Source organism: Anolis sagrei, chromosome X (genome assembly GCF_037176765.1).
Source record: "Anolis sagrei isolate rAnoSag1 chromosome X, rAnoSag1.mat, whole genome shotgun sequence".
Classification (NCBI taxonomy): Eukaryota; Metazoa; Chordata; class Lepidosauria; order Squamata; family Dactyloidae; genus Anolis; species Anolis sagrei.
In genome coordinates this window covers 104,327,421-104,395,524 of record NC_090034.1, presented here as the reverse complement: position 1 = coordinate 104,395,524, position 68,104 = coordinate 104,327,421, and the positions used below count along the sequence as shown (strand labels likewise).

At 43.2% G+C, this 68,104-nt stretch overlaps 2 protein-coding genes across 3 annotated transcripts in view; both read left to right on the top strand.

Moving 5' to 3' along the window:
• The window catches only part of LOC132780543 (pleckstrin homology domain-containing family G member 2-like), a 62,982-nt gene extending 44,917 nt beyond the window's left edge, over positions 1-18,065 (top strand). For both annotated transcript variants that reach the window (XM_067461070.1, XM_067461069.1), the window contains exons 14-18: positions 1,882-1,920; positions 2,509-2,525; positions 7,944-8,213; positions 9,776-11,204; positions 12,104-18,065. In XM_067461070.1, the coding sequence (XP_067317171.1) occupies positions 1,882-1,920; positions 2,509-2,525; positions 7,944-8,213; positions 9,776-11,204; positions 12,104-13,935 (3,587 nt within the window). In that variant the 3' untranslated portion in view covers positions 13,936-18,065. The remainder of the gene's footprint in view (positions 1-1,881; positions 1,921-2,508; positions 2,526-7,943; positions 8,214-9,775; positions 11,205-12,103) is intronic.
• A 10,201-nt stretch (positions 18,066-28,266) lies between these two features.
• On the top strand, positions 28,267-56,086 carry LOC137097977 (neuroglobin-like). Its single transcript, XM_067473501.1, has 6 exons — positions 28,267-28,623; positions 31,356-31,604; positions 44,623-44,730; positions 51,422-51,542; positions 54,167-54,247; positions 56,012-56,086. The coding sequence occupies exons 2-6, from the start codon at positions 31,411-31,413 to the stop codon at positions 56,084-56,086; spliced, it is 579 nt and encodes a 192-aa protein (XP_067329602.1). The 5' UTR covers positions 28,267-28,623; positions 31,356-31,410.
• Positions 56,087-68,104: the final 12,018 nt, after the last annotated feature.

Here is a 68,104-nt window from a genome sequence, read left to right as displayed (position 1 = left end):
GTCTACGGACAACGCCGGCTCCTCGGCTTAGAAGTGGAGATGAGCACCACACCCCAGAGTTGGACACGATTGGACTTAATGTCAGGAGAATACCTTTACCTTTACCTACATTATTTTGCACGCTGCTGGAGAGTTTTATGGCATCGTAAATTACTTAAATTATCCTCCCCGCATAAGCGGTAGCTAAATTTCCTACTTGACAGATGCAACTGTTTTTCTGGCTGCAAAGGTCAACAGCAAGCTAGACAAATGGTCGGGAGCTTACTCCGACCCGGGCTGGCTTCGAACTCAGTACCTAAATTTCCTACTTGACAGATGCAACTGTCTTTTGGGCTGCAAAGGTCAACAGCAAGCTAGACAAATGGTCGGGAGCTTACTCCGACCTGGGCTGGCTTCCAACTCATGACTTTTAGGTCAGTGGTGATTTAATGCAGCTGACTCCTAGCCAACTTCACCACAGCCCAGTCCTTAATTATAATGGTAATAATAATAATAATAGCCAATACACCAGAATGGCTTTGACATTCGATTTATTCAAACAGTTATTATCTCATGTTGTTATCCCACTGGGTGGGATGCTTGCTCCATCAATGTTCAAAATTTACACAAATGACCAGCCACTGCCAGAAGGGACAGAGAGTTTCATCTATGCTGATGATCGTGCCATCACCGCTCAAGCGGTGGTTGAACAGAAGCTCTCCGAAGCTCTAGGTGCTCTTACCGCCTACTACAGGGAAAACCAGCTGATCCCTAATCCATCTAAAACACAGACATGCGCCTTTCACCTTAAGAACAGACAAGCATCCCGAGCTCTGAGGATTATTACCTGGGAAGGAATCGAACTGGAGCATTGCAGCGCAACCAAATACCTGGGAGTCACTCTGGACCGTGCTCTGACCTACAAGAAGCACTGCCTGAACATCAAGCAAACAGTGGGTGCTAGAAGCAATATCATACGAAAGCTGACGGGCACAACCTGGGGATCACAACCAGATACAGTGAAGACATCTGCCCTAGCGCTGTGTTACTCTGCTGCTGAGTACGCATGCCCAGTGTGGAACACATCTCACCACACTAAAACAGTGGATGTGGCTCTTAATGAGACATGCCGCATTATCACGGGGTGTCTGCGCCCTACACCACTGGAGAAACTACATTGTCTAGCACCACCTGACATCGCCAGGAAGTAGCAGCCAATAGTGAAAGGACCAAGGCAGTGACATCTCCAGCTCATCCCTTGTTTGGGTATCAGCCAGCACGTCAACGACTTAAATCAAGAAATAGTTTCCTAAGATCTACAGAGACACTCGCTGGAACACCCCAGCAAGCGAGAGCCCAAAAGTGGCAGGCTCAAACCCAGAACCTCAACCAATGGCTGATACCAAATGAGAGACTCCCCCCTGGACACACAGAAGACTGGGCGACTTGGAAGGCGCTGAACTGACTGCGCTCTGGCACCACGAGATGCAGAGCCAACCTCAAGAAATGGGGCCACAAAGTGGAATCCTCGACATGTGAGTGTGGAGAAGAGCAAACCACTGACCACCTGCTGCAATGCAACCTGAGCCCTGCCACATGCACAATGGAGGACCTTCTTGCGGCAACACCAGAAGCACTCCAAGTGGCCAGAGACTGGCCAAAGGACATCTAATCAACTACCAAGCTTGCAAACTCTGTTTTGTCTGTTTGTTTTGTTTTGTTAAAAATGTAATACAATTGTCTGGTTGATACTGACACGATAAATAAATAAATAAATATCCCACTGGATCGATTCCGCTCTTAATTCAATTATTTTGCATATAAGTCTTGTTTTGCATGTCTCGCCATCTGTTCATTCCAGCCTAGGCCTAAATAAACTTGTATTTCTCCTTCTGTTCATAGAGCCAGCTAAGGATTCCCAAGTTTTGTTCCATCAGGCAGGTAAGTCCTCTCTTTCTTCTGTATATTATTATTATTATTATTATTATTATTATTTTACAGTATTTATATGCTGCCCTTCACACCCCGAAGGGGAATCAGAGCGGATCACAAAACACATATACGACAAACATTAAATGCCATTATACACCGAGAAGAAAGACAATTGTAGATAGATAGAGGTATATTTATGCTTTCCCATCTTCGGCATCTTGGAGGCTGTGCTCGGTTTTTGTGGCAGCCACAAAGTATGTTGAATTGGCTGCATGGCCACCTGTTGGATGGCCATCTGTCGGGGGTGCTTTAAATGTGATTTTCCTGGTAGAACCCATTAAGAAATTATATTTATAGCTCACAGAACGAAAATCGTGTTGCATCGTGTTATTCCCCACTGGATGTTGATTCTGTGATCAATTCTGTTCAATCTTGAGCCATCATAACAATTCATGGTTCAAAGAGATTGAATAGGCTACTGCTGTCTATTTATCATATGTATCTAGCATTTTAAAGACAATGAAGCCCCTAACAGTTTTTTTTCCCCTTTTCTTCCTTCTCTTCTTTTTCTATGTTCTTTCCTGGGGCCATTCTCAGATGAGGACAAATTAAAGGTAAGTGTGTGAAATGTGAATAATATGGCTTTTACTAGCCATAGTGGCTTTTATTCTTGCTTTGCCTACTTGCAGGAACAGCTGAAGCAACCCTTATCTGAAATATATCTATACAATATAGATAGATAGATAGATAGATAGCGCACTGGGTTAAACCGCTGAGCTGCTGAACTTACTGACCAAAAGGTCACAAGGTTCGAATCCAGGGAGCGGTGAGCTCCCGCTGTCAACTCCAGCTTCTGCCAAACTAGCAGTTCGAAAACATGCAAATGTGAGTAGCTCAATCGGTACAGCTCCAACGGGAAGGTAACGGCGCTCCATGCAGTCATGCCTATGGCCACATGACCTTGGAGGTGTCTATGGACAACACCAGCTCTTCAGCTTAGAAATGGAGATGAGCACCAATTCCCAGAGTTGCACACGACTGGACTTAATGTCAGGGGAAACCTTTACCTACCTTTACACATACACACACAGAGACACACACACATTAAAAAAGGTAAAGGTAGTCCCCTGACATTAAGTCCAGTCATGTCTGACTCTGGGAGTTGGTGCTCATCTCCATTTCTAAGCCGAAGAAGCCAGCGTTGTCCGTAGACACCTCCAAGGTCATGTGGCCGGCATGACTGCATGGAGCGCCGTTACCTTCCCGCCGGAGCGGGTACCTATTGATCTACTCACATTTGCATGTTTTTGAACTGCTAGGTTGGCAGAAGCTAGGGCTGACAGCGGAAGCTCACGCTGCTCCCCGGAATCGAACCTGCGACCTTTTGATCAGCAAGCTCAGCAGCTCAGTGCTTTAACCCACTGCGCCACCGGGGGCTCCACACACACATTATATATATATATATATATATATATATATATATATACACACACACACACACACACACACACACACACACACACACCACACACACACACACATACACACATAAATTTAGCAATATAATTTATCGTTATATTATTTGCAAAATCTGTCATATATATGTGTGTGCATATATATGAGTGTGTGTGTGTATCTCAGATAATGGTTACTATATATATATATATATATATAAATTTTAGCAATGTAAGTAACACTATATTATTAGTAAAGTCTTGTTACAGATACACACACACACATATTTTAATAATATAGGTACTATATTATTAGCAAAGTGTCAAATGTATACATATATATTATAATAATGTGTGTGTGTGTGTGTGTATATATATATATACATATACATATATACGTATACACACACATTTAGCAATATAATTTATCATTTTATTATTTACAAAATCTGTCATATAGGCATGTGTGTATATATGTGTGTGTATATCTCTCTCAGATAAGGGTTACTTCACCTGGAATAAATAAATTGTGTGTGTGTGTGTGTATATATATATATATAGCAATACAAGTATCAGTATATTATTAGCAAAGTTTTGTCACACACATACACAAATAAACATTTTAACAATATAGGTATCATATTATTAGCAAAGTCTGTCAAATGTATACATATATATTATAATAATGGATATACATACATATATACATATACACACACATTTAGCAATATAATTTATCATTATATTATTTGCAAAATCTGTCATATATGTATGTATGTATGTATATATATGTGTGTGTATATCTCTCTCAGATAAGGGTTACTTCACCTGGAACAAATAAATGTGCGTGCGTGTGTGTGTGTGTATGTGTATGTGTGCGTGTGCGTGCATATATATATATATATATATATATATATATATATATATTATTAGCAAAGTCTTGTCACAGATACACACACACATACATAAACATTTTAACAATATAGGTATCATTATATTATTAGCAAAGTCTGTCAAATGTATACATATATATTATAATAACTAGCTGTGCCCTGCCACGCGTTGCTGTGGCCGATAGTAAAACTTATCAAAGTTGAGGTAGATATCTGGACTATTATGAAAGAGAGGTACCTACCTCTTCCTTCCCCCTTTTCCTCCCCCTTTCTCTCCTTTCTTCCTTCTCTACCTCTTTCTTTCTTTCACTACTTGGTTTCATCCTTCTCTCTTTCCTTCATTCCCTCCCCCTTTCTTCCTTTGCCTTTCTTCCCCCCCTGTTTGCTTCCTTCTTTCACTTTTTATTTCCTTTTATTTCACCACCATCATAACAATAACAATAATGCAATGCATTGCCTCTGGGACCTGACACCTCTCCCATTCCCCCTAAAAGGGTCTCATAGGAACAATAGCATAATAATAATAATAATAATAATAATAATAATAATAATAATAGAAATAACAACCTTTACCCGCCACGTGTTGCTGTGGCCAATCTTCCCTCTTTCTCTCCTTCTTTCCCTCCTTCCTTCCTTCCTTCCCTCCCATCTTTCCTTCTCCTCTTCTTTCTCTATCTCTTTCTTTCCTTCCCCTTTTTTCTTTCTTTTCTGCTGTCTCTCTTTTCTTTCCTTCCATCTTTCCTTTTCTTTCCTTTTCTTCTTCCTTCTTTCTCTAACTTTCCTTCCTTCCCCCTTTTTCTTTACCTCCCTTTCTCTTTCTTCCTTCTTTCCTTCCTTCCTGTCTTTCCTAGATTTTGACAGGGCGGGAAGGGGTGGGGTGGGTTTTGGAGGTGGCGTGAAGTAAAAGGAGGTAAGATTGGGGTGGGGGAGTGATGGAGCGTGGGGTTGTGTGTGTGTGTGCAGCAGCGGCGGGGAGTGATGGAGCGTGGGGTTGTGTGTGTGTGTGCGGTGGCGGGGGGGAGTGATGGAGTGTGGGGTTGTGTGTGTGTGTGCGGTGGCGGGGGGAGTGGGAATAACCTACCAACAGCTAGTAGGTTATAACTGAGTTGGTACCTGAGAGCAACAGGGCGGTGTAAAATTGCATGTGTGCGTGCGGCGGCGGGGGGAGTGATGGAGCGTGGGGTTGTGTGTGTGTGTGTGCGGCGGCGGGGGGAGTGGGGTTGCATGTGTGTATGCAGCGGCGGGGGGAGTGATGGAGCGTGGGGTTGCGTGTGTGTGTGCGGCGGCGGGGGGAGTGGGGTTGCGTGTGTGCGTGCGGCAGTGGGGGAAGTGATGGAGTGTGGGGTTGTGTGTGTGTGTGTGGCGGCGGGGGGAGTGGGGTTGCGTGTGTGTGTGCGGCGGCGGGGGGAGTGATGGGGTGTGGGGTTGTGTGTGTATGTGCGGCAGGGGTGTGTGTGTGTGCGGGAAGCGGCGCGGCGGGGCTTGGAGTGGGCATGGTTTCCGCAGAGGGAACGTTGGCCGGAAGGGCATGTGCGCGCGCCAGGGAACTTGTGGCTGGATGGCAATGCGCATGCTCAGTTGTTTTGCCGTTTTGTGAGTGTGTTGTTGTGTTGTATTTCATTTTGAGTAGATGCGTTTGTACCTTGTGGGTTGTGTTATGGGCATGGGAATTTTGGTTAAGTTTCGTTGGGGGATTTTTGAGTTTTGTTTTTTTGCCGTTTTGAGTGTGTTGTTGTGTTGTTTTTCATTTTGAGTAATATGTTTGTACCTTGTGGGTTGTGTTATGGGCATGGGAATTTTGGTTAAGTTTCGTTGGGGGATTTTTGAGTTTTGTTGTTTTGCCGTTTTGTGAGTGTGTTGTTGTGTTGTTTTTCATTTTGAGTAGATATGTTTGTACCTTGTGGGTTGTGTTATGGGCATGGGAATTTTGGTTAAGTTTCGTTGGGGGATTTTTGAGTTTTGTTGTTTTGCCGTTTTGTGAGTGTGTTGTTGTGTTGTTTTTCATTTTGAGTAGATATGTTTGTACCTTGTGGGTTGTGTTATGAGCATGGGAATTTTGGTTAAGTTTCGTTGGGTTTTTTTTTTTTGAGTTTTATTCTTTTGCCGTTTTGTGAGTGTGTTGTTGTGTTGTTTTTCATTTTGAGTAGATATGTTTGTACCTTGTGGGTTGTGTTATGAGCATGGGAATTTTGGTTAAGTTTCGTTGGGTTTTTTTTTTTGAGTTTTATTCTTTTGCCGTTTTGTGAGTGTGTTGTTGTGTTGTTTTTCATTTTGAGTAGATATGTTTGTACCTTGTGGGTTGTGTTATGGGCATGGGAATTTTGGTTAAGTTTCGTTGGGGGATTTTTGAGTTTTGTTTCCTCGTTGGATGCCCCTAACAAATTTATATATATAGATGGATATATGAACGAACGAACGAATATATATATTACGGTTGCTTTTATATATATATATATATATATATATATATATATATATATATATATTATGGTTGCTTATACCCCGCCCTTCTCACCCGGGGGGACTCAGGGCAGCTTACACACACAAGGCACAATTCGATGCCTGTATTACAAAAACATAATATCAAAAACATAACATCAATAACAACAATAATTATAACACTGATAACAGTTAATGTAAACAATCAATATTATCGGCAGGAATAGCCATAAACCCGTAAAAACAATTAAAACAATAAAAACAATACAAATCTCATTGCTGGTCAGTGTTTAACCGACTCATAGTTAGGTTCTACTTTCCACACATTGTTGGTCCTATCATTCTGGTTCCATGTCTAATTGTCAGGGTGCCCAAAGGCCTGGTCCCAGAGCCAGGTCTTCACCTTCCTCCTGAAGGCAAGGAGGGAAGTTGAAGCCCTGATTTCCCCCGGGAGTGAGTTCCACAGATGGGGGGCCACCACTGAGAAGGCCCTGCTCCTCGTCCCCACCAGCCTCACTTGTGATAGCAGTGGGGTCGTGAGCAGGGCCTCCCCAGATGATCTCAGATTCCGAGATGGGACGTAGAGGGAGATACGTTCGGACAGATACGCTGGACCGGAACCGTAAAGGGTTTTGTAGGTCAAAACCAGCACCTTGAATTGTGCTCGGAACTGAATCGGCAGCCAGTGGAGCTGACATAACAGGGGGGTGGTGTGTTCCCTGTATGTCGCTCCAGTAAGCAGTCTAGCTGCCGCTCGTTGGACCAGTTGGAGTTTCCGAACAGTCTTCAAGGGCAACCCCACGTAGAGTGCGTTGCAGTAGTCTATACGGGATATTCATATTCATTCAGTTAAGGGTTGCTTCACCTGCATCAGAAATTGTATTACATAGTGTCATATGAACTTTACATATTACATCTATTATACATTATATATAATACATATTTGATATATTATATTATATTAATAACACATCTAGATCAGGCATGGGGTAACTTCAGCCCTCCAGGTGTTTTGGACTTCAATTCCCACAATTCCTAACAAATTGTGGGAATTGAAGTCCAAAACACCTGGAGGGCTGAAGTTGGCCCATGCCTGATCTAGATTGTATGAAACTCTTACAAGGGTTCGGTTTAGCCTCCAGTTGGCTAAGAAGACTGAATGACCGTGTCGCGAAAGGATGCAAGTCTCATCCACATGAAAAGTTTGGAAAGTTCTGTTCAATTCTGTTTCGTTCCTTCTCCGCAGGCTGCCGATAGCGACGGGGAGCTCTTTCCGCCTGCGGAGCAACTAAACCACTCCGGAGCTCCTTCTGCCTCGGTTTCAGGAGCCGAAAAGTCCGATCCGGACAAAGGAGAAGCGGAGTTCTCTCTTCCCGAAGAGTCCATCCCAAGCAATTTCTCCATCACGGAAGAGATCCTGGAATTGCTGAGCCAGCGGGGTTTGGATCAGGATGCCGGGAAAGACGGGGTCTTTGTGGAGGAAGGGAAGGTGGAAGCGAGCCACCTGGGTGCCCAGGTAAGAGATGAGCGAGGAGTAACGTTTTGGGAGAGACCGCTAAAGACCACCCAGTCCCTTCTGTCACTTAGGAAGACACAATCAAAGCCCTCCTGACAGATGGCCATCCATCTTGATGGCTAGGGGTCTATACAAAACCTTTGTGGGGCTGTTACCCTACTGATTGCTCCTACAAAATAAAGATAGATAGATAGATAGATAGATAGATAGATAGATAGATAGATAGATAGATAGATACACAATCAAAGCCCTCCTGACAGATGGCCCTAGGGGTCTATACAAAACCTTTGTGGGGCTGTTACCCTACTGATTGCTCCTACAAAATATAGATATAGATACATAGATATATAGATATATATTGTCCTGCAATTATGGAAGCATAGAAAGGGAGAGACTCCTAAAGACCACCCAGTCCCTTCGGTCACTTAGGATGACACAATCAAAGCCCTCCTGACAAATGGCCATGCATCTTGATGGCATGGGGTCTATACAAAACCTTTGTGGGGCTGTTACGCTACGGATTGCTCCTACAAAATAAATACATAGATATTAGGCTTGGGCAATCCATGGTTCTAAATGGTTCTAAAGTACTTGCAAAACTAAAGTTCTGGTGGTGAAAATTTCAGAACTCTAACAAAACTTTCAAAATTTAATTATTATTTCATTATTGGTGATTTTAATGACAGAACCAATTAGGAACTGCCATTTATTATGACATTTTGAAAGTTTTGTTAGAGTTCTGAAATTTTCACCACCAGAACTTTAGTTTTGTAAGTACTTTAGAACCATTTAGAACCATGGATTGCCCAAGCCTAATAGATATAGTCCTGCAATTATGGAAGCATAGGAAGGGAGAGACTCCTATAGACCATCCAGTCCCTTCTGTCACTTAGGAAGACACAATCAAAGCCCTCCTGACAGATGGCCATCCATCTTGATGGCTAGGGGTCTATACAAAACCTTTGTGGGGCTGTTACCCTACTGATTGCTCCTACAAAATAAAGATAGATAGATAGAGACACAAACAAAGCCCTCCTGACAGATGGCAATCCATCTTGATGGCTAGGGGTCTATACAAAACAGTGTCTGACATTAATTTTTGCTCCCAAAGATTTGCTAGGTCTTATTTTCAGGGGATGTCTTATTTTAATATCTGTTTGTACATACAAAACTTACGAATTAGATATGACTAACGAAGATTTGCACACCCCTAGTAATCACCCCTTAGTTCTTCTGCAGAATCGAACTATTGCATTTTTAAATCTCCTCATTTCTAGCTTCTGATTGGAAGTAAAGAAACTAGAGATATTTGGGCACTGAATATATCACTGACCTCATCGCTTAGACAATCCATTCCTCAGCATTTGTGCGGATCACGACACCTTCTGTATTTGCCTCCATTCATATCTATCTTGAGAACGAGCTGGCCAGTGTAACATTGTATGACCATGTTCATCTCTCACATTATACGCCATACATTATACAGTACATATCTCCGTGCTGAAATTCATTTTATTAGTTTTGGCCCAGCTTCATTGTGTACATTTTGTCTCCTTCTTCAGGACCAGCCCCTACCGAAGGTTGTATTGGGAGGAGGAGAAGAAAAAGGAGAAGAAGAAGAAGAAGGCGAATTCCAGGAGGATCCTTCCATAGATGCCATCCATGCATCAAGGGAGACCATCCAAGACCATCTGGCCCCGGTGCTTCGCCACTCTTTTACTAGTGACTCCTCAGAAGAAGAGGAACAGCAGCCACGCGAAGGATCCGACGGACCTTCTCCCCTCCATGTTCTGGAAGATTTGGCCTCCGAAGAAGCCAGTGGAAAGCTGGAGGAGACCCTCAATGAGGGTTCCCACCAAGACAATGCCCAAACCAGGGAGATCCTCTGCCCTGAAGATGGTGAGCAATCCCGTCGGCCAAACGTCGGCCTCCAAAAGGCATGGAGTGTCCCCAGAGGGGATGTCTTGACTGTCAAGAAGACAGAAGACGGTCCCAAGCGGGACTCCACCTTGACCAAGGAGGACTGGCTCTTGATCGAGAAGATCAAGAACTACTACGAAGGGGTGGAGATGGCGGTGGCGACAGTGGTGAAGAAGGACTACGCTCCTCCTCCGGTGCCACCTGGGGTGGTGCGAGAGTCCATCCTCCGGTTCAACAGCTTCCTCCGGCAGAGCGAGTCTCCGGACGGGGAAGTGGGCGGGGCCAGGCCCAGAAAGGTCCGCCCACTTTCCTCCAGAAGCCAATCAAGTAACACAGAAAGGTCTCCCAGCCACGAAGATTCCAAAGAGGGGCGGAGCCAGGTATCCTTGAGGCCAGAAGCGTCAACAAGGGGGCGGAGCTCTTCCGAAGGTGGCCAGTCAGCAAGCGGCGGCACCGAACATCCCTCTCAAGGCAGGTCCCATTCATTTCATTCTGAGAACGAGCAGAATTCACATCTTGATGTGGAATCAAGTGTTGCCCAAATGGATCAAGGGAGCGGGTTGGAGGAGGACCTTGCCGAGCCTGAGTTCAAGTCCTGCGCGGAGATCCGGAGAGCTTGGCAAGAGAAGGAGCGCGAAACCATGGAAGGGGGCAACCGGCGGTCCTATACGTCCCCGGAAAAGACACTATACATCGAGCCGCTGTGCATCGTGGAGGATTCGGACCTCGAGGACCCCCCTCCGGTTCCAAACAGAGATCCAGAAGGTGCCGAGGCGGCGATGGGGAAACAAACAGTGGGGATGTCCACGGAGGAGTCCCCCACGTATCTCCCCACTTTGGACATTTATGAAAACAACGGAGGAGACCCGTGCCTGTTGGAAAACTCGGAACGGATCCTTAGCAAAGTCCAGGCACTGGCGAAGATGTATAGCGAGAAGATCAGCCGACTGAAAGTGCCAAAGAGGGTAGTGGAGAGGCCGGGGATGAGGCCCCGGGCCCCATACCGGAAGGGCCCCATCAGGACCTCGGTTGGGACACCGGAAGGGAAGCCAGTGCCCAGCATCCCCCAATGTGAGTGAAGTCCTAACATTATGTATGCCTTTGGGGGGTGTTTTTGATGGCTGGACACCCAATGCACAACTAGAAAGTTTTTGAGCCAAGTTTGGTTGAAATAGAGGGTTGACTGTACACTGAGTTTCTGGGAATTACTTCTTCAACAGAAAATCTGGTATCGGAAAAAGAAATAGCAGTAAAGTCGGGACTAACATGCTACCACTTGCTTAATAATGGAGTTGGGGACAGCTGCAGTTTAGCTCGTCTGTTGTAAGAAGACACAGAGTTGTATCAGCTAGAGTAGAATCCCATTCTTTTCCAGCTCGACTTTTAGTGCATTGGGTTGTTGTAGGTTTTTCCGGGCTATATGGCCATGGTCTAGAGACATTCTCTCCTGAAATTTCGCCTGCATCTATGGCAAGCATCCTCAGAGGTAGTGAGGTCTGTTGGAACTAGGAAAAAGGGTTTATATATCTGTGGAATGACCAGGGTGGGACAAAGGACTCTTGTATGTTGGAGCTAGGCATGCCACATACCAGTACTGCCATCTGTTGAGGAATTACAAGGGTGGAGGCATTACTTTTTATTCAACCCTCGTATGTTGGAATCCGCCCTGAGTTCCTTTGAGGAGATAGGGCAAAATACAAATAGCATGTTGTTGTTGTTGTTGTTGTTGTTATTTCTCCTGACACACAAGCTTTAACTGTGCAAAAGCTTCCCTGGCCACCACCGAAACGCGGGGTTCCGGGCTCAGCGATGAGTCCAGGATTACTCCCAAGCTGCGAACCTGCGCTTTCTTGACTAACCAACTTGATTGTTGATTAATCTCTGTCTTGATAAAATATTGCAAGTCTCGATTGGAGAAATGAGGTGTTGATGCTGTTTCTTTCTTTTCCTCTTTGCTCCCTTTACCACAGGTGAGCCACGGATCTACGGCCACGTCCTCATCCACGAGCCCCTCCAGCATGTGGTCGGGGTCCAGGAAAACACGCCTCTTGTTGCCGTCACTCGGGGCACGGCTTTGGAGCTGCGCAGCGAAAGGCCGCCTCCGTTGCTCTCGCTGGACCTTCTGGCTCCCCTCCGCCAGTCCTTGCTGTGCCTTGCATCCGGACCTTTGGAGGCTCAGCCCAATGCCCCCCGAGACAAAGACTTATCGGAAAACACTGAATGCAATTCGAATCCTCCGATGCCAACGACAGGAAGCAAAGCAAGGGAGTCTCCTTTGCCCTCCGAGTGCATCACCAAATGCCACATGAATGCCAAACCACTAAGGGAAGTTGGAGAGGTTGCACAGTCAATTTGCAGGAACCAATTGGAGCCATCTAAAGAAACTGAATTCTCTGGCTTTTCCTTAGAATCGCAGGACACAAACGCTTCCATAATTTGTTCCCTGCCAGACAAACCCAAACCCAGGTTTCTCAATTCCAAAACTACCGAAGCGCCATTGGTACAGAAAGAGGAGCATCCTCCATCTCTTCCAAGTGATGCCTTCCAGGCAAACAGAACCAACACTCCCCCTTGTCTAGATATGACTCAAAGCGATAATGTGGACGCCAAGGGACCAAACTGGAGCAACGACCGGTCCAAAACACTCCTTCATGGCTCAGAGACTCTAGATCTGGATCATTCAAAGCCTCAATCTGAGGCCTCGCTAAGGAACGTTCCCGGCACAACATCACCCTTATGTCCGGGGTCGCCGTTACGGGACTCCCGTCCTGCTCTTTCTTCCAACCCACCAGCAGAATCGGTTCCCACCGCTTCCGTTCCCGTAGCACCGATGCCGAAGCTCTTTCCCACCTCGCCGGTCCGGCGGTGCCTCTCGTCCAGCGCCGCTGCCATTTCACGGTACATCGCCGCCTCCTGCATCAGCCAGAGCTTGGCCAAGAAGAACGGCGCTCCTCAACCGGAGGAACTCCAGGTGCCTTTCCAACCTCTCACTCCTTCGAGACCGTTAGCGAACCCGTTGGCGCTGCTCCCCAAGTTGGCACCCAGGGCTCACGGTGGGCTTGCGAAGCCGGAGCCGTTGAACACCCAAGCTGGATCCTCTTCTCCTTGCTTCAGATCTGGACCTCTCTCTCCAACGCGCCATAGGGCTTTCTCCTCCGCTGCCGTCGATCGGCGCTCTCCGTTCTCGTCCGCTTCGGAGCCAAACTCTCGGGTTCAGTCCCCTTTACCTGTGAAGCCCAGAGTTTGCTCTCCTCCTCCGGTCAGACTCCAAGGCTGCACCTTTACGCCACTGTGTGCTCATCCTCCTGGGCATGCGCCGGTCCATATGGCTTCTCCTGTGGCTTTGGCACCAAACTCAGCCATCAGAGGTACGGTAGTGTCTCCCTTTCCTCGGTCGAGGCCTCGAGGAAACAGTTTACCAGACCGTGGGACAACAGAGTCCACGAACGGAGACTCCGGTCCGACCCTCGGCGGTCAGCCTCAGGACCTCAGTGGCATCAAGTGGCCCAACGTGCCCGGCTTGTGCCTCAAGTACGTGAACAGGGAACGGAGGGCGAACCCTCCGGCGGAGGAAGGGTACGCTTGCCCCAAGCCGGACTCTCCCACCAACGCGGATGGAGCGAGGCCCCCCGAAAAGAGTCAGCAAAGGGTCAGCTATTCCACGACGGTCAACATCCAGATCGGGGGCAGCGGGCGCATCGCCTCCTTCAGCAACGCCCAGGTCAGCTTGACCCACCCCCTCCAAGCCACGCCGGAGCAGCTGAGTCTCAGGAAGGTCAACGGAAGCACCCCAAAAACGTGATGCGGAAACCCGTCAAGGCTTTCGGGGATTTCCACTTTCCAGATCTTGCATTTGGAGAGAAAAATTAAAAAGATTTGCAACAGATGTGGGTTTTAGGCAGTGTTTACCAAACTCTGGTCTTCCAGGTTCCAGGATTTTAATCATTGCCCAAACCAGCCAAGATTTTTGGAAGCTGGAATCCAAAACACTTGGAGAATTCGAGTTTTGGGAATTACTGGCTTAAGACTTGCAATTGATATTGGTTTTGTCAAAGGCTTTCATGGCTGGAATCACTACCGTGTTGTTTCTGGACGGTATGGAATCACTACCGTGTTGTTTCTGGACGGTATGGCTGTGTTCTAGCAGCATTTTCTCCTGACATTTTACCTGCATCTGTGGCTGGCATCTTCTAAAGTACTTACTTACTTAGGCGATCCCTCGTTTTCCGAGGAGGATTGTCTTCCAGTGTTCTTGTGGGTCCGTAGGTGGCTGTGGAGCCCTATTCTTGCTCTGCATCTTCTCCCACAGTGAGAGCATTGGTTTCCAGGTGGAAGGCGGTCTCGGTCAGGGTTGGCTTGACGCGCCTTCCTCTTGGCACGCTTCTCCCTTTCGCCCTCCATTCGTGTCTCTTCAAATTCTGCAGCACTGCTGGTCACAGCTGACCTCCAGCTGGAGCGCTCAAGGGCCAGGGCTTCCCAGTTCTCAGTGTCTATGCCGGAGCTTTTAAGGTTGGCTTTGAGCCCATCTTTCGATCTCTTTTCCTGTCCTCCAACATTCCTTTTTCCGTTCTTGAGTTCGGAGTAGAGCAACTGCTTTGGGAGACGGTGGTCGGGCATCCGGACAACATGGCCGGTCCAGCGGAGTTGATGGCGGAGGACCATCGCTTCAATGCTGGTGGTCTTTGCTTCTTCCAGCACGCTGACGTTGTCCGCCTGTCTTCCCAAGAGATTTGCAGGATTTTCCAGAGGCAGTGCTGATGGAATCGTTCCAGGAGTTGCATGTGACATCTGGAGACAGTCCACGTCTCACAGGCATAGAGCAGGGTTGGGAGGACAATAGCTTTATAAACAAGCACCTTGGTCTCCCTACGGATGTCCCGGTCCTCAATCACTCTCTGCTTCATTTGGAAAAATGCTGCACTCTCAGAGCTCAGGCGGTGTTGTATTTCGGTGTCGATGTTGACTTTGGTGGAGAGGTGGCTGCCAAGGTAGCGAAAATGGTCCACATTTTCTAATGTTACACCATTAAGCTGTATTGCTGGCATTGGTGAGGGGATGGCTGGTGTCTGCTGGAACAGCACCTTGGTTTTTTCAATGTTCAATGATAGTCCGAGCTTCTCGTATGCTTCTTCGAAGGTGTTTAGAGTGGCTTGTACATCTTCTTCTTCTAAAGATGACAGCCACAGATGCAAGTGAAACGTCAGGAGAAAATGCTGCGAGAACACAGCCATGTAGCACAGAAACCACACAACACTCCAGTTTTGGTTTTGTTGCAAATTGCAAGGCTCATTCTCCTGTGTTCGCTCTCCCGTAAGGAAAGGTCCGCTGTCCTCGATCTCCCCACCTTGCCAACCCTATATCACAGCATCCTTTGCTCTTGAGTCGATTGCCGTTAATTGGTGCCAGCAGGAGTGCCAAACTTGATCCCAGGAGGGATAGGAACCAAGGCAAACACAACACTGCGTTTGGGCTGTTTTTTACTAAAATCAGCAACACACAAAAGAGTTCTGCTCCAAGATTTAAAGGCACTGTGGTCCGTTTTTGGTTTCCACTGTTACATAATCAGAGAGTGCTTCGCACTTGTAGTTCTCCACTTTGCCAATTGTTTTATAGTCCCCAGGAGTCCCATTGGGTCCAATGATTCAGCGTTCTGGGAGTTGAAGTCTAAAGGACCAAAACCGATCTGAGAAGTCGTCCACACTGACTACATCTACACTGTAGAATGAATGCAGTTTTACAGCACTTTAACTCCAATGGCTCAATGCTCTGGAATTCTAGTGAAGCCCCAACCCTCTCCGGCATAGAAGGCTCAAGGTCTTGTCAAACTAAAACTCTCAGGAATCCATAGCGTCAAGCCGTGGCAGGAAAAGTGTTGCCAAACTGCATCAGTTCAACAGTATAGATTAGGTATGAGCAAACTCAGGCTCAGGAGCCGGATGTGGCCCCTTGGGCTCTTTTCTCAGGCCTTCCTCTCTCTCATCATTCTATCCTTCCTTCCTTCTTTCTTTCCTCCTTCCCTTCCTTCCTTCTCTTCCACCCTTCTGTCCTTCCTTCCCTCCATCTTTTTCCTTCCTTCCTTCCTTTTTGTCTTTCCTTCATTCTCTCTTCCTTCCTTCCTTCCCTCCCTCCCTTCCCTCACTTTTTCCCTCTTCCCATTCCCTTCTACTCTTTCATTCTTCTCTCCTCTCTTTCTTTCCTCCTTCCTTTCCCTTCCTTCCTTCCTTCCTTCCTTCCTTCCTTCCTTCCTTTCCTTTCCCTTCCCTTCCCTTCCCTTCCCTTCCCTTCCCTTCCCTTCCCTTCCCTTCCCTTCCCTTCCCTTCCCTTCCCTTCCCTTCCCTTCCTTCCTTCCTTCCTTCCTTCCTTCCTTCCTTCCTTCCTTCCTTCTCTTTTTCCTCCCTCCCTCCCCTCCCTCTTTCTCCCTCTTTCCATTCTCTTCCACTCTTTTGTTCTTCCTTCCTTCTTTCTTTCTTTCTTTCCTCCTTCCCTCCCTCCCTTCCTTCCTTCCTTCCTTCCTTCCTTCCTTCCCTCCCTCCCTTCCCTCCCTCTTTCTCCCTCTTTCCATTCCCTTCCACTCTTTCATTCTTCTCTCCTCTCTTTCTTTCTTTCCTCCTTCCCTTCCTTCCTTCTCTCTTTCCTCCCTCCCCTCCCTCTTTCTCCCTCTTTCCATTCTCTTCCACTCTTTTGTTCTTCCTTCCTTCTTTCTTTCTTTCCTCCTTCCCTCCCTTCCTTCCTTCCTTCCTTCCCTCCCTTCCCTCCCTCTTTCTCCCTCTTTCCATTCCCTTCCACTCTTTCATTCTTCTCTCCTCTCTTTCTTTCTTTCCTCCTTCCCTTCCTTCCTTCTCTCTTTCCTCCCTCCCCTCCCTCTTTCTCCCTCATTCCATTCCCTTCCATTCTTTTGTTCTTCTTTCTTTCCTCCTTCCCTTCCTTCCTTCTTTCCCTGTTGTCTTTCCATTCCCTTCCCTCCTTCCTTCCTTCTCTCTTTCTTTCCTCCTTCCCTTCCTTCCTTCCTTCCTTTTCTTTTGTCTTTCCTTCCTTCTCTCTTTCCTCCCTCCCTCTTTCTCCCTCTTTCCATTGCCTTCCACCCTTTCGTTCTTCCTTCTTTCCTCCCTTCCTTCCCTTTTGTCTTTCCTTCCTTCCCTTTTCCCCCTCCATCCCTCTGTATTTAGGGCACACGGCATTTGGAAGGTTGAGAAACACTGAATTAGGAAATAACATTTGTAACCAAGGAACAAAAATTGTGTTATGTAGTGTAACGAGTGGCATTTCCTTTTCTAGACGTGGCTACTTGATCTGTTCTATGGGGCAGCAACCCAATGAAAACCCTTCCTCTTGCAGAAACCCTATGGCAATGCTCTACACTGCTCTTTGTTTCTGTGTAAAACCAATTTGATTTGGATTTCAAGCCCAAGCAGGAGGTGCATTTCGGTATCTAATGGCCAGTGTCACCATTGCAAGCTCAGTTTCCAGAGCTTTGGATTAGTTTACTTTTTAAAGCTGCCAAACTTCACTTTTTTCCACTTTCCAATTTTGAGGCTGGATGGCCATCTGTCGGGAGTGCTTCGAATGTGATTTTCCTACTTCTTGGCAGAATGGAGTTAGATTGGATGGCCCACGACATATTTTCCAACTCTATCATTCTATGATTTATCCTCAATTTTTAATCAATTGTAACTTATGGGAGAGGAAAAGTTCCTTTTTTTCTCTCTCTCCTGTTGTGTTTTTCTAAGTAAACACAATTGCTTAACGGTTTTAGTGTTGTTGGGTTTGTTTGGATTTTGGGGGAAAAAATGCCTATTTATAGTGACACCATTATTATTTTTTAATTTAATGCAAAAGATTCTTTGCCTTCTTAACAAAAGGGTACGGTCTCGTTTCTGTGGTTTGTTGTAATATTCCCCTCCCAAACTTGTAAATAAACACGGATAATGTTTACCTTTTTTTTTCTATCGATTCCGTTCACTGCCTTGTAGGATATACATCTATTTTTAATATATGATGTTCACATCTATGTGCATGCAGATAGGCATGCGCTTTTGGCCCTCAAAAAGGTAGGTTTTCAAATGGAAAAAGGGTGCATCTACACTGTAGGATAAATGCAGTTTGATTCCACTTGGAGTGCTATGACTAAATCTGTGGGATGTGTATCTGCACTGTAAAATTAATGCAGTTTGGTCCCACTTGGACTGCTATGATCAAATCTATGGGATTGTGGGGTGTGCATCTACACTGTAGGATTAACTCAGTTTGGTCCCACTTGGACAGGCATAATTAAATCTGTGGGATTGTGGGATGTGCATCTACACTGTAGGATTAACATGGATTGATTCCACATGGACTGCCATAACTAAATCTGTGGGATGTGTATCTGTAGGATTAACACAGTTTGGTCCCACTTGGACTGCTATGATTATATCTATGGGATTGTGAGGTGTGCATTTACTCTGTAGGATTAACACAGTTTGGTCCCACTTGGACTGCCATGGCTAAATCTATGGGATTTTGAGGTGTATGTCTACAGTGTAGGATTAACACAGTTTGGTCCCAGTTGAACCTACATGACTACATCTATGGGATTGTGGGATTTGTAGTTTGGTGTGACTCCAACACATCTACACTGTAGGATTAAGCACAGTTTGGTTCCACTTGGACTGCCATGACCAAATCTATGGGATTGTGGGGTGTGCGTCTACACTGTAGGATTAATATAGTTTGGTCCCACTTGGACTGACATGATTTACCGTAATATATGGGATTTTGAGGTGTGCATCTACACTGTAGGATTAACGGAGTTTGGTCCCACTTGGACTGCCGTGATTAAATCTATGGGATTGTGGGGTGTGCATCTACACTGTAGGATTAACACAGTTTGGTCCCAGTTGAACCTCCATGACTACATCTGGTGTGACCCCAACACATATACACTGTAGGATTAACACAGTTTGGTTCCACTTGGACTGCCATGACCAAATCTATGGGATTGTGGGGTGTGCGTCTACACTGTAGGATTAACACAGTTTGGTCCCAGTTGAACCTCCATGACTACATCTGGTGTGACCCCAACACATATACACTGTAGGATTAACACAGTTTGGTTCCACTTGGACTGCCATGACCAAATCTATGGGATTGTGGGGTGTGCATCTACACTGTAGGATTAACACAGTTTGCTCCCAGTTGAACCTCCATGACTACATCTGGTGTGACCCCAACACATATACACTGTAGGATTAACACAGTTTGGTTCCACTTGGACTGCCATGACCAAATCTATGGGATTGTGGGGTGTGCGTCTACACTGTAGGATTAACACAGTTTGGTCCCAGTTGAACCTCCATGACTACATCTATGGGATTGTGGGATTTGTAGTTTGGTGTGACCCCAACACATTTACACTGTAGGATTAACGCAGTTTGGTCCCACTTGGACTGCCATGATTAAATCTATGGGATTGTGGAGTGTGCATCTACACTGTAGGATTAACACAGTTTGGTCCCACATGGACTGCCATGATTAAATCTATGGGATTGTGGAGTGTGCATCTACACTGTAGGATTAATGCAGTTTGGTCCCACTTGGACTGCCATGATTAAATCTATGGGATTGTGGGGTGTGCATCTACACTGTAGGATTAATGCAGTTTGGTCCCACTTGGACTGCCATGATTAAATCTATGGGATTGTGGAGTGTGCATCTACACTGTAGGATTAACACAGTTTGGTCCCACTTGGACTGCCACGACCAAATCTATGGGATTGTGGGGTGTGCATTTACACTGTAGGATTAATACAGATTTGATCCAATTTGGATTGCCATAGTTAAATCTATGGGATTGTAGGATGTGCATCTACACTGTAGGATTAACACAGTTTGGTCCTACTTGGACTGCCATGGTTAAATCTATGAGATTGTGGGATGTGCATCTACACTGTAGGATTAACACAGTTTGGTCCCACTTGGACTGCCAGGATTAAATCTATGGGATTGTGGGATGTGCTTCTACACTATAGGATTAACACAGTTTGGTCCCACTTGGACTGCCATGGTTAAATCTATGGGATTGTGGGGTGTGCATCTACACTGTAGGATTAATTCAGTTTGGTCCCACTTGGACTGCTATGATTACATCTATGGGATTGTGGGGTGTGCATCTACACTGTAGGATTAATTCAGTTTGGTCCCACTTGGACTGCCAGGAGTAAATCTATGGGAATTTGGGGTGTGCGTCTACACTGTAGGAGTAACGCAGTTTGGTCCCACTTGGACTGACACGATTAAATCTATGGGATTTTGAGGTGTGCGTCTACACTGTAGGATTAACACAGTTTGGTCCCACTTGAACTGCCATGGCTAAATCTATGGCATTGTGAGATGTGCATCTACACTGTAGGATTAACTCAGTTTGGTCCCACTTGGACTGCCATGATTAAATCTATGGGATTGTGGAGTGTGCATCTACACTGTAGGATTAATGCAGTTTGGTCCCACTTGGACTGCCATGATTAAATCTATGGGATTGTGGGGTGTGCATCTACACTGTAGGATTAATGCAGTTTGGTCCCACTTGGACTGCCATGATTAAATCTATGGGATTGTGGAGTGTGCATCTACACTGTAGGATTAATGCAGTTTGGTCCCACTTGGACTGCCATGATTAAATCTATGGGATTGTGGAGTGTGCATCTACACTGTAGGATTAATGCAGTTTGGTCCCACTTGGACTGCCATGATTAAATCTATGGGATTGTGGAGTGTGCATCTACACTGTAGGATTAATGCAGTTTGGTCCCACTTGGACTGCCATGATTAAATCTATGGGATTGTGGGGTGTGCATCTACACTGTAGGATTAATGCAGTTTGGTCCCACTTGGACTGCCATGATTAAATCTATGGGATTGTGGAGTGTGCATCTACACTGTAGGATTAATGCAGTTTGGTCCCACTTGGACTGCCAGGAGTAAATCTATGGGAATTTGGGGTGTGCGTCTACACTGTAGGAGTAACGCAGTTTGGTCCCACTTGGACTGACACGATTAAATCTATGGGATTTTGAGGTGTGCGTCTACACTGTAGGATTAACACAGTTTGGTCCCACTTGAACTGCCATGGCTAAATCTATGGCATTGTGAGATGTGCATCTACACTGTAGGATTAATGCAGTTTGGTCCCACTTGGACTGCCATGATTAAATCTATGGGATTGTGGAGTGTGCATCTACACTGTAGGATTAATGCAGTTTGGTCCCACTTGGACTGCCATGATTAAATCTATGGGATTGTGGAGTGTGCATCTACACTGTAGGATTAATGCAGTTTGGTCCCACTTGGACTGCCATGATTAAATCTATGGGATTGTGGAGTGTGCATCTACACTGTAGGATTAACACAGTTTGGTCCCACTTGGACTGCCACGACCAAATCTATGGGATTGTGGGGTGTGCATTTACACTGTAGGATTAATACAGATTTGATCCAATTTGGATTGCCATAGTTAAATCTATGGGATTGTAGGATGTGCATCTACACTGTAGGATTAACACAGTTTGGTCCTACTTGGACTGCCATGGTTAAATCTATGAGATTGTGGGATGTGCATCTACACTGTAGGATTAACACAGTTTGGTCCCACTTGGACTGCCAGGATTAAATCTATGGGATTGTGGGATGTGCTTCTACACTATAGGATTAACACAGTTTGGTCCCACTTGGACTGCCATGGTTAAATCTATGGGATTGTGGGGTGTGCATCTACACTGTAGGATTAATTCAGTTTGGTCCCACTTGGACTGCTATGATTACATCTATGGGATTGTGGGGTGTGCATCTACACTGTAGGATTAATTCAGTTTGGTCCCACTTGGACTGCTATGATTACATCTATGGGATTGTGGGGTGTGCATCTACACTGTAGGATTAATTCAGTTTGGTCCCACTTGGACTGCCAGGAGTAAATCTATGGGAATTTGGGGTGTGCGTCTACACTGTAGGAGTAACGCAGTTTGGTCCCACTTGGACTGACACGATTAAATCTATGGGATTTTGAGGTGTGCGTCTACACTGTAGGATTAACACAGTTTGGTCCCACTTGAACTGCCATGGCTAAATCTATGGCATTGTGAGATGTGCATCTACACTGTAGGATTAACTCAGTTTGGTCCCACTTGGACTGCCATGGTTAAATCTATGGGATTGTGGGATGTGCATCTACACTGTAGGATTAACACAGTTTGGTCCCACTTGGACTGCCATCATTCAATCTATGGGATTGTGGGGTGTTCATCTACACTGTAGGATTAACACAGTTTGGTCCCACTTGGACTGCCATCGCTAAATCTATGGGATTTTGAGGTGTGTGTCTACAGTGTAGGATTAACACAGTTTGGTCCCAGTTGAACCTCCATGACTACATCTATGGGATTGTGGGATTTGTAGTTTGGTGTGACTCCAATACATCTACACTGTAGGATTAAGCACAGTTTGGTTCCACTTGGACTGCCATGACCAAATCTATGGGATTGCGGGGTGTGCGTCTACACTGTAGGATTAATACAGTTTGGTCCCACTTGGACTGACATGATTTAATATATGGGATTTTGAGGTGTGCATCTACACTGTAGGATTAATGCAGTTTGGTCCCACTTGGACTGCCGTGATTAAATCTATGGGATTGTGGGATGTGCATCTACGCTGTAGGATTAACACAGTTTGCTCCCAGTTGAACCTCCATGACTACATCTATGGGATTGTGGGATTTGTAGTTTGGTGTGACCCCAACACATTTACACTGTAGGATTAACACAGTTTGGTCCCACTTGGACTGCCATGATTAAATCTATGGGATTGTGGGGTGTGCATCTACACTGTAGGATTAATGCAGTTTGGTCCCACTTGGACTGCCATGATTAAATCTATGGGATTGTGGAGTGTGCATCTACACTGTAGGATTAATGCAGTTTGGTCCCACTTGGACAGCCATGATTAAATCTATGGGATTGTGGAGTGTGCATCTACACTGTAGGATTAATGCAGTTTGGTCCCACTTGGACTGCCATGATTAAATCTATGGGATTGTGGGGTGTGCATCTACACTGTAGGATTAATGCAGTTTGGTCCCACTTGGACAGCCATGATTAAATCTATGGGATTGTGGAGTGTGCATCTACACTGTAGGATTAATGCAGTTTGGTCCCACTTGGACTGCCATGATTAAATCTATGGGATTGTGGAGTGTGCATCTACACTGTAGGATTAATGCAGTTTGGTCCCACTTGGACTGCCATGATTAAATCTATGGGATTGTGGAGTGTGCATCTACACTGTAGGATTAACACAGTTTGGTCCCACTTGGACTGCCATGATTAAATCTATGGGATTGTGGGGTGTGCATCTACACTGTAGGATTAATGCAGTTTGGTCCCACTTGGACTGCCATGATTAAATCTATGGGATTGTGGAGTGTGCATCTACACTGTAGGATTAATGCAGTTTGGTCCCACTTGGACAGCCATGATTAAATCTATGGGATTGTGGAGTGTGCATCTACACTGTAGGATTAATGCAGTTTGGTCCCACTTGGACTGCCATGATTAAATCTATGGGATTGTGGGGTGTGCATCTACACTGTAGGATTAATGCAGTTTGGTCCCACTTGGACTGCCATGATTAAATCTATGGGATTGTGGAGTGTGCATCTACACTGTAGGATTAATGCAGTTTGGTCCCACTTGGACTGCCATGATTAAATCTATGGGATTGTGGAGTGTGCATCTACACTGTAGGATTAACACAGTTTGGTCCCACTTGGACTGCCACGACCAAATCTATGGGATTGTGGGGTGTGCATCTACACTGTAGGATTAACACAGTTTGGTCCCACTTGGACTGCCATGATTAAATCTATGGGATTGTGGGATGCCATGATTCAATCCTTACTTTCTCCCTCACTCCATCCTTCCTTTCTTTTCCTTCTTTCCTTCCTTCCTTCCTTCCTTCACTAACTTTCTTTCATTCTTTCCTTCCTTCCTTCTTTCTTTTCCTTCCTTCTTTCTTTTCCTTCCTTCCTTCCTTCCTTCCTTCCTTCCTTCTCTTTCCTTCCTTTCTCCTTCCCTTTCCTTCCTTCATTTTCCTTCCTCCTCTCCCTTCCTCCTCTTCCTTCCTTACTTTCTCCCTCCCTCCCTCCTTCCTTTCATTCCTTCCTTCACTGACTTTCTTTCTCTTTCCTTCTTTCCCTGCCATGATTAAATCTATGGGACTGTGGGATGTGCATCTACATTGTAGGATTAACACAGTTTGGTCCCATTTGGACTGCCAGGAGTAAATCTATGGGATTGTGGGATGTGCATCTACACTGTAGGATTAACACAGTTTGGACCTGCCATGATTACATCTATGGGACTGTGGGATTTGTAGTTTGTTGTGACTCCAACACACTTTAGTAGAGAAGGCCCAAAACCTTGCAAAACTCCAACTCCTATGTTTCCATTGCATTGAGCCAAGTGGTGTCAAACTGGATTAATGCTGCAGTGTAGAGCTGGCCAAGGCGACTGTTTTCTCCTTAAGAAACATGACGATTTGGCCCATTCTTCTGGGATGGCGAATATTTTGCAGTGGATTGATGGAGACAAGAGGATGGCTTGACCTCCCGCGTTGTGGCCTCGATTCTGGACCGCACACACACACACACACGCACACCAAGCAGACAGTGAGCAAAACCAGATGGCAGGGTGACTGCACAGGCATCACGGTGTTCTCGGCCTGGAGATCCAAACAATGATATTTAACTGTCTAAGGGGAACAATCAACTTGAATTTATGCCCTTTGCCTCAAACCAAGGGGGTGCGCATATTCCTCGTGTATGTGCATCACCATTTTCAGAACGTTCTAGTTCTTGGAATGTTGGTCTACAACTCCAGAGTTCTGGGTTTGAATCTCTCCCAAAACCCATTGGGAGACCGCTGGAGGGAGGGAGGGAGGGAGGGAGGGTGGGAGGAAGGAAGGAAGGAAGGAAGGGGAAGAAGTGAATGAGGAAGAGGAAGGAAAGAAAAGAGGAAGGAGGAAGGATGGAAGGAAAAGAAAGAAGGAAGGAAGGAAGGAAAGAAAGAAAGAGAAAGAAAAAGTAAGTGAAGGAAGGAAGGAATGAAAGGAAGGAGGGAGAAAGGAAGGAAGAGGAGGAAGGGAGGGAAGGAAGGAAAATGAAAGAAGGAAAGGGAAGGAGAAAGAAAGGAAAGAAAAGAGAAGGAAGGAAAAAAAGGGAAAGAAGGAAAGAGAAATAAAAGTCAGTGAAGAAAGGAAGGGAAGGAGGGAGGGAAGAAAAGAGGAAGAAGGAAGGAAGGAAGGAAAGAAAGGGAAGGAAGGAAAGAGAAAGAAAGTAAGGAAGGAAAGAGAAAAGGTAAGGAAAGAAGAAAGGAATGAAAGGAAGGAGGGAGGGAGAAAGTAAGGAAGGAAGAGGAGGAAGGGAGGGAAGGAAGGAAAATGAAGGAAGGAAGGGAAAGAGAAAGGAAGGAAAGAAAAGAGAAGGAAGGAAGGAAAGAAGGAAGGAAAAAGGGAAGGAAGGAAAGGGGAGGAAAATAGGTAAAGAAAGGAAGGAAAAGAGAAAGGGAAGGAAGGAAAGAGAAAGAAAGTAAATGAAGGATGGAAAGAAGGAAGGAAGGAAAAGAAAGAAAGGGAAGGAAGGAGAAAGAAAGTGAGTGAGTGAGTGAAGGAAGGAAGGAAGGAAGGAAGGAAGGAAGAAAAAGGAGGGAGGGAGAAAGTAAGAAAGGAAGAGGAGGAAGGGAGGGAAGGAAAATGAAGGAAGGAAGGAGAAAGGAAGGAAAGAAAGGAAAGAGAAGGAGGAAGGAAGGAAGGAAGGAAGGAAGGAAAAAGAAAGGGAAGGAAGGAAAGAAAAAGAAGGAAGGAAAAGGAAGGAAGGGGAAAGGAAGGAAAGAAAAGAGGAAGGAAAAGGAAGGAAGGAAGGAAAGAAAGTGAAGGAAGGAAGGAAGGAAGGAAGGAAAGAAAATGAAGGAGGGAGGGAGGGAGGAAGGGAAGAAAAGAAAGAAAGAAAAGATAGGATGGATGGAGGGAGGGATGGATGGACGGATGGAGAGAGATGGATGAAGAGATGGATGGACGGACGGACGGATAGATGAATGGGCAAATAGATTGGTGTATGGGTGGACAAATGGACAGATAAATACATAAATAATGGAAACACTGATATATAGGTAGAAAATTAGACAGACAGAGATAGACAGACAGATAGGCGGATAAACAAACGGATAGATGGATGGATAAATGGACAGATAGATGGATAGACGGATGGATAGGCGGATAGATGGATAGACAGATTTATCACAGTTGTGTGTATAATATCACAAAGGACGACCACCTCACCCGCCTCATAGGAAACCTGCTACAAAACAGGAGCTTTTTTGTTGAGTTCCAGGGCCAGAGAAGCAGATGGCGGAAACAGAAGAACGGCCTGCCTCAGGGGAGCGTGCTCGCTCCATCCATGTTCAACATCTACACAAATGACCAGCCACTGCCAGAAGGGACAGAGAGCTTCATCTATGCAGATGATCGTGCCATCACTGCTCAAGCAGGGAGCTTTGAGATGGTAGAACAGAAGCTCTCCGAAGCTCTAGGTGCTCTTACTGCCTATTACAAGGAAAACCAGCTGATCCCCAACCCATCTAAAACACAGACATGTGCCTTTCACCTTAAGAACAGACAAGCATCCCGATCTCTGAGGATTATTACCTGGGAAGGAATCCCACTGGAGCATTGCAGCGCACCCAAATACCTGGGAAGAGTCACTCTGGACTGTGCTCTGACCTACAAGAAGCACTGCCTGAACATCAAACAAAAATTGGGTGCTAGAAACAATATAATATGAAAGCTGACTGGCACAACCTGGGGATCACAACCAGACACAGTGAAGACATCTGCCCTTGCGTTTTGCTACTCTGCTGCTGAGTACGCATGCCCAGTGTGGAACACATCTCACCACGCTAAAACAGTGGATGTGGCTCTTAATGAGACATGCCGCATTATCACGGGGTGTCTGCGCCCCACACCACTAGAGAAATTACACTGTCTAGCCGGTATTGCACCACCTGACATCCCCCGGGAAGTAGCAGCCAATAGTGAAAGGACCAAGGCAGAGACATCCCCAGCTCATCCCGTGTTTGGGTATCAGCCAGGGGCGGCTCGTCCATTAAGCAAAGTAAGCAGTCGCGGTACACTTTTTTTTTGCCAAGGGTGCAGATGCGCCTCTGTAAATGCCCCTCAACCACCACTTGAGGAGCGCCCCCTTGGCTCACAACAGCCCTAGCAGTCCGGTGGGAGCTTGGCTTCCTTGCCTCACTGCCGGGCGATCCTCTTCCCGAAGGGGCCGGGCCCTTGAGCCTCGCCTAGCCCCTCTCATTCCTGCTCCATATCAATGATTGGTTGGGGGGGGGGGGCGCCAAAATACTGTTTGCTTACCGTTGAAAATTACCTAGGGCCGCCTCTGGTATCAGCCAGTACATCAACGACTTAAATCTAGAAATAGTTTCCTAAGATCTACAGAGAACACCTCAGCAAGCAAGAGTCCAAAAGTGGCAGGCTCAAATCCAGAACCTCAACCAATGGCTGATACCCAATGAGAGACTCCCCCTGGACACACAGACTTGGAAGGCGCTGAACAGACTGCGCTCTGGCACCACGAGGTGCAGAGCCAACCTTCAGAAATGGGGCCACACAGTGGAGTCCGCGACATGTGAGTGCGGAGAAGAGCGAACTATAGAGCATCTACTGCAATGCAACCTGAGCCCTGCCACATGCACAATGGGGGATGTTCTTGCGGCAACACCAGAGGCACTCCACGTGGCCAGATACTGGTCAAAGGATATTTAATCAACTACCAAGCTTGCAAACTTTGTGTCTTTTGTATGTTTGTTTGTTATGTCAAAAATGTAATACATACATATATACATATATATATATATATATATATATATATATATATATATATCCAATGCCTGTACTAGTTTGTCCCTGGCCTTGGAGTGCCATCTGGCCCATTATCTCCCGGAGAGGGAGAAATGCAGACAAGGCATTTGTTGTTATGCGCAGATGGGCCCTTCGCATCCCATCTCTCGTCCATTAGCCTCACATGCATTAGCCACACATGCTTTCCATGCGCCGGAGAGGGATGAGAAAGGACGATCAATCTGTAATTTTAAATGGAGCAGCAACAGGAAGAAGAAGAAGGAAGAGAGAGAGAGAGAGCTAAGTGGATGTTTGTTACAGATGTTTGCACAGCAGGCCTTCCATAAGGCAGGCTCTAGGACCCTGGGGACACCTATGATGGTAATGAATTCCTATGGGATGCACCTGCTGCAGAGAGTGGAAAGGAGATTGAAGCCAAATGCAAAGAGATGGGCTTTGCAAAAGGAACTCCTTGCAGTTGGATCCCACATCTGGACTGAGCATCAGATCAAAAATTTACCTTAAACCCCAAGAAAAAGTTGCATTGGTAAGTGATAGAACTTTTGCAATTCTTTTGCTTTTTATCCTTATCCCAAGTATATGTACAACCTGGGATTTGTAGTTTTACAAGGTTATTTGCACATAGTGCGCTCCATAGGGATGGAAATATTAAAGTTTCTGCCCCTGAGTGCTTAAAAGTTGCATTGGTAAGTGATAGAACTTTTGCAATTCTTTTGCTTTTTATCCTTATCCCACCAAGTATATGTACAGCCTGGGACTTGTAGTTTTGCAAGGTTATTTGCACATAGTGCGCTCCATAGGGATGGAAATATTGAAGTCTCTGCCCCTGAGTGCTTAAAAGTTGCATTGGTAAGTGACAGAACTTTTGCAATTCTTTTGGTTTTTATCCTTATCCCACCAAGTATATGTACAGCCTGGGATTTGTAGTTTTGCAAGGTCGCTTGCACATAGTGCACTCCATAGAGATGGAAATATTCAAGTCTCTGCCCCTGAGTGCTTAAAAGTTGCATTGGTAAGTGACAGAACTTTTGCAATTCTTTTGATTTTTTATCCTGATCCCACCAAGTATATGTACAGCCTGGGATTTGTAGTTTTGCAAGGTTGCTTGCACATAGTGCGCTCCGTAGGGATGGAAATATTAAAGTTTCTGCCCTTGAGTGCTTAAAAGTTGCATTGGTAAGTGACAGAACTTTTGCAATTCTTTTGATTTTTTATCCTGATCCCACCAAGTATATGTACAGCCTGGGATTTGTAGTTTTGCAAGGTCGCTTGCACATAGTGCGCTCCGTAGGGATGGAAATATTAAAGTTTCTGCCCCTGAGTGCTTAAAAGTTGCATTGGTAAGTGATAGAACTTTTGCAATTCTTTTGGATTTTATCCTTATCCCACCAAGTATATGTACAGCCTGGGACTTGTAGTTTTGCAAGGTTATTTGCACATAGTGCGCTCCATAGGGATGGAAATATTGAAGTCTCTGCCCCTGAGTGCTTAAAAGTTGCATTGGTAAGTGACAGAACTTTTGCAATTCTTTTGGTTTTTATCCTTATCCCACCAAGTATATGTACAGCCTGGGATTTGTAGTTTTGCAAGGTCGCTTGCACATAGTGCACTCCATAGAGATGGAAATATTCAAGTCTCTGCCCCTGAGTGCTTAAAAGTTGCATTGGTAAGTGACAGAACTTTTGCAATTCTTTTGATTTTTTATCCTGATCCCACCAAGTATATGTACAGCCTGGGATTTGTAGTTTTGCAAGGTTGCTTGCACATAGTGCGCTCCGTAGGGATGGAAATATTAAAGTTTCTGCCCTTGAGTGCTTAAAAGTTGCATTGGTAAGTGACAGAACTTTTGCAATTCTTTTGATTTTTTATCCTGATCCCACCAAGTATATGTACAGCCTGGGATTTGTAGTTTTGCAAAGTTATTTGCACATTGTGCACTCCATAGGGATGGAAATATTCAAGTCTCTGCCCCTGAAAATGATATTTTAAAAATAATAATGATCAATGAGCATCTAATAATATTAATAATAATTTTATTTCTTACCCACCTCTCCTTAATCAATAGAAAATAAAATCAATAAAACAACCAAATCTACAAAATCAACTAAAAGCAAGGCTAAAGTATTAATGCAATTTGATATCAAGTTATTTATCTTTGCAATGTATGATTTTTAAGTTTATATAAATACTAATAATAATAATAGTAATAGTAATAATAATAATAACTTGCAAATTTATCTTCTATCGGCGCCACTTTCTCTGCCATGGCTCAGTGCTATGGCATCCTGGGAGTTGTAGTTTCACTAAGGGTGCGTGTAAACACTGCAGAATGATGTTCGGCACCACTTTGGCTGCCATGGTTCAATGCTATGATGTTCTGGGAGTTGTAGTTTCATGATGGGTGCATGTAAACACTGCAGAATGTTCGGCACCACTTTGGCTGCCATGGTTCAATGAATGCAGTTTGACAACACTTTGGCTGCCATGGCTCAATTCTATGGGATCCTGGAAGTTGTAGTTTTACTAAGGGTGCATGTAAACACTGCAGAATGAAGGATATTCAGCATCACTTTGGCTACCATGGTTCATTGCTGTGATGTTCTGGGAGTCGCAGTTTTACTAAGGGTGCGTGTAAACACTCCAGAATGAATGACATTAGGCACCACTTTGGCTGCCATGCTTCAATGCTATGGAGTTGTGTGAGTTGTAGTTTTACTAAGGGTTCACCTACGCTAGTTTGGCACTACTTTGGCTGCTATGGCTCAGTACTATGAAATCCTGGAAGTTGTAGTTTTACTAAGGGTTCATGTAAACACAGCAGAATGAATGACGTTCGGCACCACTTTGGCTGCCATGGTTCAATGCTATGTAGTTGTGGGAGTTGTAGTTTTACTAAGGGTTCACCTACGCTAGTTTGGCACCACTTTGGCAGTCATGGCTAAGTGCCATGGGATCCTGGGAATTGCAGTTTTACTAAGAGTGCATGCAAACATTGCAGAATGAAGGATGTTTGGCACCACTTAGGCTGCCATGCTTCAATGCTATGGAGTTGTGGAAGTTGTAGTTTTACTAAGGGCGCTATGGAATGAATACAGTTTGGCACCACTTTGGCTACCATGGCTCAGTACTATTATGGGATCCTGGGAGATGTAGTTGTTATTATTATTATTATTATTATTATTATTATTATGTTATTATATTATTATGTTGTTATGTTATTATATTATTATATCATACCCCGCTTTATGTCTCCCAAAGGCACAGAAGACCTTGTAAAACTACAACTCCATTGCTCCAAAGATTGTGGAGAGCGATGGGTTGCGCTTTGTCTGGCGCACAGGATCCTCCCATTGCGGAAGAGTGTTCCCCCCTGGATGATAGGTTAGATCTGAATCAGGAAACTACAGAGCCCTTCCCGCTTTCAGAGACCCAGAAGGAGCTGATCCGAGAGTCCTGGGAAATCCTGCACAAGGACATCACCAGAGTGGGGATCATAGTCTTTATCAGGTAAGGACTGTGGCGTCTACACTTCAGAATCCTCTGTAAAACTACAACTCCCAAGATTCTATATCATTGAGCCAGTGTCTGACTGCATTCATTCATTCCGCAGTGTCAGAGCACCCTCTGTAAAACTACAACTCCCAAGATTCTATATCATTGAGCCAGTGTCAGACTGCATTCATTCATTCAGCAGTGTCAGAGCACCCTCTGTAAAACTACAACTCCCAAGATTCTATATCATTGAGCCAGTGCCTGACTGCATTCATTCATTCCGCAGTGTCAGAGCACCCTCTGTAAAACTACAACTCCCAGGATTCTATATCATGGAACCAGTGCCTGACTGCATTCGTTCATTCCGTAGTGTCAGAGCACCCTCTGTAAAACTACAACTCCCAGGATTCTATATCATTGAGCCAGTGTCTGACTGCATTCGTTCATTCTGTAGTGTCAGAGCACCCTCTATAAAACTACAACTCCCAGGATTCTATATCATTGAGCCAGTGTCAGACTACATTTGTTGATTCCGTAGTGTCAGAGCACCCGCTGTAAAACTACAACTCCCAGGATACTATTTCATTGAGCCAGTGTCTCAATGAAGTAGAGGCACCCTTAGTGAAACTACAACTCCCACAGCAGTCAATGTGGTGTCGAATTGCATTCCTCTGACAGTAGTGGAGATGCACAGCTTTTTCTCCCCGATGAAACCAAAGCAAATTTTGTGAAGGTGTCCAGTTTGTTTTGCCTCCGAAGCCTCAACCCTAGTTGCACTCTGCACATGCCCAGAGGCAGCCTTGCCCAGCAAAAAGGGATAGAAACCCAGAGAGGAGGAAGAATCCTAGAATCATAAAGTTGGAAGAGACCTCATGGGCCATCCAGTCCAACCCCTTTCTGCCAAGAAGCAGGAAAATTGCATTCGAAGCACCCCCGACAGATGGCCATCCAGCCTCTGTTTCAAAGCCTCCAAAGAAGTCCCAAAGGGCAGGTCGACCTTTTGGGTTTGCCAAGGCATTCTTTTCTCTCTTTGGACTTCAGCAAACAGCGTTTTCCAGGGATCTGGTTTGTATCAGGCCGAGTCCAGGTGGCTCCGAGGAGGAAAACATTGGAGAGGAAGCCGCAATACCCCAAGGATGGGGAAGAAAAGCCTTGTTCCCGGACCGAAAGCCAGGTTTCTTTTCCTAAATTAGGACTCTGCTTTGCACAAAACAGGGCTGGGCCTTGCATTTTTATGGCAGGGACCCATTGGTTTGTTTGCCTTTTTTGCAAACCATCGAGATGCATTTTTTGCAAACCATCGAGATGCACTTTTTGCAAACCACCGAGATGCCTTTTTTGCAAACCACTGAGATGCATTTTTTTCAAACCAAAGAGAAACCACTGAGATGCCTTTTTTGCAAACCACCGAGATGCCTTTTTTCAAACCACTGAGATGCATTTTTTGCAAACCACTGAGATGCATTTTTGCAAACCACTGAGTTGCCTTTTTTGCAAACCACTGAGATGCATTTTTTGCAAACCACTGAGATGCATTTTTGCAAACCACTGAGATGCCTTTTTTGCAAACCACTGAGATGCCTTTTTTGCAAACCACCGAGATGCCTTTTTTCAAACCACCGAGATGCCTTTTTTTGCAAACCGCCGGGATGCCTTTTTTTTCAAACCACTGAGATGCCTTTTTTGCAAATCACTGAGATGCCTTTTTTGCAAACCACCGAGATGCCTTTTTTTCAAACCACTGAGATGCATTTTTTGCAAACCACCGAGATGCCTTTTTTGCAAACCACTGAGATGCATTTTTGCAAACCACCGGGATGCATTTTTTTGCCAACCACCGGGATGCATTTTTTGCAAACCACCGGGATGCAATTTTTGCAAAAAAACCGGGATGCATTTTTTGCAAACCACCGGGATGCATTTTTTTGCAAACCACCGGAATGCATTTTTTTGCAAGCCACCGGGATGCATTTCTTGCAAGCCACTGGGATGCATTTTTGCAAACCACCAAGATGCATTTTTTGTAAACCACCGGGATGCATTTTTTGCAAACCACCGGGATGCGTTTTTTGCAAACCACCAAGATGCATTTTTTGCAAACCACCGAGATGCATTTTTTGCAAACCACCGAGATGCATTTTTTGCAAACTACCAGGATGACTTTTTTGGCCCTGAAAAGGGTTCCTTCATAAAGGCATGTGCAGGCTTGGGATACATATAGAGGGAACCCTCAGGAGACATCCTGTCCAACCCCATTATGTTATACCACTAGACACCATTAAAACCCTCCCAACAGATGGCCATCTAGTCCGTTGAAATTAGGAAACTCCACCAAACTCTCTAGCCGTCAATATTGCATTAAAGTTGGAAAAAGATATAAAAAGACGATCCAGTCCAACCCCATTCTGTTATACAGGAGGACACAATTCAATCCCTCCTGACAGATGGCCATCCAGTCTGTTGGAAGACTTCCAAAGAAGGAAAGTCCACTAGACTCCCAAGCAAGTTGGAAGGCATCCCCAGAGACCATTCAGTCCAACTCCACTTGTTATACAGGAAAACACAATCAAAGCACTCCTGACAGATAGCCATCCGGTCTGTTGAAAGAACTCCGAAGAAGGAAACGCCACCAAACTCCCAAGCTGTCTATATTCCATTAAAGTTGGGAAAAGATATACAAAGACTATCCAGTCCAACCCCATTCTGTTATACAGGAGGACACAATTCGATCCCTCCTGACAGATGACCATCCAGTCTGTTGGAAGAATTCCAAAGAAGAAAACTCCATTAGACTCCCAAGCAAGTTGGAAGGGATCCCCAAAGACCACTCAGTCCAACTCCACCTGTTATACAGGAAGACACAATCTAAGCACTCCTGACAGATGGCCAGACAGTCTGCTGAAAGACCTCCAAAGAAGGAAACTCCATCAAACTCCCAAGCAGTCTATATTGCATTAAAGTTGGAAAAAAGATATATAAAGACTATCCAGTCCAACCCCATTCTGTTATAAAGAAGGACACAATTCGATCCCTCCCGACAGATGGCCATCCAGTCTGTTGAAAGACTTTCAAAGAAGGAAAGTCCACTAGACTCCCAAGCAAGTTGGAAGGCATCCCCAAAAACCATTCAGTCCAACCCCATTCTATTATACAGGAAGACACAATCAAAGCACTCCTGACAGATGGCCATCCAGTCTGATGAAAGACCTCCAGAGAAGGAAACTCCACCAGACTCCCAAGCAGTCTATATTGCATTAAAGTTGGGAAAAGATATACAAAGACTATCCAGTCCAACCCCATTCTGTTATACAGGAGGACACAATTCGATCCCTCCCGACCGATGGCCATCCAGTCCCTTGAAAGAACTCCGAAGAAGAAAACTCCACTAGACTCCCAAGCATGTTAGAAGGGATCCCCAAAGACCATTCAGTCCAACTCCACCTGTTATACAGGAAGACACAATCAAAGCACTCCTGACAGATGGCCATCCAGTCTGCTGAAAGACCTCCAGAGAAGGAAACTCCATTGGGCTTCACGGCAGTCTATATCCCATTACAGTTAGAAAAGATATACAAAGACTATCCAGTCCAACCCCATTCTGTTATACAGGATGACACAATTCGATCCCTCCCAACAGATGGCCATCCTGCCACGGTTTAAAGACCTCCAGAGAAGGAAATTTCACCAAACTCCCAAGCACTCTATATTCTATTAGAGTTGGAAGACATCCCCAAAGACTATTCAGCCCAACCCTGTTCTATTATACAAGAAGACACAATCAAAGCACTCCTGATAGATGGCCATCCAGTCTGTTGAAAGACCTCCAAAGAAGGAAACTCTATCAAGCAGTCTATATTCCATTAAAGTTGGAAGGGATCCCCAAAGACTATTCAGCCCAACCCCATTCTGTTATACAGGAAGACACAATCAAAGCACTCCTGACAGATGGCCATCCAGTCTGTTGAAAGAACTCCGAAGAAGGAAACGCCACCAAACTCCCAAGCAGTCTATATTCCATTAGAGTTGGAAAAGATCCCAAAAGACTATTCAGTCCAACCCCATTCTATTATACAGGAAGACACAATTCGATCCCTCCCGACAGATGGCCATCTAGACTGTTGAAAGACCTCCAAAGAAGGAAACTCCACCAGATTGCCAAGCAGTGTATATTCCAGTAAAGTTGGAAGGGATCCCCAAAGACCATCTAGTAGTCCAACCCCATTCTGCAATGCAGGAAGACACAATCAAAGCACTCCCGACAGATAGCCATTCCACCTTGGTTCAAAACCTTCCAGAGAAGGCGATTTCACCATATACCATGCTGCGGAATGATGGGAGTTATAGTTTCACGTGGCCTTGAGCCTCCTTTTTTCTGGAATCGTCCGAGTGTAGGCGTCAAGGATGCGCAGCAGGGAATTCTTCTGTTTTCTTTGGACCGCTCCCGATTCCCGGATTTCGCATTATCAAAACCGATAAGCAGAAAGGAGAGAAGGGGCCGGTGGGAATGTGATCTGGGGATGTTGGAATGTTCTCCGGATTGTGCCAAAAGGAAAGGTTTTGGAGCCTCTCTACAAAAGAAATCAAGGCAGAATTCCCCGTTGTCCTGTTTTATCTCCAGATGAGGAAAAAAATAAACAAACCAGATCTAGATCTGAATGAGGCTTTGGCTTTGGAAATGCTGCAAGTGTGTCCGCTTACAGGAACGATGTTGCATTTAAGTGCTAATGTTATACTAATGTTGTTCAATGGTTGCCATTATGCTTTTTGTAAATAGTATTAGTCTTGTATTGTCGAAGGCTTTCATGGCCGGAATCACTCAGTTCTTGTGGGTTTTTTCGGGCTATATGGCCATGTTCTAGAGGCATTTCTCCTGACGTTTCATCAACCAGAGGTTCCCAGAAGACATCACGGCGCTGTTTCACCATTGCCTCACCACCAGCTATTTTCAGTGGGACAATGAATTCTACGAACAGAAAGATGGAGTAGCTATGGGGAGCCCTCTCAGCCCAGTCATAGCTAACTTCTACATGGAACAATTTGAAAAACAAGCTCTTGAAACAGCAACCAAAAAGCCCACTATATGGTTCAGATATGTGGATGACACTTTCACCATTTGGAGCCATGGAGATGAAGAACTCAACAGGTTCCTGGAACATCTTAACAGCATCCACCCAAACATCCAGTTCACTATGGAAAAAGAAAAGGAAGGAAGACTGCCTTTTCTAGATGTCCTAGTCATCCGCAAACCAGATCAACAATTGGGTCACACCGTCTACAGAAAACCCACACACACAGATAGATATCTACATAAAAACTCCAACCATCACCCAAGTCAAAAAAGAAGCACCATCAAAGCCTTGGCAGACCGTGCAAAAAGAATCTGTGAACCCCACCTCCTCCAAGATGAACTGAACCACCTCAACTGGGCTCTACAGGCCAATGGAGACTCCACCTCAGACATCAGAAGAGCTGCAAGACCAAGAACAAGCCACAAGAGTAAAGATGAAGATCCACCCAGAGGAAAAGTGTCCCTGCCATACATCAAGGGAACCACTGACCGCATAGGGAAGCTGATGAGGAAACACAACATACAAACAATCTACAAACGCACCAAGAAAATCCAACAAATGCTACGTTCAGCAAAGGACAAGAGGGATCCTCTCACCTCTGCAGGAGTCTACCGTGTACCATGCAGCTGTGGACAAGTCTACATAGGGACCACCAAACGCAGCATTGCCCAAACAAGAATCCAGGAACATGAAAGGCACTGCAGACTACTCCAACCAGAGAAATCAGCCATAGCAGAGCACCTGATGAACCAACCTGGACACAGCATTTTATTTGAGAACACAAAAATGCTGGACCACTCTCACAACCACCATGTCAGGCTACACAGAGAAGCCATTGAAATCCACAAACATGTGGACAATTTCAACAGAAAGGAAGAAACCATGAAAATGAACAAAATTTGGCTACCAGTTTTAAAAAATTCTAAAATCAAAACAACAGAGAGAAAAACAGGCAGGGACATCTAATCACCTACATTAAGAGTTTGCTCCAGGCACAGTCAGCCCATTGTATGCTAATCAAGGTGGTCAATTGAAAAGATTCACACCTAGCCCATCTTACAAAAGCCTTTTGTCTCACCCTGGTCTTTCCACAGATATATAAAACCCCCTTTTTCCCAGCTCCAGACCTCACCCTCTGAGGATGCCTGCCATAGATGCAGGCGAAACGTCAGGAGAAATGCCTCTAGAACATGGCCATATAGCCCGAAAAAACCCACAAGAACTGAAGTATTAGTCTTAATACATTTTTTTAGTGTTCATAGTCATTAGTTTTCAAATTGTACAGTTTTTGCTGCTTTTGAGTCTCTTTAAGAGAGAGAAAAGTGGTGTACAAAGGTAATAATACTGGTCATTATTGCCTTTCTAATGCTGCTCCATACTGCTGATTTTAATATGGCCAACTATGATACCGTGACCCACCGCCTCCTCCTGAGAAAAATGTATAGTATCACAAAGGACGACCACCTCACCCGCCTCATAGGAAACCTGCTACAAAACAGGAGCTTTTTTGTTGAGTTCCAGGGTCGGAGAAGCAGATGGCGGAAACAGAAGAACAGCCTGCCTCAGGGGAGCGTGCTTGCTCCATCCATGTTCAACATCTACACAAATGACCAGCCACTGCCAGAAGGGACAGAGAGCTTCATCTACGCTGATGATCGTGCCATCACCACCCAAGCAGGGAGCTTTGAGATGGTTGAACGGAAGCTTTCCGAAGCTCTAGGTGCTCTTAACTGCCGATTACAGGGAAAACCAACTGTTCCCTAATCCATCTAAAACACAGACATGCGCCTTTCACCTTAAGAACAGATAAGCATCCCGAGCTCTGAAGATCACCTGGGAAGGAATCCCACTGGAGCATTGCAGCGCACCCAAATACCTGGGAGTCACTCTGGACTGTGCTCTGACCTACAAGAAGCACTGCCTGAACATCAAGTAAAAAGTGGGTGCTAGAAACAATATCATATGAAAGCTGACTGGCACAACCTGGGGATCACAACCAGACACATTGAAGACATCTGCACTTGTGCTGTGCTACTCTGCTGCTGAGTATGCATGCCCAGTGTGGAACACATCTCACCACGCTAAAACAGTGGATGTGGCTCTTAATGAGACATGCCGCATTATCACGGGGTGTCTGCGCCCTACACCACTGGAGAAATTACACTGCTTAGCCGGTATTGCACCACCTAACATCCGCCGGGAAGTAGCAGCCAATAGTGAAAGGACCAAGGCAGAGACATCTCCAGCTCATCCCCTGTTTGGGTATCAGCCAGCACGTCAACGACTTAAATCAAGAAATAGTTTTCTAAGATCTACAGAGACACTTGTTGGAACACCCCAGCAAGCGAGAGTCCAAAAGTGGCAGGCTCAAACCCAGCACCTCAACCAATGGCTGATACCAGATGAGAGACTCCCCCCTGGGCACACAGAAGACTGGGCGACTTGGAAGGCGCTGAACAGACTGCGCTCTGGCACCACGAGATGCAGAGCCAACCTCAAGAAATGGGGCCACAAAGTGGAATCCACGACATGTGTGTGCGGAGAAGAGCCAACCACTGACCACCTGCTGCAATGCAACCTGAGCCCTGCCACTTGCACCATGGAGGACCTCCTTGCGGCAACACCAGAGGCACTCCAAGGGGCCAGATACTGGTCAAAGGACATCTAATCAACTGCCAAATTTTGCAAAATCTGTGTTTTTTTTTCTTTTTCTTTTTAAACTGTGTGTTTGTTTTGCTCTGTTAGAATTGTAATATAATGGTATGGTTGCCCCTGACACGGTAAATAAATAAATCTGGCCAAGGTCATGTGGCCAGCAATGACTGCATGGAGTGCTCTTACCTTCCCACTGGATCAGTACCTATTGATCTAAAATCACATTTACATGTTTTTGAACTGCTAGGTTGGCAGAAGCTGGGCTGACAGCGGGAGCTCACCCCACTCTCTAGATTCTAACTGCTGACTTTTCAGTCAGCCTGTTCAGCAGCTCAGCAATTTAACCTGCTGCAACACCAGGGGCTCCATTATCATTAATAATTTATTTTCAATTGTTTTAATTCAAAATTTGTATTTTTCTATGATTTAAAATATTATTAATGGTAATATTAGTTTTTTTCATTTAAAAATATTCAATCTTTTGTATTTTAAATTATTATGAATAATATTTTATAATAATTATTAATAAATAGATTTTTTCCTTCAAAATATTATTCATAATAATTTTAAATTCTTTCTCATTTTAAAATATATATTTTATTTGAAATTATTATTAATATTTTAATAATAAATAGTAATCATTTTAAATTGTTTTATTTAAAATTAGATTTTTTCTATTATTTAAAATATTATTAATGGTAAAATATAAGTTTTTTCATTTAAAAATATTATTCAATATAATATTAAAATTAATTTAATTAATTTAATTAATAATTTCAAAAGGTTTTATTTAAAATTAGATTTTTTTCTATTCTTCAAAATATTATTATTCATAATTTTACATTGTTTCTCATTTTAAAATATATTTTTATTTGAAATTATTAATATTGTGATAATAATTAATAATCATTTTAAATTGTTTGATATAAGATTAGATTTTTTCTATTATTTAAAATATTGTTATTAAAGGTAATATTCATTTTTTCATTTTAAAATATTATTCAATCTTTCGTATTTTAAATTATTGTTAATAATATTTTATAATAATTATTAATAATTTTAAATGGTCTTATTTCAAAATAGATTTTTCTATTCTTCAAAATATTATTCATAATAATTTTAAATTGTTTCTCATTTTAAAATATATTTGTATTTGAAATTATTAGTAATATTTTAATAATAACTAATAATCATTTTAAATGGCTTTATTTGAAATTATATTTTTTCTATTCTTCAAGATATTATTATTCATAATAATTTTAAATTGTTTCTCATTTTAAAATATATTTTTATTTCAAATTATTGATAATATTTTAATAATAATTAGTAATCATTTTAAATTGTTTTATTTAAAATTAGATTTTTTCTATTATTTAAAATATTATTAATGGTAAAAGGCGAAAGATTTATACGATCTGAAGAGAAACCAGAGTATGAAAAATATTATTAATGGTAATATTAGTTTTTTCATTTTAAAATATTATTCAATCTTTCGTATTTTAAATTATTGTTAATAATATTTTATAATAATTATTAATAATTTTAAATGGTCTTATTTCAAAATAGATTTTTCTATTCTTCAAAATATTATTCATAATAATTTTAATTTTTTTCTCATTTTAAAATATATTTGTATTTGAAATTATTGATAATATTTTAATAGTAATTAGTAATCATTTTAAATTGTTTTATTTAAAATTAGATTTTTTCTATTATTTAAAACATTAAGTTTTTCATTTTAAAATATTATTCAATCTTTTGTATTTTAAATTATTAATATTTTATAATAATTATTAATAATTTTAAAAGGTTTTATTTGAAATTAGATTTTTCTTCAAAATATTATTCATAATAATTTTAAATTGTTTCTCATTTTAAAATATATTTTATTTGAAATTAATAATATTTTAATAATAATCATCATTTTAAATTGTTTTATTTAAAATTAGATTTTTTCTATTTAAAATATTATTAATGGTAGTATTAGTTTTTTCATTTTAAGATACTATTCAGTCTTTTGTATTTTAAATTATTAATATTTTATAATAATTATTCGCAATTTTAAATGGTTTTATTTGAAGTTGGATTTTTTCTATTCTTCAAAATATTATTCAGAATAATTTTAAATTGTTCCTCATTTTAAAATATATATTTTATTTGAAATTATTATTAATATTTTAATAATAATTAATAATCATTTTAAGTGGTTTTATTTAAAATTAGATTTTTTCTATTATTTAAAATATTATTATGAATGGTAAAATTAGTTTTTTCATTTTAAAATATTATTCAATTTTTTGTATTTTAAATTATTATTAATAATATTTTATAATAAATAATAATTTTAAAAGGTTTTATTTAAAATTGGATTCTTTTCTATTCTTCAAAATATTATTATTCATAATAATTTTAAATTGTTTCTCATTTTAAAATATATTTTATTTGAAATTATTAATAATATTTTAATAATAATATTAAATAATTGTTTTAATTTAAAATTTGTATTTTTCTATTATTTAAAATATTATTATTAATGGTTATATTAGTTTTTTCATTTTAAAATATTATTCAATCTTTTGTATTTTAAATTATTATTAATATAATTGTTTCTCATGTTAAAATATATTTTATTTGAAATTATTATTAATATTTTAATAATTATTAATAATTTTAAATGGTTTTAATAAAAAACTAGATTTTTTTCTACTTTTAAAAATAATATTATTCCTAATTTAAATTGTTTCTCATGTTAAAATATATTTTTATTTGAAATTATTAATATTTTAATAATAATTAGTAATCATTTTAAATGGTTTTATTTAAAATTATAATTTTTTTCTATTCTTCAAAATATTATTCATAGTAATTTAAAATTGTTTCTCATTTTAAAATATATTTTATTTTATTTTATTATTATTATTAATGTTTAATTTATTGCCTGGATCTCCTTACTATATAATCCTGGGAGTTGTAGCTTGGCATGATTTGGCACAGAATGCAAAAGTCCTTGTAAAACTACAATTCCTTATGTTCCATTGCATTGAAACCATGACAATATATTCAAGCTGACTCCTGGACTCTCTCTTTCCTGCCCTCTGCTGATGAGTTCTTGGCGCTGTTTGCTTTTTCCCAGACTTTTCGTTCTTTGGCAAAGCGGCTTCTACGCTGTTGAGTTAATGCAGTTTGACACCCTTTGAACTTCCCTGGTGCTATGCAGTGGGAGTTGTAGTTTCGCAAGGTCTTCTCTGCCAAAGAGTGCAAGCTACATCTCCCTGGACAGAGCCAAGCAGCCAAAGTGTGCCGAATGTCATTCATTCTGCAGTGTTTACATGCACCCTTAGTGAAACTACAACTCCCAGGATGCCATAGCACCGAGCCATGGAAGCCAAAGTGGTGCCAGACTAACATGGTTGCACCCTTAGTAAAACTACAGCTCATACAACTCCATAGCATTGAACCATGGCAGCCAAAGTGGTGCTGAACTTCATTCATTCTGCACCCTTAGTAAAACTACAAGTCCCAAGATCCCACAACACTGAGCCATGGCAACCAAAATGGTGACAAACTGCATTCATTCCATAACGTAGGTGTACCCTTAGTAAAACTACAGCTCCCACAACTCCATAGCACTGAGCCATGGCAGCCAAAGTGGTGCCAAACTGCATTCATTCCATAGCATAGGAGCACCCTTAGTGAATCTATAACTCCCACAACTCCATAGCATTGAACCATGGCAGCCAAAGTTGTGCTGAACATCATTCATTCTGCACCCTTAGTAAAACTAGAAGTTCCAGGATCGCATAGCACTGAGCCATGGCAGCCAAAGTGGTGCCAAATGGCATTCATTCTGCAGAGTTTACATGCACTCTTAGTAAAACTACAACTCCCAGGATGCCATAGCACTGAGCCATAGCAGCCAAAGTGGTGCCAGACTAGCATAGTTGCACCCTTAGTAAAACTACACCTCCCATAACTCCATAGCATTGAACCATGGCAGCCAAAGTGGTACCGAACGTCATTCATTTTGCAGTGTTTACATGCACTCTTAGTAAAACTACAACTCCCAGGATCCCATAGCACTGAGCCATGGCAGCCAAAGTGGTGCCAAACTGCATTCATTCCATAGTGTAGGTGCACCCTTAGTAAAACTACAACTCCAACAACTTGATAGCATTGAACCATGGCAGCCAAAGTTGTGCTGAACTTTATTCATTCTGCACCCTTAGTAAAACTACAAGTCCCAGGATCCCATAGCACTAAGCCATGGAAGCTAAAGTGGTGCCAAACTAGCATAGTTGCACCCTTAGTAAAACTACAGCTCCCATAACTCCATAGCATTGAACCATGGCAGCCAAAGTGGTACCGAACGTCATTCATTTTGCAGTGTTTACATGCACCCTTAGTAAAACTACAACTCCCAGGATGCCATAGCACTGAGCCATGGAAGCCAGAGTGGTGCCAAACTGCATTCATTCCATAGCATAGGAGCGCCCTTAGTGAATCTATAACTCCCACAACTCCATAGCATTGAACCATGGCAGCCAAAGTTGTGCTGAACTTCATTCATTCTGCACCCTTAGTAAAACTACAACTCCCAGGATCCCACAGTACTGAGCCATGGAAGCCAAAGTGGTGCCAAACTAGCATAGTTGCACCCTTAGTAAAACTACAGCTCCCATAACTCCATAGCTTTGAACCATGGCAGCCAAAGTGGTGCCAAATGGCAGTGTTTACGTGCACCCTTAGTAAAATGACAACTCCCAGCATCCTACAGCATGGAGCCGTGGCCGCCGAAGTGGTACCAAACTGCATTAAGTTGACAGTGCAGATGCAGCCGAAGGAGGCAAGTCCATGAGAAGGGAGAAAACCTTCTCAGAGAACGTCCACTGATGCCTTTGGGTTGCATAGAATGGGAACCTAATTGGCAAGTTGTATTATCCTAATAGTAAAAGACTTATTAAAAGACTTGGGTGGTTTGTTTGTTTCGGAACAAATCCCAATGGAGAGATTCATCTCAGTGAATCAGTCCAGTATGTCAGCGTGTTCTGTCAACACGTGGAATATTAGCATCCCCAGAGAAAGCATGACATGTCTGCGTTTTGTTTTGATTTCAATGGACAGTACCAAGTGATACATGGAGATGGCTCAGGGCCTTGGGAAACCGCAACTCCTAGGATCCCATCGCAAGGAGCCAAGGCAGTTCTGCAGTGTAGATGGATTGCAGCCAATGTGACGTTTCCTTATAGGGAAAGATGTACTATGTAGTTGATGTGCCTTTATGTTGACCATGCCTTGTCCTGTGTTTGCAGGCTCTTTGAGACCCACCCAGAGTGCAAGGATGTCTTCTTCCTCTTCCGTGACATCGACGACTTGCAGCAGCTGAAGATGAGCAAGGAGCTGCAGGCTCACGGCCTCCGGTAAGGAGCCTGCACTGGAAATACATCTCCACTGGAAAATTAATGCACTTTGGACTGGAAGATGCAACAGCAACATTATTATTACTATTACCACTACTATTGCTATTGCTAAATAGCTGGAAGATGCAACAATCACATTATTATTGTTATTATTATTAATATTAATATTATTATTAAGTTGGAACCAGAGGATGCAATACTACTACTACTACTACTACTACTAAATAGGTGGAACTATAAGATGCAACAATCACATTATTATTATTATTATTATTATTATTATTACTACTACTACTACTATTACTAGTAGTATTATTAAGTTGGAACTGAAGGATACAATACTACTACTACTATTAAATAGTTGGAACTATAAGATGCAACAGTAATGTTATTATTATTATTATTATTAAACTGGAGGATGCAACAGTAACATTATTATTACTATTACCACTACTATTGCTATTGCTAAATAGCTGGAAGATGCAACAATCACATTATTATTATTATTATTATTAATATTAATATTAAGTTGGAACCAGAGGATGCAATACTACTACTACTACTACTACTACTAAATAGGTGGAACTATAAGATGCAACAATCACATTATTATTATTATTATTACTACTACTACTACTATTACTAGTAGTATTATTATTAAGTTGGAACTGAAGGATACAATACTACTACTACTATTAAATAGTTGGAACTATAAGATGCAACAGTAATGTTATTATTATTATTATTATTATTATTAAACTGGAAGATGCAACAGTAACATTATTATTACTATTACCACTACTATTGCTATTGCTAAATAGCTGGAAGATGCAACAATCACATTATTATTATTATTATTAATATTAATATTAATATTAAGTTGGAACCAGAGGATGCAATACTACTACTACTACTACTACTAAATAGTTGGAACTATAAGATGCAACAATCACATTATTATTATTACTACTACTACTAGTAGTAGTAGTAGTATTAAGTTGGAACTGAAGGATACAATACTACTACTACTATTAAATAGTTGGAACTATAAGATGCAACAGTAATGTTATTATTATTATTATTATTATTAAACTGGAAGATGCAACAGTAACATTATTATTACTATTACCACTACTATTGCTATTGCTAAATAGCTGGAAGATGCAACAATCACTTTATTATTATTATTATTATTACTGATATTATTAAGTTGGAACTGAAGGATACTATACTACTACTACTACTACTACTACTAAATAGTTGGGACTATAAGATACAACAGTAATGTTATTATTATTATTATTATTATTAAACTGGAAGATGCAACAGTAACATTATTATTACTACTCCTAAATAGTTGGAATTAGAAGATAATAGTAATACTGTTGTTGTTATTATTATTATTATTATTATTATTATTATTAAACTGGAACTGGAAGATGCAACAGCAACATTATTATTACCATTACTACTACTGCTACTGCTATTACTAAATAGCTGGAAGATGCAACAGTCACATCATCATCATCATTATTATTATTATTATTATTAAGTTGGAACTGAAGGATACAGTAGTATTTCTACTACTAAATAGTTGGAACTAGAAGATGTAACAGTAATATTATTATTAAACTGGAAGATGCAACAGTAACATTATTACTACTACTAAATAGTTGGAATTAGAAGATGCAACAGTAATGCTGGCATTATTATTGTTAAACTGGAACTGGAAGATGCAACAGTAACATTACTACTACTACTACTACTATTAAGTTGGAACTAGAAGATGTAACAGTAACATTATTACTACTACTAAATAGTTGGAATTAGAGGATGCAACAGTAATGCTGGTATTATTATTATTATTATTAAACTGGAACTGGGAGATGCAACAGTAACATTACTACTACTAAATAGCTGGAACTGGGAGATGCAACAGTAACATTACTACCAGTAGTACTAAATAGTTAGAACTGGAAGGTGCAACAGTAACTTTATTATTACTACTAGATAACTAGTACTGGAAGATGTATCAGTAACATTACTACTACTATAACTACTACTAAATAGTTAGAACTGGATTGTGCAATAGTAACATTACTGCTACTAAATAGCTGGAACTGGAAGATGCAACAGTAACATTACTATTAGTAGTACTAAATAGTTAGAACTGGAAGGTGCAACAGCAACTTTATTATTACTACTACTAAAAAGCTGGAACTGGAAGATGCAACAGTAACATTGCTATTACTACTACTAAATAGCTAGAACTGGAAGATGCAACAGTAACATTACTACTAGTAGTACTAAATAGTTAGAACTGGAAGGTGCAACAGTAACTATTATTACTACTACTAAAAAGCTGGAACTGGAAGATGCAACAGTAACATTGCTATTACTACTACTAAATAGCTGGAACTGCAAGGTGCATCAGTAACATTACTACTACTACTACTACTACTACTAAATAGTTAGAACTGAAAGGTGCAACAGTAACATTGTTATTATTTGTATTATTATTATTATTATTATTATTATTATTATTATTATCACTACTACTCCTCCTACTACTACTATGAAATAGCTGGACCAAGAAGGTGCAACAATAACATTATGATTACTACTGCTACTAGATAATTAGAGCTGGATGGTGCAACAGTAACATTATTATTAATATATAACTGAGATTAGAAGATGCAACAGTAACATTATTAATATTATATAACTGGGACTAGAAGATGCAACAGTAATATTATTAAACTGCAAATGGAAGATGCAACAGCAACAAGGTTATTATTATTATTATTATTATTATTATTATTATTATTGAATTGGAAGATGCAACAGTATTATTACTTATATACCGCTGGGATTAGAAGATGTAACAGTAATTATTATTATTACTATTATTATTATTGACATCCTGGGATTTGTAGTTTGCTAAGCACCAGCCCTCAAGGGGCAAAGAAGATTGCAAGCCTTATAAAAGTACAACTCATAGGCTCCCATAGCAATGAGCCATGGCTGTTCAAGTGAGACAAAACTGCATTCATTCCTCCATGTAGATGAACCCAAAATCCCTGTTGCCCTGGGTTGAGTAACATTACTACTACTATCCAGTGTCTTATTGGCAAGTCCTCTGAACCTTGGATCCAGATTTGCAAAGGTCTAGAAGCCAAACCTTATGTGGAACAACTGTGGAAATTAGATATGGGGAGGGTGAAGTTTCATCTATTCCAAAGGCCATCCAATCCAAACCCGTTCCGCCATGCAGGAAGACACCATCAAAGCCCTCCTGGCAGACGACCTTCCACCCTCTGCTTAAAAGCCTCCAGAGCAGGAGTCTCCACCACACTCCTAGGCAGATGCTGGGAGCTGCTGTCCAAGGTTTGGAAAGTTGCACAAGTCCCGCCATTGCAGCAAATCCCTGGAATTTGCTGTTAAAATTCCCGATTTTCTTCGCCTGCCGGGAAATGAGCGTTTGCTTGAAATGACATTTGTTGCACATACATATCATCTGTAAACAATTGCTGGACTCGGTTGTTTCCCATTGGCAAACCCTTCCTAGACTCTGTTGCAGGCCAACGTACACTGCGAGGTTGTTTTTCTCCCCTGACAAAACATTTAAGGAAGTACAGTGACAGTTCTTGTAAGACGCTTTCACTGATTTCTGTTGAGAGGCATCACAACAATCCTTCAGGCTTTCACATACTTCCAGATAATGATGTCAACGGAGCGAATCCTGGATCCAGAAAATGTTTGTCATCTGCTTCTATTTGTTTAGGAGACAAGTGCTTCTCCAAAAGTTGATGTTGCGTCTTCCATTTCCAGCTATAGAATAATAATAATAATTTCCTTCTCTTCTTCCTTCTCTATCTCTTTCCTTCCTTCCCCCTTTTTCTTTCTCTTCTGCTCTCTCTCTTTTCTTCCTTCTCTCTTTACTTCTTTCCTTCCCTCCGTCTTTCTCTACATCTTCCCCCTTCCTTCGCTCCCTCTTTCCTTCCTTCTTTTCCTTTTTTCTTTCCTTTTCTCCTTCCTTCCTTCCTTCCTTCCTTCCTTCCTTCCTCTAACTTTCCTTCCTTCCCTCCCTCTTTTCTTTCCCTCCCTCTCTCTCCTTCTTTCCCTCCTTCCTTCATTCACTCCCTCTTCCCTTCCTTCTTTCCTTCCCATCTTTCCTTCTCTTCTTCCTTCCTTCTCTATCTCTTTCCTTCCTTCCTCCTTTTTCTTTCTCTTCTGTTGTCTCTCTTTTCTTCATTCTCTCTTTCTTTCCCTCCCTATTTCTCTACATCTTCCCCTTTCCTTCGCTCCCTCTTTCCTTACTTTCCCTTTTTTCTTTCCTTCTCTCCTTCCTTCCCTTTTTCTCTTCTGCTCTCTCTCTTTTCTTCCTTCTCTCTTTACTTCTTTCCTTCCCTCCTTCTTTCTCTACATCTTCCCCCTTCCTTCGCTCCCTCTTTCCTTCCTTCTTTCCCTTTTTTCTTTCCTTCTCTTCTTCCTTCTCTAACTTTCCTTCCTTCCCCCTTTTTCTTTTCCTCCCCCTTTCTCTCCTTCTTTCCCTCCTTCCTTCATTCACTCCCTCTTCCCTTCCTTCCCATCTTTCCTTCTCTTCTTCCTTCCTTCTCTATCTCTTTCCTTTCTTCCCCCTTTTTCTTTCTCTTCTGCTGCCTCTCTTTCCTTCCTTCTCTCTTTACTTCTTTCCTTCCCTCCCTCTTTCTCTACATCTTCCCCCTTCCTTCGCTCCCTCTTTCCTTCCTTCTTTCCCTTTTTTCTTTCCTTCTCTCCTTCCTTCCTTCTCTAACTTTCCTTCCTTTCCCCCTTTTTCTTTCCCTCCCTCTCTCTCCTTTCCCTCCTTCCTTCATTCACTCCCTCTTCCCTTCCTTCCTTCCTTCCTTCCTTCCCATCTTTCCTTCTCTTCTTCCTTCCTTCCTTCTCTCTTTCCTTCCTTCCCCCTTTTCTTTCTCTTCTGCTGCCTCTCTTTCCTTCCTTCTCTCTTTACTTCTTTCCTTCTCTCCCTCTTTCTCTACATCTTCCCCCTTCCTTCGCTCCCTCTTTCCTTCCTTCTTTCCCTTTTTTCTTTCCTTCTCTCCTTCCTTCCTTCTCTAACTTTCCTTCCTTTCCCCCTTTTTCTTTCCCTCCCTCTCTCTCCTTTCCCTCCTTCCTTCATTCACTCCCTCTTCCCTTCCTTCCTTCCTTCCCATCTTTCCTTCTCTTCTTCCTTCCTTCTCTCTTTCCTTCCTTCCCCCTTTTCTTTCTCTTCTGCTGCCTCTCTTTTCTTCCTTCTCTCTTTACTTCTTTCCTTCCCTCCCTCTTTCTCTACATCTTCCCCCTTCCTTCGCTCCCTCTTTCCTTCCTTCTTTCCCTTTTTTCTTTCCTTCTCTCCTTCCTTCCTTCTCTAACTTTCCTTCCTTCCCCTTTTTCTTTCTCTTCTGTTCCTGTATTCTTCCTTCTCTCTTTCCTTCCCTCCCTCTTTCTCTACATCTTCTCCCCTTCCTTTGCTCCTTCCTTCCTTCCTTCCTTCCTTCCTTCCTTTCTTTCCTTCTCTCCTTCCTTCTCTAACTTTCCTTCCTTTCCCCTTTTTCTTTCCCTCCCTTTCTCTCCTTTCTTCTCTCTTTCCTTCCTTCTCTCTTTGCTTCCATGCTTCCTTCTCCCTTTCTTTCATTCTTTCCCTCCCTCTTTCTCTCCTTTCTTCCTTCTCTACCTCTTTCCTTCCTTCTCTAACTTTCCTTCCTTCCCCCTTGTTCTTTCCCTCCCTCTTTCTCTCCTTTCTTCCTTCTCTACCTCTTTTTTCCTTCTCTCTTTGCTTCCATGCTTCCTTCTCCCTTTCCTTCATTCTTTCCCTCCCTCCCTCCCTCTTTCTTTCTTTCTTTCTTTCTTTCTTTTCTCTCTCCCCTTCCCTCCCTTTTTCTTCCTTTTTTCTGTATTGTCATTTAGCTTTTCATCATTTAGCTTTTGTGGGCTTTTGAAGTCCCTTCTGCTGTGTTTTTCAGTGTTTTTTTTTTTTTTGAGTGAAGGACGTACATTGGGTTGTTAGGTGTCTTGTGTCCAAATTTGGTGTCCATTCGTCCAGTGGTTTTTTGAGTTCTGTTAATCCCACAAACGAACATTACATTTTTATTTATATAGATTGTATGTTATGGCCGGAAAAGAGCAAACACACTCCGTCTCCGTTCTGTCTGGTCACCTAGACCTTAGATAAGAATTACGATGTATGCAATAGATATGTCTTAGATTAGATCAAGTTGTGTAACTCGGAAGTCCTATAAAATACGGATACTTGGAAGGAACTTGGTGGAAACTTGGGCCAAAGTAATTGTTTGTTGTCCCATTGCCATCATATGTGCATAAAATGCAAAAAAATGCAAAAATAGGGGAGAACACAGCAACCATCTCCAGCATGTCAATTAGAAACCTAGATCTATATGTCTTTGAGCAGGGAGAGAAAATGCAAGATATAAACATAATAATAATAATAATAATAATAATAATAATAATTCAAAATCCAGCATATAGATCTTATTTGCTGTGACATTCTGTGTTTTTGTGTCAGTAAAATAATAATAATAATAATAATAATAATAAACAATAATAATAATAGTATGAAATCCAGTATATAGATCTCATTTACTGTGACGTACTGTGTTTTGGTGTCAGTAAAATAATAATAATAATTTAAAAAATAATAATATTTTCCTAGGGTCATGTCTTTCATTGAGAAGAGCGTGGCACGGATGGACCAGGAACCGAAGCTGCAACAATTGGCCTTCGAATTGGGTAGAAGCCATTGCCGGTACAAAGCGCCTCCCAAATATTACGAGGTGAGAAGTGAGGAGGCTGGATGGCCCTCTGTTGGGAGGGATTGGATTGTGTCTTCATGCATTGCAGAAAAGGGTTGGGCTAGATGGCCTTTGGGAGTCCCTTCCAACTCTAGGATCCTATGATTCAATAGAGACTGGATGGCCTCCTGTCGAGAGGGCTTCAATGGCATCCCCCTGTATCACAGAAGAGGACTGGACTGGATGGTTTTTGGGGGTCCCTTCCAACTTTAAGATTCTATGATTCCAGAGAGACTGGATGGCCATCTGTCAGGAGGGATTGAATTGTGTCTTTCTGCATTGCAGAAGGGAGTTTGACTAGATGGCCTTTGGGAGTCCCTTCCAGCTCTAGTATCCTATGATTCAATAGAGACTGGATGGCTATCTGTCGAGAAGGTTTCAATTGTGTCCTTCTGCATTTCAGAAGAGGGCTGGACTAGATGGCCTTTGGGAGTCCCTTCCAACTCTAGGATTCTGTGATTCAGTTGAGACTGGATGGCCATCTGTTGGGAGGGATTGAATTGTGTCTTCCTGCATTGCAGAAGAGGGGTTGCCTAGATAGCCTTTGGGGAGTCCCTTCCAACTCTAGGATTCTATGATTCAAAAGAGACTGGATGGCCATCTGTCAGGAGGGTTTCAATGGTGTCCTCCTGCATTGCAGAAGAGGGTTTGACTAGATGGCCTTTTGGAGTCCCTTCCAACTCTAAGATTCTATAATTCAGTAGAGACTGGATGGCCATCTGTCGGGAGGGCTTCAATGGCGTTCTCCTGCATTGCAGAAGAGGGTTAGACTGGATGTCCTTTGGGAGTCCCTTCCAGCTCTAGGATCCTATGATTCGACTGGATGGCCATCTGTCAATTGGGCTTTGATGGTGTCCTCCTGCATTGCAGAAGACGCTGGACTGGATGGCCTTTGGGGGTCCCTTCCAACTCTAGGATTCTATGATTCAATAGAGACTGGATGGCCATCTATTGGGAAGGATTGAATTGTGTCTTCCTGCACTGCAGAAGAGGGTTTGACTAGATGGCCTTTGGGGTTCCGTTCCAACTCTAGGATCCTATGATTCAATAGAGACTGGATGGCCATCTGTCAGGAGGGCTTCTATGGTGTCTTCCTGCATTGCAGAAGAGGGTTGGACTGGATGGCCTTTGGGAGTCCCTTCCAACTGTAGGACTCTATGATTCAATAGAGCCTGGATGGCCATCTTTCGAGAGGGCTTCAATGTTGTCCTCCTGCATTACAGAAGAGGGTTTGACTGGATGGCCTTTGGGGTTCCGTTCCAACTCTAGAATCCTATGATTCAATAGAGACTGGATGGCCATCTGTCAGGAGGGCTTCTATGGTGTCTTCCTGCATTGCAGAAGAGGGTTGGACTGGATGGTCTTTGGGGGTCCCTTCCAACTGTAATGGAGTATGGACTGCCTTGGAGTCCAGTGGAATCTTCTTCTTTGGAGGCTTTTCATCAGACTTGAATGGCCATCTTTCAGGAGGGATTGAATTGTGCCTTCCTGTATAATGGAATGAGGTTGGACAGAATAGTCTTTGGGGATCTTTTCTGACTTTAATGGAATATAGATTGCTTGGGAGTCTGGTGGAGTTTCCTTCTCTGGAGGTCTTTCCACTGAGGCTGGATGGTCCTCTATTGGGAGGGTTTTAATTGTATCTTCTGGTATAACCGAATGGCGTTGGACTGAATAGTCTTTGGGGCCCCTTTCAGTATAGACTGCCTGGGAGCCCAATGGAGTCTCCTTCTTTGAAAGCTTTTCAACAGGCTGGATGGCCATCTGTCAAGAGGGATCAGCTTGTGTCTTCCTCTTTGGCAAAAGGAACTGGACTGAATATAAAGCAGCCATGGCTTTATGTTATAAATTTATTATAATTTATTATAATTTATAATAATAATATAATAATAATATAATATTATTGTATTATAATTTATTATAAATTATAATAATATACTATTATCATATTATTATAATTTATTATAGATTATTATTATTATTATTATTATTATTTCTCCTGTGAGAAATATTATTATTATTTCTTTATATTATTATTATTATTATTAATAATAATAATAATAATAATAATAATTAATAATAATAATATATTGTTAATATAATATATTATTAATATAATAATAATATTATATTATTATTATTATTAATAATAAAATAATAATAATATTATTAGATTATTATTTCTCCTTTCTCCTGTGAGTAGAAAGGTGGGATAGAAATAATAATAATAACAATAATAATAATAATTTATAATAATATAATAATATTATATAATATATAATTATAATATTATAATAAATAATAATAAATAAATAATAATAATAACTTGGGAAGTGTCCGACATGTGATCCAATACAACAGCCAGCAGAGTGTCTGCTTTGGACTCATCTTGTTGTGTTTCAAATAATAATAATAATAATAATAATAATAATAATAATAATGCTAAAGTGTCATGTGAACAGTCCCTAGGGCCATCCTAGAGCTCAGATTGTGGGGTAGTCCTGACCCAGCAAACATAGTGAGAGGGATATTAATATGGTTGCCATTTACTTTCATCTCCTATTCTTCTCCTAATGCAATTCCACTTTCTATTCTTCATTCTCCAGTACATTGGGACCCAGTTCATCCAAGCAGCCCAACCCATCCTGAAAGAAGCCTGGACCCCAGAGACTGAAAAAGCCTGGGAGGTAAGAATATTCTCCCCAATTGCCACGGGGATTCTGGGAAATGTAGTTTTGGAAAACATAACTTCCCTAAGTATAAGAAATGCAAGAGTTCCATAGGCAGGACAAAGGCTTAAATGCAAAGACAAAGTTCCCAAGATCCAAAGGCAAAAACATGAAGCATAATCCTTTAGCAATGGTCAAACAAGAGTCCATGGAAAACAGTTGAAAACAAGGCCCAAATCCCAGACTCAGGAAGGCAGAAGCGTGTTGCTAAAAGCCAAAGTTAATCCACAGAAGTTTGCAAGGAAAGAGCTACGTTGAACTGACAACCCCTGCTTGTCAGCTACAAGGCTAAATACCCTTTGCAGACATGAACACATTGCGTTGCCCTTTGGCTTCTCGCTTGCTAGCCAAACGAGTGCTTCTCCGGAGCCTTAATTGCAGACGATCTTGCCTGCTCATTAATTCATTATCTTCAAGGCTCTGCAACCCCTTATCTTGGTCCAGCTGGACCGGATCACTGTGAGGAGGAAAAGACGTCTCCACCTGGCCGTGTGGGATTTCACTCTCGTTATCAGTCTCACTAACATTCCTTTCCCCTGGGAACTGACTTGCTGAGGGGAAGTCATAGGGAGGAGGGAGCAAGCTTGTTTTCGGCTGCCCTGAAGACACAACGGAGCAATGGCTTCAAACTACAAGAAAGGAGATTCCACCTGAACACGAGGAAGAACTTCCTGACTGTGAGAGCCGTTCAGCAGTGGAACTCTCTGCCCCAGAGTGTGGCGGAGGCTCCTTCTTTGGAGGCTTTGAGACAGAGGCTGGATGGCCATCTGTCGGGGGTGCTTTGAATGCAATTTTCCTGCTTCTTGGTCGAATGGGGGTTGGACTGGATGGCCCATTGTGAGAGCTATTCAGCAGTGGAACTCTCTGCCCCAGAGTGTGGTGGAGGCTCCTTCTTTGGAAGCTTTTAAACAGAGGCTGCATGGCCATCCGTTGGGAGTGCTTTGAATGTGATTTTCTGTTGCAACTCAGGGTAGCTTTCACTTTGTTCCAGACACCACCACACCAAAGCTGTAGGTTTTGTAGTTTATTGAGAAAAAGGCAAAATCAAAACAATAAGAAATGCAAGAGTTCCATAGGCAGGACAAAGGCTTAAATTCAAAGACAAGTTCCCAAGATCCAAAGGCAAAAACATGAAACATAATCCTTTAGCAGTGGTCAAACAAGTCCATGAAAAACAGTTGAAAACAAGGCCCAAATCCCAGTCTCAGGAAGCTAGAAGCATACTGCTAAAAGCCAAAGTTAATCCACAGAAGTTTTCACGGAAAGAACTACGTTGAACTGACAACCCCTGCTTGTCAGCTACAAGGCTAAATACCCTTTGCAGACATGAATGCATTGCGTTGACCTTTGGTGCCCTTGGCTTCTCGCTTGCTAGCCAAGCGAGTGCTTCGCCGGAGCCTTAATTGCAGACTATCTTGTCTGCTCATTAATTCATTATCTTCAAGGCTATGCAATCCCTTATCTTGGTTCAACTCTACACACACACACATGATTCTATGATTAATTAGCAATCTTATGGTTTAAAGTCATATTAATTAGCCGTGAGATCGTCAAACCAACGGAATATCTAAAGACAAAATAAGTTAATATTAGCATATCTATCAATATATATCACTCTTCTCCAAACGCAACAATAGAGATGTTGTTATAGTTTTGGAATAAGCTAATCTACCTGTCCTAAGAACAATGTAGATGAGTTCACCTGTTCTTTTGCCACCGCAGGGCTTGTTCCGATACCTGGCAGCAACTATGCGGAGAGGCTACTATAAAGAAGAGAAGGCTACGAGCAAGAATTAGCCCAGAGACCAAATCCAAAGGCCGTTCGCAAGCCTCCTCCGTCCTGGGTCTGGGATATCCGAGGATCAGCTCACCTCCACCTTTTCTACAATCCTCTGTATTCCCTGCTCCTGTTTCCCAAGGGTGACTTTTATTTTTCCGGCTGGACGCAAGGGGTGGCTTGGCCAGGATGGGCAAGAGATGCACACCTGGCCTTCATTGGTCATATCTGGGCTACCAACACATTCGTCTCACCGGCTTTGGTTGTGATTTACACCTGGAAGTAGGCTGTGGTTACGGAAATCTAGGCCTTTTGGGGAGTGTTTTCAGAGTTAAAAGAAAAGGAAAGCAGAAAGATTTGAGGGGAGGTCGATTGGACCATTACAAGAAGTCCTTAGCCTGATGAATAATTTAAGATCATATATATATATATATATACATATATATATACACACACACACATATATATATACACACAAATATATATATATGTGTATGTTTGTCTGTAGTACAAAGGCTGTTTCTAGGTGAAGTGGCCCTCTAATGCCACTGTATTGCTAGGTGGAGTGGCCCTCTGTAATGTCACAGGATTGCCTCTAGGCAAAGGGTTCCCATGATAGCACTAGATTGCCTGTTTCTAGGTGAAGTGCCCCCCCATGATGCCACTGTATTTGCCTGTTGCTAGGCTGCTAGGTGAAATGGCCCCCTGTAATGACACCAGGTTGCCTGTTGCTGGGTGAAGTGGCTCCCTGTAACGAAACCAGGTTGCTGGGTGAAGTGGCCCTATGTGATGACACCAGATTACCTATTGCCAGGTGAAGTGACCCCTGTGATGTCACCAGATTGCCTGTTGCCAGGTGAAGTGGCCCCCCATGATGCCACTGGATTGCCTGTTGTCGAGTGAAGTGGCCCCCTGTGATGCCACTGGATTCGGCTTGGCTGTTGCTAAGTGAAGTGGCCTTCGGTGATGTCACTGGGTTGCCTCTAGGTGAAGTGTCCCCATGATGACACTGGATTGCCTGTTTCTAGGTGAAGTGCCCCCCTGTGATGCCACTGTATTTGCCTGTTACTAGGTGAAGTGGCTACCTGTAATGTCACCAGGTTGCCTGTTGCTGGGTGAAGTGGCCCCTGTGATGCCACCGGATTGCCTGTTGCCAGGTGAAGTGGCTCCCTGTAACGACACCAGGTTGCTGGGTGAAGTGGCCCTATGTGATGACACCAGATTGCCTGTTGCCAGGTGAAGTGGCCCTCCGTGATGCCACTGGATTCGGCTTGACTGTTGCTAAGTGAAGTGGCCCTCGGTGATGTCACTGGGTTGGCTCTAGGTGAAGTGTACCCATGATAACATTGAATTGCCTGTTTCTAGGTGAAGTGCCCCCCTGTGATGCCACTGTATTTGCCTGTTGCCAGGTGAAGTGGCCCCCTGTGATGCCACCTGATTGCCTGTTGCCAGGTGAAGTGGCCCCCTGTGATGCCACCTGATTGCCTGTTGCCAGGTGTAGTGGCCCCCTGTGATACCACTGCATTCGGCTTGGCTGTTGCTAAGTGAAGTGGCCCTCGGCGATGTCACTGGGTTGCCTCTAGGTGAAGTGTCCCCATGAGGACACTGAATTGCCTGTCTCTAAGTGAAGTGCCCCCCTGTGATGCCACTGTATTTGCCTGTTGCTAGGTGAAGTGGCCGTATATGATGAAACCGGATTGCATGTTGCCAGGTGAAGTGGCCCTTTGTGGTGACACTGGATTCGGCTCGGCTGTTGCTAAATGAAGTGGCCCTCTGTGATGTCACCGGGTTGCTAGGTGAAGTGACCAGTGATTCCAATGGATTTTCTGTTGCTAGGTGAAGTGACCCTCTGTCATGTCACTAGGAAAGAAAGGTGATGTGTATGAGAGGGAGGGGAGGAAGGAAGGAAGAAAGGAAAGGAAAGGAAAGGAAAGGAAGAAAGAGAGGAAGAAGAGGGATGGAAGGAAGAAAGAGAAAGGGAAAGGGGAAAGGTTCGACAGCGCTTTTAGCCATTCAGAGTAAAACTTTTGAGCAGATTTTCTGTGCTGCAGATATGTAAGGCATCCGTCTTCTTCAGTCCCGACACTTTGTTTTGGATTGTAAATTCTTATTATTAAATGTTATTAAGCCATCCATCGGCTTCTGTCCTCATTGGCCGAGAGAGTGGCGCCTTGTTTTCCGGAGGCTCAAGCAGAGATTGTTTCAGGCACAACATAATTATGTTTAAGTTGACTTCCAGGAAATGTGTATCAGGTTTATAGAGCTATTGTCCTCCCAACCCTCCTCTACGTCTGAGAAACATGGACTGTCTACAGACATCACACTCAACTCCTGAAACGATTCCATCAGCGTTGCCTCTGAAAAATCCTGCAAATCTCTTGGGAAGACAGCCAGATAAATGTCAGTATTCTGGAAGAAGCAAAGACCACCAGCCTTGAAGTGATGGTTCTCCACCATCAACTCCGTTGGACCAGCCACGTTGTCCGGATGCCCAACCACCATCTCCCAAAGCAGTTGCTCTACTCCAAACTCAAGAACAGAAAAGAGATTGAAAGATGGGCTCAAAGTGAACCTTAAAAACTCTGGCAGAGACACCGTCTGAAAAATCCTGCAAATCTCTTGGGAAGACAGGCAGAGAAATGTCAGCGTGCTGGAAGAAGAAGCAAAAATGACCAGCATTGAAGCAATACTGCTGTGCAGTCAACGGCAGTCAACAGCGTTGGACTGACCAAGTTGTCCGAATGCCCAAAGATCACCGTCTCCCGGAGCAGTTGCTATACTCCCAACTCAAGAACGGGAAATGGAATGGACAGGAAAAGAGGTTTAAAGATGGGCTCAAAGCAAACCTTAAAAACTGTGGCAGAGACACCGAGAACTGGGAAGCCCTGGCCCTTGAGCGCTCTCTGGAGATCAGCTGTGACCAGCAGTGCTGCAGAATTTGAAGCGGCATGAATGGAGGGTGAAAGAGAGAAACGTGTCAAGAGGAAGGAGGCGCATCAAGCCAACCATGACAGGGATCAACTTCACCTGGAAACCGACTTCCTCACTGTGGGAGAACTTGCAGATCAAGAATAGGGCTCCACAACCACCTACGGACCCACCGCCAGGACACCGAACTTGGAGAACAAACCTACTCAGATAATGAGGGATCACCTAAGTAAGTAAGTAAGTAAATATTGTCCTCCCAACCCTGTTCTACTCCTATGAAACGTGGACTGTCTACAGATGTCACACACAACTCCTGTAATGATTCCATCAGCGTTGCATCTGAAAAATCCTGCAAATCTCTTGGGAAGACAGGCAGGGAAATGTCAACATGCTGGAAGAAGCCCTGTCCCTTGAGCGCTCTAACTGGAGGTCAGCTATGACCAGCAGTGCTGCAGAATTAGAAGCCAAGAGGAAGCTAACCCTGACTGGGACCGCCTTCTGTCTGGAAACCGATATCCTCACTGTGGGAGAAGATGCAGATCAAGAATAGAGCTCCACAACCACTTACAGACCCACCGCCAGGACACCGAACTTGGAGGACAATCTTACCCGGGCAACGAGGGATCACCTAAGTAAGTAAGTATTGTCCTCCCAACCCTGTTATACTCCTGTGAAACATAGACTGTCTACAGATGTCAAACTCTCAACTCCTGGAACGAATCCATCAGCTCTTCCTCTGAAAAATCCTGCAAATCTCTTGGGAAGACATGAGGACAGGCAGGGAAATGTCAACATGCTGGAAGAAGAAGCAAAGACCACCAGCATTGAAGCGAGGCTCCTCACCATCAACTCCACTGGATTGAATGCCCCGTTGTCCAAATGCTCAATGGTCACCATCTCCCAAAGCAGTTACTCTACTCCCAACTCAAGAATGGAATTCGAAGAGGCATGAATGGAGGGCAAAAGGGAGAAACATGACAAGAGGAAGGCGTGTCAAACCAATTCTTGCCGGGACCATCTTTTACTTGGAAACAGATGTCCTCACTGCGGAGAACAGGAAGGTCAGGAATCGGGCTCCACAGTCATTTACGTACCCACCACCAGGACACCGAACTTGGAAGACATGAGCCAACAATGTGATGTGGCGGCAAAAAAAGCCAATGGGATTTTGGCCTGCATCAATAGGAGCATAGTGTCTAGATATAAGGAAGTAATGCTACCCCTCTATTCTGCTTTGGTTAGATCACATCTGGAATATTGTGTCCAATTCTGGGCACCACAATTCAAGAGAGATATTGACAAGCTGGAATGTGTCCAGAGGAGGGTGACTAAAATGATCAAGGGTCTGAGAACAAGCCCTATGAGGAGCGGCTTAAGGAGCTGGGCATGTTTAGCCTGAAGAAGAGAAGGCTGAGAGGAGATATGATAGCCATGTATAAATATGTGAGAGGAAGCCACAGGGAGAGAGGAGGGAGCAAGCTTGTTTTCTGCTTCCTTGGAGACTAGGACGCAATGGAACAATGGCTTCAAACTACAAGAGAGGAGATTCCATCTGAACATGAGGAAGAACTTCCTGACTGTGAGAGCCGTTCAGCAGTGGAACTCTCTGCCCCGGAGTGTGGTGGAGGCTCCTTCTTTGGAAGCTTTTAAGCAGAGGCTGGATGGCCATCTGTCAGGGGTGATTTGAATGCAATATTCCTGCTTCTTGGCAGAATGGGGTTGGACTGGATGGCCCAGGAGGTCTCTTCCAACTCTAGGATTCTATGATTCTATGATTCTAAGACAATCTTACTGAAACAACGAGGGATCGCCTAAGTAAGTAAGTAAGTAAGTATTGTCCTCCCAACCCTGTTATACTCCTGCGAAACGTGGACTGTTTACAGACATCACACTCAGTTGGTGGATAGGAAAAGAGATTAAAAGATAGACTCAAAGCCAACCTTAAAAACTGTGGCATAGACACTGAGAACTGGGAAGCCCTGGCCCTTGAGCACTCCAGCTGGAAATCAGCTGTGCCCAGTAGTGTTGCGGAATTCAAAGAGGCATTGAAGAAGAGCGAAAGGGAGAAACATGCCAAGAGGAAGGCACATCAAGCCAACCCTGATCAGGGCTGCCTTCCACCTGGAAACAGATGTCCTCACTGCGGGAGAACTTGCAGATCAAGACTAGGGCTCCACACCCACCATCGGACCCACCGCTAGGACACCGAACTTGGAGGACAATCTTACTTGGACAACAAGGGATCGCCTAAGTAACTAAGTAAGTAAGTTATTGTCCTCCCAACCCTGTTATTGTCCTCCCAACCCTGTTATACTCTTAAGTAAGTAAGTTATTGTCCTCCCAACCCTGTTATACTCTTAAGTAAGTAAGTTATTGTCCTCCCAACCCTGTTATACTCTTAAGTAAGTAAGTTATTGTCCTCCCAACCCTGTTATACTCTTAAGTAAGTAAGTTATTGTCCTCCCAACCCTGTTATACTCTTAAGTAAGTAAGTTATTGTCCTCCCAACCCTGTTATACTCTTAAGTAAGTAAGTTATTGTCCTCCCAACCCTGTTATACTCTTAAGTAAGTAAGTTATTGTCCTCCCAACCCTGTTATACTCTTAAGTAAGTAAGTTATTGTCCTCCCAACCCTGTTATACTCTTAAGTAAGTAAGTTATTGTCCTCCCAACCCTGTTATACTCTTAAGTAAGTAAGTTATTGTCCTCCCAACCCTGTTATACTCTTAAGTAAGTAAGTTATTGTCCTCCCAACCCTGTTATACTCTTAAGTAAGTAAGTTATTGTCCTCCCAACCCTGTTATACTCTTAAGTAAGTAAGTTATTGTCCTCCCAACCCTGTTATACTCTTAAGTAAGTAAGTTATTGTCCTCCCAACCCTGTTATACTCTTAAGTAAGTAAGTTATTGTCCTCCCAACCCTGTTATACTCTTAAGTAAGTAAGTTATTGTCCTCCCAACCCTGTTATACTCTTAAGTAAGTAAGTTATTGTCCTCCCAACCCTGTTATACTCTTAAGTAAGTAAGTTATTGTCCTCCCAACCCTGTTATACTCTTAAGTAAGTAAGTTATTGTCCTCCCAACCCTGTTATACTCTTAAGTAAGTAAGTTATTGTCCTCCCAACCCTGTTATACTCTTAAGTAAGTAAGTTATTGTCCTCCCAACCCTGTTATACTCTTAAGTAAGTAAGTTATTGTCCTCCCAACCCTGTTATACTCTTAAGTAAGTAAGTTATTGTCCTCCCAACCCTGTTATACTCTTAAGTAAGTAAGTTATTGTCCTCCCAACCCTGTTATACTCTTAAGTAAGTAAGTTATTGTCCTCCCAACCCTGTTATACTCTTAAGTAAGTAAGTTATTGTCCTCCCAACCCTGTTATACTCTTAAGTAAGTAAGTTATTGTCCTCCCAACCCTGTTATACTCTTAAGTAAGTAAGTTATTGTCCTCCCAACCCTGTTATACTCTTAAGTAAGTAAGTTATTGTCCTCCCAACCCTGTTATACTCTTAAGTAAGTAAGTTATTGTCCTCCCAACCCTGTTATACTCTTAAGTAAGTAAGTTATTGTCCTCCCAACCCTGTTATACTCTTAAGTAAGTAAGTTATTGTCCTCCCAACCCTGTTATACTCTTAAGTAAGTAAGTTATTGTCCTCCCAACCCTGTTATACTCTTAAGTAAGTAAGTTATTGTCCTCCCAACCCTGTTATACTCTTAAGTAAGTAAGTTATTGTCCTCCCAACCCTGTTATACTCTTAAGTAAGTAAGTTATTGTCCTCCCAACCCTGTTATACTCTTAAGTAAGTAAGTTATTGTCCTCCCAACCCTGTTATACTCTTAAGTAAGTAAGTTATTGTCCTCCCAACCCTGTTATACTCTTAAGTAAGTAAGTTATTGTCCTCCCAACCCTGTTATACTCTTAAGTAAGTAAGTTATTGTCCTCCCAACCCTGTTATACTCTTAAGTAAGTAAGTTATTGTCCTCCCAACCCTGTTATACTCTTAAGTAAGTAAGTTATTGTCCTCCCAACCCTGTTATACTCTTAAGTAAGTAAGTTATTGTCCTCCCAACCCTGTTATACTCTTAAGTAAGTAAGTTATTGTCCTCCCAACCCTGTTATACTCTTAAGTAAGTAAGTTATTGTCCTCCCAACCCTGTTATACTCTTAAGTAAGTAAGTTATTGTCCTCCCAACCCTGTTATACTCTTAAGTAAGTAAGTTATTGTCCTCCCAACCCTGTTATACTCTTGTGAACCATGGACTGTCTACAGATGTCACAAGAGAATGGGAAACGTAATGTTGGTGGATATGAAATGTGCTAAGAGGAACGTGCATCAAGCCAACCCTGACCAGGACCGCCTTCCACCTGGAAACCGATGTCCTCACTGTGGGATAACATGCGGGTCAAAAATAGGGCTCCACAACCACCTACGGACCCACTGCCAAGACACTTGGAGGACCATCATCGTCAAGCGACACGGGATCGCCTAAGTAAGTAAAGTAAGTAAGTAAAGCCAACCTTTAAAACTGTGGCATAGACACTGAGAATGGGAAGCCCTGGCCCTTGAGCACTCTAACTAGAGGTCAGCTGTGACCAGCCGTGCTGCGGAATTTGAAGAAGCACGAATAGGGGACAAAAGAGAGAAACGTGCCAAGAGGAAGGCACATCAAGCTAACCCTGACTGGGACCGCCTTCCACCTGGACACCAATGTCCTCACTATGGGAGAACATGTGGGTCAAGAATAGGGCTCCACAGCCACCTACGGACCCACCCCACCGCCAAGACACTGCACTTGGAGGTCCATCATCCTTGTGCGAGGGATTGCCTAACAGAGCGTAAGGGGATACTCTGGTTTCCGTACAAATTCTTTAAAGCAATTACATTCCGTGCAAGCCTCCTAAAAGGCTTCCAACGCAGTGCATATCTCGCCCTGTTGTGACTTTTGGCTCGCTCTTATAGAATCATAGAATCATAGAATCAAAGAGATTCTATGTTGTCCAAGAGACCTCATGGGCCATCCAGTCCAACCCCATTCTGCCAAGAAGCAGGAATATTGCATTCAAATCACCCCTGACAGATGGCCATCCAGCCTCTGCTTAAAAGCTTCCAAAGAAGGAGCCTCCACCACACTCCGGGGCAGAGAGTTCCACTGCTGAACGGCTCTCACAGTCAGGAAGTTCTTCCTCATGTTCAGATGGAATCTCCTCTCTTGTAGTTTGAAGCCATTGCTCCATTGTGTCCTAGTCTCCAGGGAAGCAGAAAACAAGCTTGCTCCCTCCTCCCTGTGGCTTCCTCCCACATATTTATCCATGGCCCTCATCATGCCTCCTCTCAGCCTTCTCTTCTTCAGGCTAAACATGCCCAGCTCCTTAAGCCGTTCCTCATAGGGCTTGTTCTCCAGACCCTTGATCATTTTAGTCGCCCTCCTCTGGACACATTCCAGCTTGTCAATATCTCTCTTGAATTGTGGTGCCCAGAATTGGACACAATATTCCAGGTGTGGTCTCACCAAAGTGGAATAGAGCATGGGGAGCATGACTTCCCTGCATCTAGACACTATGCTCCTCTTGATGCAGGCCGAAATCCCATTGGCTTTTCTTGCCACCACATCACATTCCTGGCTCATGTTTAACTTGTTGTCCACGAGGACTCCAAGATCTTTTTCACACGTACTGCTCTCGAGCCTGGCATTGTCCCCCATTCTGTATCTTTGCATTTCGTTTTTCCTGCCTAAGTGGAGTATCTTGCATTTGTCCCTGTTGAACTTCATTTTGTTAGTTTTGGCCCATCTCTCTAGTCTGTCAAGATCGTTTTGGATCCTGTTCCTGTCCTCTGGAGTCTTGGCTCTCCCTCCCAATTTGGTGTTGTCTGCAAACTTGATGATCCTGCCTTGTAACCCTTCATCTAAGTCATTAATAAAGATGTTGAACAGGTGAACTATACATCCCAGTGACTACAACTTGCATATGTCAAGGTCTATTTCCCCCCAAGAGCGCCTCAAGAGCACCCCTGGGCAAAATCAACTATACCGCGAAGGCTTACTCTGCGTAATGGTTGAGCCGCCCCTGTGTGTAAGCCTCGTAAAGGGCCTCCAACGCAGCAGTGCATATCTCGCCCCGTTGTGACTTCTGGCTCGCTCTTATCAGCCCAATGTTTCTTCCTGTTTCAAATGGGACCTTCTTGCAGGATTGGGGAGGGGGGGGCAACACTCCACTTTAAGGGGCCATTGAGCTTTCCAAGCCTCCTTAAGCAATAAAAGCCTCTCCCATGCCCACGCCTGATGCTCACCACGAATGCCCCATGGGCGAGTCTCCAATGTTTGCTTTCCCATGGGACATCTTCCACCCCCCACTCCACCAATTTTTTGCTTTTTTTTCTGGCGGTGACTCAGTTCTTCTTGGGAAACAAGTGTCTGGAGATGGCTTGTAAAAACTTTGCTGGCAGAGAAGCTCTTGGCACAACTCTCGAGTTTTGGAAGCGATGCAATCTCGAAAGCCATCGATAGGAGGATGGCAACGCAGAGTTCATTGCTTGTGCAAAAACACCAAGCAGAAGGATGTGAGCAGGACCTGCTGCTTCTTGGGGGTCTCGGAAACTACATTTCCCAGCTGCGAGGACGCAGAGGGGACCTCTTTCCAGCAGGTACGTGTGTGCGGAGCAGATGTTTCTCGCAGAAGCCAAAAGCTTGACCTCATAAGCAAAAGGCCGCTACTGAAAACACTGGAGGCTTTTTGTGCAGAACGGATGCAATTCGACACGATTTGAACTGCCGTAGCACATGGCAATAATCCTGGGAGTTGTAGTTTCACAAGTGCCTTTTTGGACAAAAGAGTGCAAACTACAACTCTCAGGATTCCATAGCATTGAGCCACCTGCAGCTTGGCACAATTTGAACTGCTATGGCACAAGGCAATGGAGTCCTGGGAGTTGTAGTTTCACAAGGGTCTTCTTGAGCCTTCTTGGACAAAAGAGTGCAAACTACAACTCTCAGGATTCCATAGCATTGAGCCGTCTGTGGGTTGGCATGATTTGAACTGCCATGGCATATGGCTACAGAGTCCCACGAGTTGTAGTTTCACAAGGGTCTTCTTGAGCCTTCTCGGACAAAAGAGTACAAACTACAACTCTCAGGATTCCATAGCATTGAGCCATCTGTGGGTTGGCATGATTTGAACTGCCATGGCATGTGGCTACAGAGTCCCAGGAGTTGTAGTTTCACAAGGGTCTTCTTGCGCCTTCTCGGACAAAAGAGTGCAAACTACAACTTCCAGGATTTCATAGCGTTGAGCCACCTGCAAGTTGACATATTCTGGAGTCCCGGGAGTTGTAGTTTCACAAGGGTCTTCTTGAGCCTTTTTGGCCAAAGAGTGGAAACTACAACTCCCAGGATTCAATAGCATTGAGCCGTCTGCAGGTTGGCATGATTTGAACTGCCATGGCACATGGCTACAGAGTCCCAGGAGTTGTAATTTCACAAGGGTCTTCTTGAGCCTTCTCGGCCAAAGAGTGGAAACTACAACTTCCAGGATTTCATAGCGTTGAGCCACCTACAAGTTGACATATTCTGAACTGCTGTGGCACAAGGCGATGGAGTCCTGGGCGTTGTAGTTTCAAGGGTCTTCTTGAGCCTTCTCGGCCAAAGAGGGGAAACTACAACTTCCAGGATTTCATAGCGTTGAGCCACCTACAAGTTGACATATTCTGAACTGCTGTGGCACAAGGCGATGGAGTCCTGGGCGTTGTAGTTTCAAGGGTCTTCTTGAGCCTTCTCGGCCAAAGAGGGGAAACTACAACTTCCAGGATTTCATAGCGTTGAGCCACCTACAAGTTGACATATTCTGAACTGCTGTGGCACAAGGCGATGGAGTCCTGGGCGTTGTAGTTTCAAGGGTCTTCTTGAGCCTTCTCGGCCAAAGAGGGGAAACTACAACTTCCAGGATTTCATAGCGTTGAGCCACCTACAAGTTGACATATTCTGAACTGCTGTGGCACAAGGCGATGGAGTCCTGGGCGTTGTAGTTTCAAGGGTCTTCTTGAGCCTTCTCGGCCAAAGAGGGGAAACTACAACTTCCAGGATTTCATAGCGTTGAGCCACCTACAAGTTGACATATTCTGAACTGCTGTGGCACAAGGCGATGGAGTCCTGGGCGTTGTAGTTTCAAGGGTCTTCTTGAGCCTTCTCGGCCAAAGAGGGGAAACTACAACTTCCAGGATTTCATAGCGTTGAGCCACCTACAAGTTGACATATTCTGAACTGCTGTGGCACAAGGCGATGGAGTCCTGGGCGTTGTAGTTTCAAGGGTCTTCTCGAGCCTTCTCGGCCAAAGAGGGGAAACTACAACTTCCAGGATTTCATAGCGTTGAGCCACCTACAAGTTGACATATTCTGAACTGCTGTGGCACAAGGCGATGGAGTCCTGGGCGTTGTAGTTTCAAGGGTCTTCTTGAGCCTTCTCGGCCAAAGAGGGGAAACTACAACTTCCAGGATTTCATAGCGTTGAGCCACCTACAAGTTGACATATTCTGAACTGCTGTGGCACAAGGCGATGGAGTCCTGGGCGTTGTAGTTTCAAGGGTCTTCTTGAGCCTTCTCGGCCAAAGAGGGGAAACTACAACTTCCAGGATTTCATAGCGTTGAGCCACCTACAAGTTGACATATTCTGAACTGCTGTGGCACAAGGCGATGGAGTCCTGGGCGTTGTAGTTTCAAGGGTCTTCTTGAGCCTTCTCGGCCAAAGAGGGGAAACTACAACTTCCAGGATTTCATAGCACTGAGCCATCTGCAGGTTGCCATGATTTGAACTGCCATGGCACAAGGCAATGGAGTCCTGGGAGTTGCAGTTTCACAAGGGTCTTCTTGAGTTTTCTCTGCTATAGATTTATATTTCCCGAAAGAGACTGAAAGCGGCTATGTATCTATTATTAATATTATACCCCACTTTATCTCTCAACTCGAAGCAGCTTAACTTGAAAACATGAGCAGACAATGTAAAATATACCCATATGCAAACATTAACCTATCAGCATGCTTGAATTAGAATAGAAATGGTTGCAAACATTGATATTTAGATATTTTATAATTACATACATACAGACACACATATGCATAATG

Bases quoted from the DNA above. Each gene is read 5' to 3' on its own strand.
- LOC137097977 (XM_067473501.1), top strand. From the start codon at position 31,411: ATGGGTTGCGCTTTGTCTGGCGCACAGGATCCTCCCATTGCGGAAGAG. The intron at 51,543-54,166 runs GTGAGAAGTGAG...TTCATTCTCCAG, and splicing joins CGCCTCCCAAATATTACGAG to TACATTGGGACCCAGTTCAT. The intron at 54,248-56,011 runs GTAAGAATATTC...TTGCCACCGCAG, and splicing joins AGACTGAAAAAGCCTGGGAG to GGCTTGTTCCGATACCTGGC.